General features: G+C 45.8%; 3 non-coding genes across 3 annotated transcripts; all 3 read left to right on the top strand.

Annotated features, from left to right (window-relative positions):
- The first annotated feature begins 20880 nt into the window (after positions 1-20880).
- On the top strand, positions 20881-20952 carry trnae-cuc (transfer RNA glutamic acid (anticodon CUC)). Its single transcript has one exon. It is a non-coding gene; the product is annotated as a tRNA-Glu (tRNA).
- A 20479-nt stretch (positions 20953-41431) lies between these two features.
- Positions 41432-41505, top strand: trnak-uuu (transfer RNA lysine (anticodon UUU)). The gene has a single exon. It is a non-coding gene; the product is annotated as a tRNA-Lys (tRNA).
- A 2478-nt stretch (positions 41506-43983) lies between these two features.
- trnae-cuc (transfer RNA glutamic acid (anticodon CUC)) lies at positions 43984-44055 on the top strand. Its single transcript has one exon. It is a non-coding gene; the product is annotated as a tRNA-Glu (tRNA).
- The last annotated feature ends 28034 nt before the right edge of the window (positions 44056-72089 follow it).

Here is a 72089-nt window from a genome sequence, read left to right as displayed (position 1 = left end):
TTCCTTTCATTCTGGTCCTAAAGCTGTCAAACCACAACTATAGCAGCTCCAGACGTTCGGTAAGTTTATATGAGCAATTGTTTTCTCCTACGGATGGTTAATGAGGTGGGGGGAGGTGTAAAAGTCCGGGGGTATGGCACAGAGCCCAACACAGCAGACCACTTAAACCACCGCCATCTTGGGTTTCCAAGAGAATGGTTTAAAGACCAGTACAGAACAGCTATAGGGTCATACAGCACAGAAACAGACCCTTCGGTCCAACTGGTCTATGCTGACTATGTTCTCAAACCCTACTAGTCCCATCTGCCAGTGATTGGCCCATATCCCTTTGGACCTTTCTTTTCATGCCCATTTCCAAATGTCTTTTAAACATTGTCACTGTACCTGCATCCACTACTTCCTCTGGACACACATTCCACACACAAACCACTGTCTGTGTGAAAGACATGGTGCTCTTCATGTCTTTTTAAAATCTTTCTCCTCTCCCCTTCAAAATTTGCTCCCTAATTTTGAAAGCCCCACTCTAGAGAAAGGACACCTGCCTTTCACCTCATCTGTACCCTTCATGATATTATAATCCTCTATAAGGTCACCTCTCAATCTCCTCTGCTCCAGTGAAAGAAAACCCAATCTATCCACCTGGCTGTAGGTATATTCATATTCAGTTATGATCTGTTCAGTGTTGGTGCAGGCTCAAATGGCCAACACCTGCTCCCATTTCTCTCACTCTGTGTCCAGGACAGCATTAGTAGATTGGGAAAAGGGAGGGATAGGTATCTTGTTTGTTTTTATTTTTAAAATGCACTTGATTCCCACAAATAAAATCAACAGGTACAAGTACAGCACATGCAGTATTCCTCATTGCAGATTCAAGGTTTTATGTCCTCTTCTTCCGCATTGGCTCCGGCACATTCGTCTTCCTCCCCCCCACCCCACCCCACCCCCCACCCGCCCCCATCCCTGCCCTGAGCCTTTGATGCTTCCATTGTTTATAAAATCAAGAGAGGCATCGATAGGGTAAATAGACAAGGTCGTTTCTCTGGGAGTGTAGAACTATAGAGTAATAGGTTAAGGGTGAGGTGGCCCGGGGAGGGGGCGAGGAATTTAAAAGGAACCTAAGAGGCAATTCATGCAGAAGATTGCGCGTATAAGGAAAGAGCTGCTAGACTGCGTGTCTGCGTGGGTTTCCTCCGGGTGCTCCGGTTTCCTCCCACAATCCAAAACTATGCAGGTCAGGTGAATTGGCCATGCTAAATTTCCCGTAGTGTTAGGTAAGGGGTAAATGTAGGGGTATGGGTGGGTTGCGCTTCGGCGGGGCGGTGTGGACTTGTTGGGCCGAAGGGCCTGTTTCCACACTGTAAGTAATCTAATCAAATTGTTACTTCCAAAGATCAGACCTGCTCACTCTCAACAGTATCCCAATGTCGTGGAAGATATTAATTTTACATAGAACATAGAACATAGAAGAATACAGCGCAGTACAGGCCCTTCGGCCCTCGATGTTGCGCCGATCCAAGCCCACCTCACCTACACTAGCCCACTATCCTCCATATGCCTATCCAATGCCCGCTTAAATGCCCATAATGAGGGAGAGTCCACCACTGCTACTGGCAGGGCATTCCATGAACTCACGACTCGCTGAGTAAAGAACCTACCCCTAACATCTGTCCTATACCTACCCCCCCGCCCCTTAATTTAAAGCTATGTCCCCTTGTAATAGCTGACTCCATACGTGGAAAAAGATTCTCACTGTCGACCCTATCTAAACCCCTAATCATCTTATACACCTCTGTCAAGTCACCCCTAAACCTTCTTTTCTCCAATGAAAACAACCCCAAGTGCCTCAGCCTTTCCTCATACGATCTTTCTACCATACCAGGCAACATCCTGGTAAACCTCCTCTGCACCCGTTCCAGTGCCTCCACATCCTTCCTATAGTATGGCGACCAAAACTGCACACAATACTCCAGATGCGGCCGCACCAGAGTCTTATACAACTGCAACATGACCTCAGTACTCTGGAACTCAATTCCTCTACCAATAAAAGCCAGTACGCCATATGCCTTCTTCACCGCACTATTTACCTGGGTGGCAACTTTCAAAGATTTGTGTACATGGACACCAAGATCCCTCTGCTCATCCACACTACCAAGTATCCAACTGTTAGCCCAGTACCCCATCTTTTTATTACCCTTACCAAAGTGAATCACCTCACACTTAGCTACATTGAACTCCATTTGCCACCTTTCTACCCAGTTCTGCAGCTTATCTATATCCCGCTGTAACCTGCCACATCCTTCCTCACTGTCTACAACTCCTCTGACTTTCGTATCATCCGCAAACTTCCTCACCCAACCTTCTAACCCCTCCTCCAGGTCATTTATAAAAATGACAAACAACAATGGTCCCAAAACAGATCCTTGCGGAACACCGCTAGTGACGGCACTCCAAGATTTTCAAGTGCAGGTATCCAAAATTCAGAGAGGTGTCAGTTGTGACTGTTTTGCTCTTCTGTCCCTGTCAGATCCTGAATCAGCACTTTCAGGAGAATTAGAATGGAGTCAGAATAGAGGGAGAGAGAGAGAGAGAAGGATGGTGCTTTCAGTTTTGTGGAATAACAAAAGAAAAGAATGTTCTGCAGAAAGTAGAATTGCTTGTTCTGAATTTCTACCCTGGACTGATAATGATGACTTTTGTAATCTCTTTTCAGAGTATTTGATCTGAAGATGAAGTTTCAAAATCAACAGATGAAAGGCTTATGCCTGAACCATTGACTCTCCTGCTCCTCAGATGCTGCCTGACCTGCAGTTTTCGACTCTGATTCTCCAGCATTTGTGAGTCACTCAATCCATCACGACTGCAACAATTTTCAACTGTGATCCAATTGGTTCCTGTTTCAGTACGTTTTCAGCATCAGTGGGACTTGAAGAGAGACCCTACTGTTGCAGCAACGCAGTGAGTGTGGAGCCTGAAACGGTTGTCTGGCCTGGAAAGAGGAATTCAAGGCAGGGAGGGGACATACACGCGTTTGTGTGCAACTGTACCTTCGGCCATGGAGAAACCATGGAGGTGTGGCGACTGCGGGAAAGGCTCCCGTGTCCCGTCTGCCCCGGAGACACATCGGCGCAGTCACACCAGGGAGAAGCCATTCTCCTGTCCTGAGTGTGTTAAGGCCTTCAGTGATTCCTCTGCCCTGCTGAGGCACCGGCGGGTGCACACAGGGGAGAGGCCTTTCAGCTGTCCTGAGTGCAGGAAGAGCTTCAGCGATTCCTCCGCCCGGCTGAGGCACTTGCGGGTTCACAAAGGGGAGAGGCCCTTCAGCTGCCTCAAGTGTGGGAACACCTTCAGCGATTCCTCCGCCCTGATGAGGCACCAGTGGGTGCACACAGGGGAGAGGCCCTTCCGCTGCCCCGATTGTGGGAAGGTGTTCACTCGCTTCTCCCACCTCGTGATTCACCAGCGGGTCCACACCGGTGAGAAGCCCTTCCCCTGCCCCAAATGTGGGAACGCCTTCAGCGATTCCTCTGACCTGCTGGCCCACCAGCGGGTCCACACCGGCGAGAGGCCATTCACCTGCTCTGTCTGCGGGAAGTGCTTTACACGCTCTTCCGACCTGCTGAAGCACCAGCGGGTCCACACTGGGGAAAGGCCCTTCAGCTGCTCTGTGTGCGGGAAGGGCTTTCCCCAGGCCTCCCACCTGTTGACACACCGGTCGCTCCACACTGGGGAGAGGCCATTCACCTGCCTCGAGTGCGGGAAGGGCTTTGCTGTCTCCTCCACTCGACTGACGCACCAGCGGGTCCTCACTGGGGAGAGGCCGTTTGCCTGCCCCGAGTGTGGGCAGAGGTTCACAATGTCCTGCAGCTTGAACAAGCACCAGCGGAGGCACCAATGCTCCAAACAATCAGATTCTGCCGGTAACGCTGCTGAGGGTCACCCCCAGGATTGAACCTCCTGCCCTTTCTGACAGTGGGGGTAGTGGGAGAGTTGGTAGGCTTTTTTGCTTTCTACTGGGGGAGTGGGGGTGGTGGCTCAGTGGTTAGAACTGCTGCCTCATAGCGCCAGGGACCCAGATTTAATTCCATCCTCAGGGAGATTGTCTGTGTGGCATTTGCATGTAATTCCCCCCTGTGTCTGCGTGGGTTTCCTTTGCGTGTTGCAGTGTCTTCCCAAAGTCCAAACGTGTGCATGTTTGGGCGAATTGGCCAAGCTAAATAGTCCCATAGTGTTGATGAATGTGTAGGTGTGGTGCATTAGTTAGGGGTAATGCAGAGTGATAGGGTAGGAGAATGTATCTGGGTGAGTTACTCTTCAAAGGGTCGCTGTGAACTTGTTGGGCAGAAGGACCTGTTTCCTCACTGTAGTGATTCTATGATTCTGTGAACGTTGCTTCCAGTGGGCGCTGCTGCTCATTGAGCCCAGGACCCGCACAAACCTACGACCACAAGACCATTGGAGCAGAAGTTAGAATATTTTGACCCATCGAATCTGCTCCACCATCTGTTAGAGACAAAATAAAAAACTGCAGATGCTGGAATCTAAAATAGACAAACAGGAGGCTGGGCACAACAAGGCAGGCAGCACCAGGAGGTGGAGCAGTCAGCATTTCAGGTATTATCCCTCAGGACTGAAGAAGGGTTCTACCCGAAACGTTGACAACTCCATCAGAAATGATTTATCAGGATGTTGTTAGGACTAGAGGGCATGGGTTTAGAATGAGAGGGGAAAGATTTAAAAGGGACCGAAAGGGAAAACTTTTCATGCAGTGTGGTGCGTGTATGGAACAAGCTGCCAGAGGAAGTGGAGGAGGCTGGTCGAATTTAAAAGACATTTGGTTGGGGACTTGAATAGAAAGGGTTAGAGGGTTTTGGGCCAAGTGCTGGCAAATGGAACGAGATTAATTTAGAATATCTGGTCAGCGTGGACGAGTCGGACTGAAGGATCTGTTTCCAAGCTGTACCTCTCTATGACTACTGGTCCTGATGTAAGTTTAGAATTGAGTAACTTTGAAGAATTCAATCTTGTTGAATTCACCTCCTGAAAGGTTTCAAATGAACCCCTCCAAGCGATATGAGTTAACTATGCCGAGTTGGATAAAGTATCCCATCAAGTTCAACATGAATGCGCAGTTGAAGAAGTTGAAGTCAGAAGTCACACAACAGGAGGTTACAGTCCAACAGGTCTATTTGAAATCCCAAGCTTTGGGAGCATTGCTCCTTCATCAGTGCTGCTCCTTCATCACTTCACCTGATGAAGGAACAGTGCTTCGAAAGCTCATGAGTTCAAATCAATCTATTGGGATTGTCACCTTGTGTTGTGTGACTTCTGACCTGTCCACCCCCAGCACCTCCACATCAGAGTTGACGAATGAGATCAGATTATATTCAGCATGATTTCGTGAGATATTCATCTGGCTGCCCTTATGCCTGAAACATCGATTCTCCTGCTCCTCGGGTGCTGCCTGACCTGCTGTGCTTTTCCAGCTCCACACTCTCAACTCTGATCTCCAGCATTTTCAGTCCTTACTTTTTCCTGGTTCATGTGGAAACTCAACATTGTCAGAGTTACGAAGAGATGCCAGTCATCGAGTACTATAGCACAGAGACAGGCCCTTCAGCTCAAACTGGTCCATGTTGACCAAAATGTTTGTCAACACTAACCTCATTTCCCTGCACTTGGCCCATATCTTTCTCAAGCTTTCCTACCCATGTATTTGTTGAAACGCCTTTTCAATATTGTTAATGTACCTGTTTCAACCACTTCCACTGGCAGCTGTTTCCCCAGGCGAACTACACTCTGTAAATATTTTGCCCCACATCTTTTCTTCCATCTTTCTCCTCTCGCCATAAAAACGCGTCCTTGGACTTGAAATCCTCCCCCTAGGGAAGAGACAGCTACCATTAACCCAAATCTACCCCTCATGGTTTGAAAATATTGCCTCTCAACTTCCTCTGCTCCAGTGGAAAAACATCCAAGCCTATCCAGCCTAAATTCTAATTTGACAATAATGGCAGTGATGATTTTGGCTGTGTGTGTGTTAAGGATCTCTCATTTCTAAGCCAATGCTGTGCCTCTTAAGTTCACCTGATCTTAAAACGACTGGCACCGCATTCATTTAAAATGTCCATGTTTCCTGTGCAAAGTCGGTCCTGGTCAGGAAATAGGCATTGGTGTCTTATATTCCCGTAGACTTCTTGTGACCGGGTTCAAATGCTCTGTTTTGAGATGTATGAGTAAATATTCAGAACAAAAGATTAATGCAGCCCTTTATTCATGTCTCATTATTAAAAACACTTTCTCCATTTACAGATGTGATTGAGAAGCTTCTCCCAATGAATCTTTGACTGATAACCGCATTTGTCAGGCTTTTGAAAGTCACTGCAGCTCTGTCACAGCACAGGGGAGGGCTCTTTCAGACACAACGCGTCATGCAGAAAATTCTCCCACATTAGTCGAGCAAAGTAGACGTCTTTTTAAGACATTGTGAAAATTGAAAGTGTTCAGAAAAGGTTTGGAAGGATATTGCCCGGGTTGCAAGGTTTGAGCTACAGGGAGAGGCTGAATACGCTGGTACTATTTTCCCTGAAGCTTTAGAGTCAGCCAGAAACATCTGTTGAATCAGGAAACATCTCTTCCTGCAGCAGCTTCAGACAGACTGCTTGCTAAAACCAAAAGCAGGGGAAAAGAATGGGACAACTGCCCTTTCATTGTAGAAGTGTTTTAGAAAAAAAGTGTCAAACCCTTTTTCCGGATTGTTGCCTTAGCCAGTATCTGTTAACCATTAGCGAAAACTTTAAACCTGGATGAATGGGAAGCCATTTACAACTCCTTCTGAAAATAAACCAATATCGTCATCTTCTTAAAGGAGCAGCATGATCACAACAAAAAGCACCTGAACTGAAACATTTGTATCAAAGGGCTGTACAGTTAGCAGGACAAGAAAACACATTTGCAATTTCACCAATCAATTTAAATCAGCCCCATTGACTACCAAAAACTTATTAAATTTAAATCCTAAAGTTTTGACAACAGGACCAATCCTATCATAAAGAATTGGTGCTCTCAGTCATCTGTATATTAGAGAAAGCATCGTTTAGAAAAATAGAGAAGGGCATTCCTGACAGAGGAATCGGAGGAGGCATCCCCGATAGAAGATGGCACAGAATATTCCGGAAGACACATAACCTGGTTGTAATCTGAGAGATTAAATTCTATTATGTGTTATCTGAGTGGAACATGCATTGATTGGAACAGCATACCAGAAGAATCTTGATTTATTCCAGAATACTCAGTAGTTAGGAAGGATTTATTCAGTTTGTTAGTAGTTTTGTTCATTTGTTCACCGTGAGAGTTGGTTAAATAAATTGCTGATTGTCGGTTGTAAAGTGTCAGGGATTTACTTTTAACACTACAGCAGGTTACACCACTTATCACACTGACTTTACAGATTAAAGGGCAACGTGCCACTCTTTGGACGTTTCGGTTTGAGATCTTGGAGAGTGGTGGGGCGGGGTTCAGCCTTCGCTTTATAACAGTATTGATGACATTCTCTTGAATGCAATGGAGTCAATATTAACCCCAGCTTCTTGGTGTGGTTGTGGGTGAATCACCTTAATTTGGCTCCTGACTCAGAAACCGCACAGACAATCAAATGCTGAAACAATGATTTGCACTTTATTGCACGTAGCAACCACAAATAAAACCTCTCAAGTTCATTCAGCTTCACCACCCGCCCCCCCAAACCTGGCTATCACCCAGTTGATGGCTGAATTTAACTGGGTTTCCACCGACAGTGCCCATCTCTGGAAGTGTCCAGGGATTTGGTGCAGTATTATTCTTTTAAGTACTGCTGCTGCTTTATCATTCTGGAGTTGAATTTTGGTGGCGTTTCCTCAATTTCAAATCTGTGGTGTGACTTTTTTTAAGACTCTAACATCACCTCACATTGCTGGAGACCTCAGGTCTGTAGTTTACCTTCTTATCCTTGAGGGTAGCTGTCTGTTTGAAACAGCCTGCCCTGCAATTAACCCCTCTATGTCAGGGCTTTCCTTCTACAGGCAGAATTAATTGTCCTTTTGTCACACCATTGTAAAATAACATTATCTTACCTGTCCCAAGAAACAACTTATTGTGTTGCCTCCTTCTTCCCAGGGATGGTTAACAAGCCATTTATCGTATTGAATCTGCTTTGCTGATATGTTTCTTAAACCCATTCTCCCGTAACGTTTGAGCCCCTTGATACTCAAGAATGAGTGAATGGTGGAGTAGACTCAATGGGCTGAATGGCCTAATTTCACTTCCTGTGGTGTCACAGTTTCTCGTCAGCCCTTTCATTTCTTGCTCCAGAAAGCGTTATTGTTGACTCGTGAAGTTTGGGAAGTTCTGGAGTTTACAAGTGCACACCACGCTCCTCTATGCCTCCTCCTCAGCCTTAAAGTAAAGGGAAGACGTTTTAGAACAGAAATAAGGAAAACTTCAGACAGAGAGTGGTAATCGATGGAATTCACTGCCCCAGAAGGCTGTGGAGGTAAGATCATTGAATATATTTTCTTGAGTATCAAGAGGATCAAACGTTATAGGGAGAACGGGGTTGAGAAACTTATCAGCCATGACTGAATGGTGGAGCAGACTCAATGGGCTGAATGGCATAATTTCTGCTCCTATAGTCTAATGATATGCTGATGTGTGGAGGGGTGAGGGTGGGGGAAAAGAGATAAAGAGGGGAATACAATTAAGGTGAAGCTGGATACAGATACATAGGAAATACAAGAATTGTACGATAAATTTCAGACCACATAGAAACACTGGCAGGGCTTACTGAAGATCTACAATATGCTGCATTTCGATATTACAAGCCCATAAACAACTGCAAATCAGACAAGGTCTTTTCAGAAGTTGGACCATGAACGCCTGAAGCTGCTGCTGCTCTTTCTCTCTCTCTCTCTCTCTCTCTCTCTCTCTCTCTCTCTCTCTCTCTCTCTCTCTCTCTCTCTCTCTCTCTCACGCGATGAAGATTGATCTTCACCCAGACTAGAACTTCTTTCCCCTGTCCAAATATTTGTGAACGCAGCCCTTGTTTAGAAGGATGGCATGTTGTCTGATCATCACAATTAAAGGGGTGTCTTCCCCCTGATATGCAAAGGGACAGTCAGTCAGGGGAGGGCAGGGTCACGTCTTGTGTTGTTGTGTGGAATCTGTGACAGCTGCAACAAATCATCCCAACTCCTGTACTCAGTGCTCTGACTGATGAAAGCAAGCATGCCGAAAGTCTTCTTCACCGACCTGTCTACCCATGACTCCACTTTCTAGGAGCTATGAACCTGCACCCCTACATCTCTTGGTTTGAAATACTGCATATGAAACAGATTTGGTGCTTATCTCAAATCTAATTCGGTATTTTATACTGAATGCCATGACTGATGAAGGCCAGTGTGCCAAAAAAATTCTACCTGTGACTCCATTTTCAGAGAATTGTGAACCTGTACTCCAAGATCCCTCTGTTCCACTACACTCCTTAAGGTCCTACCACTCACCATGAAATTCCTACCTTGATTTGACTATACAAAATGTAAGACCTCACACTTATCTATATTAAACTCCATTTGCCATTAACTTTAAACCTATGCCCTCTAATTTTGGACTTCCCCACCCCAAGGGAGAAGACCTTGCCTATTTACCTTACCCATGTCTCTCATGATTTTATAAATGTCTTTAATGTCACCCCTCAGCCTCCAAAGCTCCAGGGAACATAGCTCCAATCTATTCAACCTCTTCCTGTAGCTCAAACCCTCCAACCCTGGCAGCATCCTTGTAAATATTTTCTGAACCCTTTCAAGTTTCACAACACCCTTCCTGTAGCAGAAAGCACAGAAATTGCATGCAGCATTGCAACAATGATGGAACCAATGTCCTCTCTGAAGAGGATTTTAAAACAATATTTATAACTACAAGCAAATCAGGTTAGTTGGGCATGACTTTCCCAAAGCAGTTTGTTTTGGTTGTCCTTCATTAACCTATGCTTCAAAATATATAAGAAAATATTTTGAGGGATGGGATTGTTGCTAGCACGTCCAACATTTGCTCCCCATCCCTCATGGCCTTTGGACTGAGCAATTGGCTTCCTGCGAAAAGGCAGTTGAGAGTCAAACACATTGTAGTAGTTCTGGAGTCACATGATGTGAGCGTGCGCACGCGTGTGTACGGTTGTGAGTGGTAGATTTCCCTCCCTAAAAGAACACTTTCACAACACTCTGTCATGATTGGACAAAAACAACAGTTCTGGCAGCATCCATGAGGAGACGACAGTGTTACTGTTTTGAGTCCGGTGGCCCTTCAAAATTAGGCTGGATTCAAAACATTAACTGTTTTCTTTCCACAGATGCTGCCAGACCTGCTGCAGTTCCCCAGCAATTGTGCCTTTTGTTGCTGATCTCCAACAGCTGCAATTCATTGTCTTAGCCAATAATGGTTTCCTGGTTGCCAGTTCAGAGACAAACTCTCATTTCCAGATCTTTTTATTCGTTGAAAATAAAGTCCACTAGCATCCATGATGGGATTTTAATTTTTGTTCTCAGAAGACCTAGATCTCTGGGCTACTTAACCAGTATCACTAGATCGCAACCTTCCCTTCACTGACAGTGACATTGACAATCTTGTCCTGAATATTTTTCTTTATTCATTCATGGAACATGACACTTAGTCTCCCAAAAAATAACCAAGTGCCAATTCAGAGGGCACTTAAGAGTCAACCACATGACTTTGGATCAAGAGTGACACATTCACCAAACTGGGAAAGGACTGACGATTTCCTTCCTTAAAAAAAGGTTATTAGTGAACAAGATAGGTACTTATGATAATTGATAATATCACTAAAGCAGCGATAAGTTTATATTCCAGATACATAAATTGATTTCAAATTGCATCGGGGCCATAGCAGCATCAATTTGAAACTCCAGATGTTAAATCCAGTAACAATGCCCAAATGCCACCAACTCCCTACAATCTCTAGGCTTCCCAACACTGACTGGTCTGTAATTGACAGTTGCATCCTTTCCCACCTTACTATTTACTCAAAGTTTGTGCGAAGATTTGTAGCTCGGGTGCTCGTTGTTGTGTGACCCCGAGGACTCATAACGGCACACAAACCAACAGCCACGCTCAGACAACAACTCACCAGAACGAAGGACCCGATACCCAACATGAGCAAGACGGATGTAGTGTACAAAATACCATGCAAGGACTGCACTAAACACTATATAGGACAATCAGGAAGACAGCTAACAATCCGCATACATGAACATCAACTAGCCACGAAACGACACGACCAGCTATCCTTAGTAGCCACACACGCAGACAACAAGCAACATGAATTCGACTGGGACAACACTACTATCATAGGGCAAGCCAGACAGAGAACAGCCAGGGAATTCCTAGAGGCATGGCATTCATCCACAAACTCCATCAACAAACACATCGACCTGGACCCAATATACCAACCACTACAGCGGACAGCTGAAACTGACAACCGGAAGCGACAGGGACAGACCATATAAACACCGGAGGAAACATCAAAGAAGCGCTTCGCAGGAGGCTCCCAAGCACTGATGATGTCGCCGAGCCAGGGGACGAAACGTTTGCAACAAAAACTTCCAGCTCGGCGAACAGAATTACTATTTACTATTCAATTCAGCCCATTGAGTTGACTCTGCCATTTGTTCAGATCACGATTATTCTGGGAAACATTTACTCCATTTTGCTGCCATTTCCCCATAATCCTCAATTCGCTTACTGATTTAAAAAAAATCTATCTCAGCCTTGAATGCACGTAAAAACCCAGGCTCAACAGCTCTCTGTAGTATCAAGTTCCACAGATTTACTGCCCTCAGGAGAAATTCCTATCTGTCCTAAACATGCAATCTCTTATTTGGAGGTTACTTCCTCTGGTCCCAGACTCACCCACTTTTCCACGTCGAGCCTGTCAAGTCTCCTCAGAATCTTGTACGTGACAATAAGGTTACCTCTAATTATCCAAATTCTAATAAGCACAGGCCCAAACTATTCAGTTCTCCTCATAAGACGTTCTTTCCATCCCTGGTATCATCATGGTCAACCTTCTCTGGACTGCCTCCAATGACAATATATCTTTCCTACAGGTAAAGGGCCCTAAGCTGTTCACAGTATTCAGTTGTGGCCTGACTAATGCCTTACATAGGTTCACTATAACCTCCCTACATTTCTACTCTATTGAAAAGGCCAACCTCCCATTTGACACCCTATTACTCACTGAAATTGGATGAAGAGATTCGTGGACGTGATTCCAAATCCCTCTATTCTAAAGCTTTCCCCATTAATATTCATTTATTCACCTCCTGACAAACTGTATTACCTCATTTTCCCATCTGCCAAGCTTTCGCTCATTTGCTTAACCTGTCTATATCCCTCTCCAGATATCTAATGTCATCCTCACCACCTGCTTTCACATCAACTGTCTCTTCTACAAATTTAGCAATCGTATCTTCACTTTACTTATCCAAGTAATTCGTATATATATTGTAAATAATGTTGGCCCCAGCGCTGATCCCTGTGGTACACCACGAGTTACAAGTTGTCATCCTGAACATGCCCCTTACCACAACTGTGGTAGTTAGCCAATCCTCTATCCATGCTAACATACAGCCTCCCAACACTGTGGGCTCTTTGCTTACTATTTCATGAGATGTGAATGTCATTGGCTGTGCCAACAACTCTTCCCAAACACACCTTGAAAAGGTAGTGCTCAACTGCCTCTTAAATTGCTTCACAAATATGATGTGGACTGCAACAATGTTCAGGAGTGAGTTCCAGCATTTTGGTCAATACCAAAGAAACAATGCGATATATCTTGCAGTCGGAAGCCTGTGTTCACACTTGTCTGTTCTTGGTGGTTGAGGTCATGACTTGGAAGGTGCTTTTGAAGAACGACCACTCATGCAATCAAGCCAGACTGATAGATTGTGGCCCGAGACTCTGCCGTTTTGACTTCCCTCATCAATCTACATTCTTTCCAGCGAAGTTTCAGTCTCAAACCGCCACGCAATGCGATCTGTTACGGCTTAAAAGATAAGAATACACATGATTACCAACCGTATTTTGGGTTGTATAAATCTTTGCCTGCCAGAATTATTTTCCAAAAGACTTTAATTAAACTGGGTGACTGCATGAAATGGTTTGTTGGTCAGACTATAATCATCATCCTCAAAGGAGACAATGCCAGTAATACCATTGAACTCGTCTTTTTGTTTAAAAAGCACAAGTTCTTGATTTATTTTTACAACTTACTGGCATTCACACCTGCACATTCAATGTCAAACTCAGACAACATAAATGAAATTACACCATTAATTTTGTTTTACAACAATCCAACAGATTAATTAATAATACACAGTGAATACCAAGGCTGATTAATGTGAAATTAAATTTGACTGAAAATGTAAAATCGAGATGAGAGATAACAAATGGGGGAAGGGCAGAAGGCAGGAAATGCAGCATCACAGAAGGTGCTCCTCCAGGGAGTGTATTTTACCAACTACAACTGCTAAATATAAACAGACACTCTGACATGATCCTCCGGTTTTAATGTAAACCATACTCCCATACAGTAGGTACTATTTAAATAAGTTAATAGATACCCGCCTTGAGCATATCCAGCCTCCGACCGGGCCCCCCGCTTCTTGGAGCTCCGAGAGGGGTTCCCACTCATTCATTCAACAGGAGGCGGCTCAATTTGTTGTAATGGGCACGGAGGGTAAAGTGGTCGTGTCTCATGTTGAGGAGGAAGCTGTTTCCTCTCTTTCAACAAAAGAGGACCTATTTACTAGTGGTTTTTTTTGTGGTGCAGCTGTAGTCACCCATAGAGCCCTGAGGCTCAGGTTCAAATCCCACTGCTCCAGTGTGTGTAATAACATTACTTCCCAAGTCACGTGCCAATTGGCACAGGGATAAGAAAATTAGGGAAGTAAACACGTCAACCTGTTCAATGCTATCTCCAATCATTTCACTTCCTGTCCCATTCGTACTCCAGGGAGCCCACCCTCGTTTAACAAAGGTTCTTTTTGAGAAGTTTAATCGGGCATTTTTGCACAAGTCAAGTTAAGAAAGCCGGGATCTCTCGCCAGACTGCGCGGGAGACAACAATAGTAATTCTCGGCGGGGAGGCTGAATTATGAATTCACTAATAGCCTTCCCTAAGCGATGGCACAGCGGGCGCCAACGCCTGTCTCTGTGGCGCATTTGGTCAGCGCGTTCGGCCGTCAACCAAAAGGTTGGTGGTTCAAGCCCACCTAGGGTGACAGTGTTTGCTGTTCTGCCTTGGCTTCGAAGCTGCACGCTTTTAATGGGGTCAGGAAAGTGTTCCCCAAACGGAAATCCTCTCCCCAAAGGGGTTTCTGAATTGAATTCATGTCTAACGTAAGGGACTGCGGATGCTGAGAAGCCGAGACAAAAAGAGAAACTCGGCAGGTTTGACAGTACCTGTCGGAGAAAACAGAATTTTGAAATGTTGTCTCTGATTCTCTTACCACAGATGTTGCCTGACCTGCTGAGTTCCTCCTGCAATTTCTCGTTTTGTTTTTAACGGAAAGTTCATTTCACCTTTTGGGATGAAACACCTAGACTCGCCATGTGCAGATATTTAACCCTTTCGAATCACTGTGAAGTGATTGGATTCAAACAAACTCTGCGAAGATTCACTTTTTCTCAGCTCCACAGGCAGGCAGACCTGGTAAGTGAAGTTGTAAGTGTGGTTCTGTATTCGTGGGCCGAGTGGTTAATGCGATGGACTTGAAATCTATTGCGGTTTCCACACGCAGGTGTGAACCCTGCCGACTACAAAATGAGAAATGTCGTCGAAAAGAAGGGGAAATTACTCCCCGACTTCTTCTTTAAGATTCAAATCAGTGGAGGGGGAAAAGTAATTCACTCACATTGGAACTGGTGGGAATCTGCAACCCACTGCCTGTTCGGGTGGAACAAGCAGATACCCGCAGAGCTTCTTTTGAAGCTATGAGCCAAGTGTTTGGAAATGAGATTAGAACAGTGAGGGGCTTGAAATCGTGATCGAAATGAAGCAGGCACCTGAGGACAAGGGTGTTTCCTTTGCCAGTGAAAGATGCTGCTTCACAAAGTTGGGCCTGTGGAAGGGAATCAGTGACGGTGATTATCTTTGGTTGTTCACCTTGTGAAGGTTCCCATTGCTGCGCATGTCCGTGTTAACGTCAGAACTCTGTAGCATGGTGGCGTTAGATATGCACACGGCCGGGGCGCAATGGATGACGCATCTGACTCCACCTACCTGTTTGAAATGCAGCTCACAGCTTCTTCACACACCCCAATTAATCTTTCTCATTGTCCTGAAGCCGGCATAAGGTTTGAATTCCCGATCTGCGGAAATGAGAATCTTTTCAATGTGTAGCGTCAGTCAATGTCCCTGAGAACATCGGAGTCAAGTCACAGCGCTGTCAGATGAGGGGAAGCTGAAATAGCCCCACACGCTGCTCACAGGCACATTTTACTTTCCCCAACTCAACGCCTCAACCACTGCGGCTCCTGGGAGTGGAAAGGAAACAATCATCAAAACCCAGTCTTAGCTTTGTGAATCTTCAGAAAATCAGCAAACGTTCATCCCTTCGGATTTTCTATCCTGGGCTGAGAGGGAAGGGTTTTGTCATTCTTTTGAAGGACATTGTAAGTGGATGTTTTGCAGAAAAGCACCACAATGCAATCTGATTAATCAGGACCTGGATGTTTTTGGTCTTTCAATGTAAGTGTTGTGCTCAACAACTTTGTTGTTCACAGTTTATAATACTTATCTTCCCAGTCCACTGTACCACGTGTCGAAAATGTTTAATTTGCGTCTTGTAATCCTTTCACTGTCTGCTAATGAGGATAGCGTTTCCGTGTTTTACCTAAATTATCTTGACCTTGCATCCTCAAGCCTCAAGCTAATTTCACGAGAAACCTTCTCCAGTTCAAAAGCCAACTGTTAATGATGGCTCTGTTCTTGTCACGTATCCAATTTCAGATCGATGTTGTTCATGTCCCTTTTATTCCTTCAGATCCAGGTTTCGCTCACAGGGCTAGAACAGAACTGTCACCAAATACATTTACCAATCTCCGTTCATCCTACCGATTGTATTAGCATCATCAAAGAGAGACTTTCATCACAATTTTCTGTGAACAGATCTACATTAGCTTTGCTGAACGAACCCCAAATTTCTTGAAGTGGCTCCTTATTTTCGGCCCTGATTATTAATGGGAATGGATCCTTCCCACCCGCTCTATCACTCATCAATGTGTGTAGTTCAGTTCGATCTCCCAATCAGCCTCCTCTGTCCTGATCAAATCCAGGGGAACAGGATACGTTGGGGCTATGGCGCGGACAGGACAAGCCCAGTACTCACCTTTCCTGTTAGAACCATTCCATGAGAAATTTTAGACCACAACTTTGGGTGTGTAGTTGTGGCCGAACACTTAAGGTGTTGGCGTAGAGATCCTTTGGGGCACCCCCGCTCAGGGTGGTAACCTGCTGACTATGCTTTCTTCGCTGGCGATTTTAAATGACTTCCTGTTGGTTACATTATCGCTCAAACTTCACAAAACCCGTCTCAATAAAGACCCGTTTTCTCATGTCTGGGAATTGATTGCCATGCAGGAACCTTGGGTTCTGAACAAACAACGGACCAGCCTCACAACGTCAGCTCTGTTTACCTTTCCACAGATTCTGCTCGACCTGTTGGTTTTCTGCAGTATTCTCTGTGTTTATTAGGCACAAGTGCTGCTTTTCAATCAAGAACTTCAATCCCTGTCCTCTGGTAACTGACTCTGGTCAGTGGCAATTGATTCTTCTGATCATTAATCTGCCCATTCCCACCGCTTCTTCTCCCATCATTACCAACAGCCCCAGGAAATCTCCAGTTAACCTTCTTTGCTCCAAAGCGAACATTCCCAACCTTGGGAATGTCTCCCCAAAATGGAAATTCCTCATCCCTGGACATGACGCAAGGCATACAATTGGGAAGAGACTTTGGCAAAATATTGTCAGTTAGGAAATGGAAAAATGTTCATGAAGCAAAACAGAAATCCCATTCTCCAGCTTTGTGAATCTTTAGAAACTCTTTGGGAAGCATATTTAGAGGAGAATGAAAGAAGAACTGTCCGACTGAGTAGAGACAGTCCAAACACCGTCCCCTTGTTAAAGAGGCCGGGAGATTGACTCCGATGTTCTCGGGACATGAACTGATCTGAGACATTGACAGAATTGTCGTTCCTGCACATCAGGAATTCAAACACTTTCTCGCCTCCGAGGCAATGAGAGAACTCGGGAACAGGCAAAACATGGAAAGGCTCGAAGGGCGACTGCCTGGAATAAGAAAGCTAGCTCCTCCTGAGATGGATGTGTCTCCAGCCTGTCCCTGGTGTCTCCACAATAAATCTCCCAGGCTTTATTGTGGAAAAGTAAAACTGATAGACGACAATTGTAATTCTCGGCGGGGAGGCTGAATTATGAATTCAGTAATAGCCTCCCCTAAGTGATGGCGCAGGCCATGCCATCCCCTGTGTCTGTGGCGCAATTGATCAGCGCGTTCGGCTGTTAACCGAAAGGTTGGTGGTTCGAACCCACCGAGAAGCGATGAGTTTTTTGTTGCCTGTCTCTTTAACACGCCACCCTGTTCCCTGGCCAACATCTCTGTCTCAGGCATGCAGCAGTGTTCCAGCAAGGCTCAGCTCCAGATGGAAGACCAACGCCTCATTTTCCATTTGGAATCCTACAGCCCTCCAGTCTTCAATATCGAGTTCAATATTATTTGGACCCGAACACTCCCATGCCCTTGACCCCTACCACACCCACACGAGACCTTGTTATCACATCGTCTGCTGTTACACACGACTTATTGTTAGCCAGGAATAGTCTCCATGAACAGTTAGTCACCCTCCGACACAGATCGTTATTCACTCCTTTGTCCCTCCAATGTTCTCCCTCTGATCTGGTGGCAAAGAGAGCAATGTGGACTGATATCCCTGAGCCAGCTCTTTGTCCCATCTCCAGGAATAGGGTTCTCTCCACTGCCGGATAATTAAACCACTTTGTTGTTGCGTTGACGTGAGGAGATTGTGTAAATATAAACTTTTTCTAAATTCCCACCTTTCGTTGATTGAACTGTGAGTTCACTCTGAATCACAACACGTGTCACAGCGCATTTGGAGGCCCACATTAGCTCTGCTGGTTCGACACAGCAAGTAAATGAGAGTTTCTATTCGTATCATTCTCTTGCCTTCTCCCTGTAAATCTCCACATTGTTACTTTGGACATGACCACCGAATTCCGTTTTGTGTTCTTGAATCTGCCTCCTTGTCACGGTCAGACAGGGACAAGAAAATGTTCTTCCTAATGTCACTTTTACTTTTTTTTCCAAATGCCTTGAAATCTCTGCCAATTTTTTGGGAAAATGAAAGGATTCTCATTCCTGCATATGAGGCTGAATTGATTTAATTTCGAACGTAAATGACTGCGGATGCTGAGAATCCGAGACACAAAGAGGAGCTGCTGGAGAAACTCAGCAGGTTTGGCAGTACCTGTGGGAGAAAACAGAGTTCTGAAATATTGTCTCTGATTCTCTTTCCACCGATGCGGAGTTGCTCCTGGAATTTCTGTTTTTGCTTTTAACTGAAAATTTATTTCATCTTTCGTGATGAAACAACCAGACTCGCCATGTGCAGATATGTTCCCCTTTCGAAACCTGTGAAGTGATTGTATTCAAACACACCCAGCAATAACTCACTCTTTCTCAGCTCCACAAGCAGAGAGACCTGAGAAATGAAGCTGTCAGTGTGGTTCTTTATTTGTCGGTCGACTGGTTAATACGATGGATTTGAGATCGATTGCGATTTCCCCACACAGGTGTGAACCTTGCCGACTACAGTTGAGAAATGTCGTCAAAAAGAAAGGAAGACAGTTCCCAGGTTTCTTATTGAAGATTCAAATCAGTGGAGGGGTTGGAAATCTGCAACCCACTGCCTGTCAGGGTGGAACAATCAGATACCCACAGGGCTACTTTTGAGGCTATGCGCCAAGTGTTTGGAAATGAGACGAGAACAGTGAGGGGCGTGAAGTCGTGATCGAAATGAAGCAGGCACCTGAGGACGAAGGTGTTTTATTTGCCAGTGAAAGATACTGTTTCACAAAGTTGGGACGATGGAAGGGAAGCAGTGATGGTGATTATCTTTGGCTATTGTGAATGTTCCCAATGCTGCGCATGTCCGTGTTAACGTCAGAACTCTGCAGCATGGTGGCGTCAGGTACGCACAGGGCCGGGGCGCAATGGATGACGCATCTGACTCCACCTACGTGTTTGAAATGCAGCTCACAGCTTCTTCACACACCCCAATTAATCTTTCTCATTGTCCTGAAGCCAGCATACGGTTTGAATTCCTGATCTGCAGGAATGAAAATCTTTTCACTGTCTCGCGTCAGTCAATGTCCCTGAGAACATCGGAGTCAAGCCACAGCGCTGTCAGAGGAGGGGAAGCTGAAATAGCCCCACACGCTGCTCATGGACACATTTCACTTTCCCCAACTCACCGCCCCAACCACTGCAGCTCCTGGGAGTGGAAAGGGAACAAACACCAAAACCCAGTCTCAGCTTTGTAAATCTTCAGGAAATAAGAAATCTGTTCATCCCGTTGGATCTTCCATCCTGGGCTGAAAGCGTTGACTTTAAATGGCTGTCCAGTCAGTGCCGATTCGTTTTAGCTGAAAAAAATCTTCCTTATCTCCTCCCAGCATTTCTTGCCACAGAGAACAGTGCGGCAGAGTTCGTGTATATATTTCCTTGTATGGTATTTTGTAAATAACATTTGTCTGCTGGTTGTTTGTATCGGGTATTCCAGGTTCATTAGCGACTGTTTAAGTGTGTTGGTAGGTTTGTGGGCTACCATGATGCTGAGAGCGTTGAGTTGTCTGGACATAATTTCCTAGATGTCTTTTATGTAAAGTAATGTGGCTAGGGTTTCTGCACACGTTGTGTCTGCTTGTGTCAGTTTGTTGATGTGAAATCGACACCCTGGGTTTATTGGGTAGGCAAAAGTGCGGACTGCAGATGCTGGATACCAGAGTTTAGATCAGAGTGGTGCTGGAAAAGCACAGCAGGTCAGAGAGCTTCCGAGGAGCAGGAAAATCGACGTTTCGGGCAAAAGCCCTTCATCAGGAATAGAGACAGGACGCCTCCAGGGTGGAGAGATAAATTGGGGGTGTGGGTGTGCTGGGCCGAAGGTAGCAAAGAGTACAATAGGTGAATGGGGGTGGGGATGGAGGTGACATGTCAGAGAGGAGGGTAGAGCGGATAGATTGGCAGGGAGATTGGCAGGTAGGACAGATCATGAGGATAGCGGAAGTTTGGAACTGAAGTAAGGTGGGGGAGGGAAAATGAGGAAACTGGTGAAGTCCACATTGACGGCCTGGGAGTGAATTTATCCGAGGCGGAAGATGGGGCGTTCTTCCTCCAGGCATCGGGTGGGGAGGGAACGGCGATGGAGGAGGCCCAGTACCTGCATGTCCTCGGCAGAGTGGGGGGTGGGGGGTGGGGGGGGGGGTGTTGAAATGTTGGGCCATAGAGCGATGGGGTTGATTGTTGCGGGTGTCCTGGATATATCCCCTCAAGCGCCGTGACTTGACACTGCGAGGAGTGTCCAGCGTCCCCAATGTAGAGGAGACCGCATCGGGAGCACTGGATACAAGAAATGACATTGTTGGATGCACAGGTGAAAGCTTGCTGACGACTGCGGCCGAGGTTCGATTTCCGGGCAGGGAAGTAATTTTTAGTAGAGCTGACAGCATGCAACCGCATTTCCCTGGTGGTCTAGTGGTTAGGATTCGGTGCTCTCACCGCCACGGCCTGGGTTCGATTCCCAATCAGGGAAGCTGTTTCCAGGGGTGCAGGCTATCCATTCTTCTTAAATGCGCTGTGCAATTATTTATACTCGTTCCTGGGTACTGCGGTGTGTAGTTGCTCGTTGAAATACTGTCCTGATTCAGATTTTTTTGTATGTGTAGGGATGATTGCTTCTGTAGTTAAGTTCTTGGTTCGTGTGAGTTGTTTTCCTGTAGACGCTGTTTTGAATTCGCTCTACTGAGACATCGAGAAATGGCACTTTGTTGTTGTTCTCCTCTTTTGTGAATTTTATGTCAGTGAGGATACTGTTGATGGTGTTGTAGGTTTCCTCTAATTTGTTTCATTTTTTGATGACAAAAGTGTCATTCGCTGTAGCGGACCCAAAGTTTGGGTTGGATCGTTGGAAGGGCTGTTTGTTCGAGTCTCTGCATTATTGCTTCTGCTGGGAATCCTGATACTGGTGGTTTCATGGGTATTTCGTTGATTTGTTTGTAGGGCTTGTTACTGAATATGAAGTGGGTGGTAAGGCACAGTTCCACGAGGTTGACAGTGCTATCTTTGCTGATGAAGTTGGTGCTGTGTTTGTGTCTTTGGTTCTTCGAGTAGTGTCTTCAGTTTTCTTTGGCCACGTTGATGTTAATGGATGTGAACAGGGTTGTTATGTCAAAGGACATCATTATTCATCCTCTTTTATCTTAGTGTCTTTGGTGTTCAGGAATTCTTGGATGGAGTAAATGGAGTGGCGTGAATCTTCGACTTGGTGTTTTAGTCTTCAGTGGAGGCCTTTGACTAGTCTGTATATTGGTGTTCCAAATGGTGAGACTGTGGACCTGAGGGGGGCTCCTGGTTTGAAAAGGAGAACAACAACAAAGTGCCATTCCTAGATGTCACAGTAGAGCGAACAGTCAATGGGGAACTTCAAACTAGCGTCGACAGAAAAACAACACACACAAACCAAATACCTAACCACAGAGGCAATCGTCCCAACACCCACAAACGTTGCTGCATCAGGGCATTATATCAACGAGCCACTACACACTGCAGCACAGAGAAACTACGAAGAGCACAAGAGAAATACGTATATAGTGTATTTAAGGAGAACGGGTACCCAATAGACCCAGTCCGCCGATTTCTCATTGATGCTGCCAAGCTGACTCTCAAAAATTCGGTTTGTCCCTCCATTCTTTCCTGTTTGTTTTTTGTGGGTTTTGAAAGCTTTCCCAATCTCCTGACTGAGTATTGGAGTTGGAAAGTTATGTTGTGGCTGTAGAGGACATTGGTTGACCACTTTTGGAATATTGTGTGCAATTCTGGTCTCGCTCCCATCGGAAGGATACTGTGAGAATTGAAAGGGTTCTGAAGCACCAGTGGGTCCACAGAGGGGAAGAGGCCCTTCTGCTGCCCTGAGTGTAATAAGGCCTTCAGTGATTCCTCTGCCCTGCTGACGCACCAGTTGATCCACACCGGGGAAGGCTGTTCTCCAGCCCCAAGTGCGAGATGGCCTTCAGCAGTTCTTCCCACCTGTTCAGACACCAGTGGGTCCACGCTGAGGAGAGGCCGTTCTTCTGCCCCGAGTGCAGGAAGGGATTTGCTCTTTCCTCTGATCTGCTGGCCCATTGGTGGGTCCACATGGGAGAGAGGTCGTTCAGTTGCCCTAAGTGCAGGAAGGCCTTCAGCAATTCCTCAGACCTGCTGAGGCACCACTCCGTTCACACTGGGGAGAAGCCCCGAGTGTGGGAAGGGCTTTATCCGATCCTCCAGCACCAGCTGGCCCACACGGGTGCTGGGGGGAGGCCATTCTGCTGACCTGAGTGCAGGAAGGCCTTCAGCAATTCCTCCATCCTGCTGAAACACCTGTGTGTCCTTCAGCAGAAGTTAGGCTATTGGGCCCGTCCAGTCTACTCTGCCATTCGTTAGAGACAAAATTAGTGCAGATGAGATTAGCGACAGGAAACAGGCCATTTGTCCCAACAAGTCCACACCGACCCTCCGAAGAGTAACCCATCCAGACCCATTTCCCTCTAACTAATGTACCTAACTCTATGGGCAATTAAGCATGGCCAATCCACATGACCTGCACATATTTGGTTTATGTAAGAAGACAGGATCACCCAGAGAAAACCCATGCAGACACTGGGAGAATGTGCAAACTCCTCACAGACAGCCATTCAAGGCTGGAATCAAACCTGGATCCGGGGCGCTGTGATGCTGCAGTGGTAACCACTGAGCCACTACACATTGCAACCCGAAGTTGCAAGCAGGAGGTTGGGAGAATACAGCAAGCCAGGCAGCACCAGCATGTGGAGTAGTCAGCGTTTTGGGTATTAACCCTTCTTCAGGACTGAAGCGTTGACTTCTCCATGAGAAACGATTTATGGAAATGATGCTGGGGGTTGTAGGGTTTGAGCTCCAGGGAGAGGCTGAATAGGCTGGAGCTGTTTTCACTGAAGCATCGGAGGCAGAGGAGTGACCTAATAGAGGTTACAAAATCTTGAGGGGCATGGACAGGGTAATAGACAAGGTCTTTTCTCTGGGGTGGGGGAGTCCAGAACTAGAGGGCATAGATTTAGGGTGTGAGGCGAAATATATTAAAGGGACAACGTCTTCATGCAGGGGGTGGTACATATATGAAATGAGCTGCCAGAGTATATGGGTCAGGTGCTGTCAAATGGGACTAGATTAATTTAGGATATCAGGTCAGCATGGACAAGTTGGACCGAAGGACCTGTTTCCATGCTGTACGTGTCTTTGACTTCTGGTCCTGATGTAATTTTAAAATAGAGTGCAAGTAAATTTGAATAGTTCAATCTTATTGAGCTCACTTCCTGAAAAGTTTCAAATGAATCATCTGAGCGATACTGTTTAAACATGCTAAGTTAGACAAAGTATCCCATCAAGTTCAAGATAAACACAGAGTTGAAGACGTCAGAAGTCAGAACACCAAGGGAACCAAAAATGATCACAATATTCCAGGTGCAACCTCATCAACGTCCTGTATAACTACAACATAACTTGCCAACATCTATACTCGGCTCTCTAATTGATGAAGGCCAGTGTGCTGAAACCTTTCTTCATTGCCTTGTGTACCGATGTTGTCAGAGATATAGGACCTACTTTAAACTGATCCACAATCCAGCTACTGGGAGCCCAGAAGCAGAGTAGTGCTGCGTGAGTGTGCTGGGCACATAACCCAGAGGTCAATGGGTAAAAACCATGTGATGCTATTGCCCAATGTCTCCGTAAGCTGCTTTCATTTACAATGGTGCTCTGTTCTGTATGTTGCCTTTGCATCTGCTTCCCAAAGCTTCTTCAGTGGAGGAGTTGCAGCTGGAGCCCAGGAGTTCAACGACCCGCCGGAGCTTGAGGAAGGTCCAAGCTCCAAGAAGCGGGGGGTAAGGCTGGAGGCTGGATTTGCTCAAGGCTTGTATTTTTAACTCATTTAAATGGTACCTACTGTATAGGGCTATGGTTTACATTAAAACCGGAGGATCATATCAGAGTGTTTATATTTAGCAGCAGTAGTTGGTAAAATACACTCCCTGGAGGAGCACCTTCTATGATGCTGCATTTCTTGCTTTATGCCCTTCCCCCATTTCTTATCTCCCAGCTTGGTTTTATGTTTTTTTTGGTTAAATTTAATTTCATATTATTCAGACTGGGTATTGACTGTGTGCTATTAATTTGCTTCTTCGAATATTGAAAGTCAAAATTAATGGTGTAATTTCATTTCTGATGTCAGAGTTTGACATTGAATGTGCAGATGTGAATACCAGTAAGTTGTGAAAATACATCAAGAACTTGTGGTTTTTTACAAAAAGAGCAGTTCACTGATATTCATGGCATTGTCTTATTTGGGAGTGATGATTCAAATCTGACCAACAAACCGTTTCATGCAGTCACCCAATTTAGTTAAAATTTTCATTAATTTAATTAAAGAAAAGAACTCTGGCAGGCTAAGATTTATGCAATCTATTTATAAGATTATGTCCATTGCTTGCAATATGGTCTCATCCACATTGGGGAAACTGGACGCCAACTCCCGGAACGTTTCAGGGAACAGCTCTGGGACAATAAAACTAAACGACCGACGCCCTGTGGCTGAACGCTTTAACTCCCCCTCCCATTCCGCCAAGGACATGCAGGTCCTGGGCCTCCTCCGCTGCCAAACCCTTGCTACCTGACGCTTGTCGGAAAAACACCTCGCCTTCTGACTTGGGACCCTCCAACTACATGGTATCAATGTATATTTCATTAGTTTCCTCATTTCCTCTCCCCCACCTTGTCCCAGATCCAACCTTCCAATTCGACACCAACCTCTTGACCAGTCATACCTGTCCACCTTGCTTCTCACCTATCTGCTCCATCCTCATCTCTGACCTATTACCATTAATCCCTACCTCCATCTACCTATTGCACTCCTAGCTGCCTTTCCTCCAGCCCCACTTCCTTCCCATTTATCTCTCAGCCCCCTTGGACTACCCTTTATTCCTGATGAAGAGCTTATGCTCTAAACCAAGACTGTGATGAAACACCATCCTCAACAAATAGGAAACAGCTCTCAAGTCAGATTTCATTCTCTCTTCTGTTTCCCAGTTCTTTCAGAAATAAGATATGTCTTTTTCTTCCACTAGAAAGTGATCTTCCACTTTGTGCTGTCTGAAGTGTGCTGCCACATTATTACTTCAGCCACCTTTTAAGAATCCTTTCAACCTGTTTTTCTAACAATTGTGGAGGTAACCAAAAGCAAACATTTCACTCTTCCTCAATGTCCCATTTCTCCTACTATGAGCCACTTTGTCATGTTGTCTATGTTACAAGCAGCCGAGTGCACTTGGTTTCTGAATTGAAATTTGGCCATTGAAGTGATCAGAATTAATATATATCGATGGATAGCTGTGTTTGCACTAACTGTAATTGTCCACTAATATGATGTCTTTTGTTCCACAAAAACTGGAAACAATGATCTGTGTTTATATTGCAGTCGGATGTCGAAAATCATCCCAGCGATCTTCACGTTATTATAGATTACTGTGGCCATAACAGCATTGCGTGGCAGTTTGATGTGACTAAAACTTGGATGGAAGAATGTAGATTGATGAGAAGTCAAAATAGCAGAGTCTCTGGCCACAATCGATCTGTCTGGCTTGATGACATGAGTGGCGGCTCTTCAAGAGCAACTTCCACTCCATCACTTCAACCAGCAAGAGGAGATAAGTGTGAACACAACATTCCAACTGTGACATATACGCATTGCTTCGATGTTATTGATCAAAATCCTGGAACTCGCTCCTGAAACTTTATTATAGACCACATCATATTTGTGAAGTAATTTAAGAGGTAGCTCACCACCACTTTTTCAAGTACAGTTTGGCAAGACTTGCTGGCAGAGCCAATGATATGCACATGATATTGGAAACAGTCTAATCGTATGGATAGATGATTGGCTAACCAATGATACAGGAGGGATAAGGGGCATGTTCAGGATCGCAACTTAGAACTAGCAACGTGCCACAGGGATCAGTGCTGGGGCAAAAATTATTTACAACATGTATATGAATTACTTGGATAAGTAAAGTGAATGTACTATTGCCAAGACTGCAGTAGAGACAGTTGATTAGAATGCCGGTGGTAAGGATGACATGAACTCTTCATCGAAGTTCAGTGAGTAATAGGGAAGTCAAAAGGGAGATTGGCCTTTAAACGGAGTACAAAAGTAGGGAGGTGAGAGTGAACCTCCGCCTGGAGGTTTTGATTGAAAGTGCAGTGAAGATTCAACCAGCTGACAGTGGATCTGAATCACATGTAGATCAGACCAGGTTTGGAACATAGAACATAGAGCATAGAAGAATACAACGCAGTACAGGCCCTTTGGCCCTCGATGTTGCGCTGATCCAAGCCCATTTAACCTACACTATCCCACTATCCTCCATATGCCTATCTGCCCGCTTACATGCCCATAAAGAGGGAGAGTCCACCACTGCTACTGGCAGGGCATTCCATGAACTCACGACTCGCTGAGTAAAGAACCTACCCCTAACATCTGTCCTATACCTACCACCCCTTAATTTAAAGCTATGCCCCCTCGTAATAGCTGACTCCATACGTGGAAAAAGGTTCTCACGGTCAATCCTATCTAAACCCCTGATCATCTTGTACACCTCTATCAAGTCACCCCTAAACCTTCTTTTCTCCAATGAAAACAACCCCACAGGGGTTTGGACAGCAGGAAAACAGATAAGCTTTTACAACAAACCACAACGATTTCATCATTAGACTCTTAATTCCAGATTTATATTGAATTCAGAATCCACCATCTGCCGTGGCAGGTTTTGAACCCAAGTCCCCAGAACATTACCTGGGTGAATGGTCTGATGACAATAAAGTCGGCCATCGCCTCCACAGAACACATTGGCATATTGTGTTTAGAGGTAACAAAGGAGCAAGAGGTTTCAGCAGCTGCTAAGTTGTTGATATTACACAAGGGAACATCAGCACTCTCAGTAATGGCACATACTGAAGCCATGGCCCTGTATCAGAGGTAAGGGCTCGGGAACCATAAGAAATAGGAACAGGAATACGCCATTCAGCCTCTTGAGCCTGCTCCTCCATTCAGTAGGATCGTGGCTGATCTGGCATTCCCCACATCCACTTTCCGGCCCTTTTCCTGTAACTGTTCATCCCCCGGCTGTTCACGAATCTATCGATCCTAGTTTAAATGTGACATGAAGGCTGTCAACAGAGTTACTGGGGTTGGAGGCGGGGAGGGGCGGGGGTCAGGTCGAACTTGGGGACTAAACCAATGGCTTCACACTTCACAAACTTTAACTAAGGGAATGTTTATGGTTATCCAATGCTGGAAATTGGGCAGGCATTCAGATGAAATTATTGATAAATTATGAATGACAGAGGAGTCAGGAGAGAAGTGGTGTTCAGGCACAGTTGGATATCATCAGTATAGATGCCAACACCAGTAGCTACGGTAAAACAAATAAGAACGGAAGACGCTAAAAGCAGACCCTCCCAGAGCATACAGCGATATTGGAGAGGGTCAGTACTGTCATTAACTCTGATCAAGGCTGTCCGCAGGTCGACGAGGCAATGTTCATCCCTGTCACCGTTACAAAGGATGTCAAATATGACCTTGATAAGAACTGTTTCAGGGGTAGAAACCAGACTCAAAGGCTTTAAATACAGAAGTCTGGAAAAGATGGGAATGGCTAATTCAACAATCCAAACCAACACTTCCATTGGTGCCATAACTATAGAAGTGTTTTGGTTTTTATTTAGATGATTCTCAGCAACATTGAGTAAGAAACAACAAAATTAACACAAGAAATACTGCAATTGCTACAATGTGCCTGCTCCCAATAGGAGGCCACCTGGTGTTCAATTAACTGTCTCCAAGCGGCAATATTGGAAAGGAATGACCCAGTTCATAGCTATAAGAGGGGAGACACAGACTGCTTGATACAGACATACAATGGGCGGGAGTAGGCCACTCGGCCCTTCGAGCCTGCTGCAACATTCAATAAGATCATGGCTGATCTGAATACAACCTCAGCTCTACATTCCTACACATCCCCGACAATCTGTCACCCACTTCGTTAGCAAGAACCTATCTACCTCTGCCTTGAAGACTTTGAATTCACTGCCTTTTGAGGAAGACACAAAACCCTCAGAAAGAAAAGAAATCATCCTCATTTCTGTCTTCGACTTTTAAAATATGACCCTCTATTTTAAGATATTAAGATAGGGGTACAAGCTGCATTCAAATAATACCTGTGGTACAGTTAACTATCTCAAAGTGCTTCGCGTGAACATAATGAGAATTCCTTTAAAAATCACGAGACCGGAGCACAGATTAGGACAGGTGACCAAAGACTTGGTCAAAGGGGCAGGTTTAGTGCTATCTTTTAAACAGGTTCAATTTCCCAAACATCAGAGGAAAAAGACGTAAAGAGCAAAACACAAAATAGCAAAGGATGGGAAGCAACAGTATAGACATAATGTCACAGGATGAGTAATCCAGGGAACATGAGTTCAAATCCCACCACAACAAGAGGTGAGAAGTGAATAATTCAAATCATAAATGGGGAACACAAAGTTAGTCTCAGTATGGTATCGATGGCACTGACGTCAATAGTCATAAAAACCCATGTTCACCAATGTCCTTTCCGGAGGAAAACTGCCATCCTTACCTGGTCTGGCTTACATTGACTCCAGACCCACAGCAATGTGGTTGATTCTTAAATTGCCCTCTGAATTGGCACAAGCAGGACACCTTGCACTTAGGGATGGATAACAAACATCAACCTTGTGAAAGTGTCAGAACAGAAATTGCTGGAGAAACTCAGCCAGTCTGGCAACACTGGTGGAGAGAGAGAGAAAGAAACAGAGTCAATATCCTGGCCTGAGTCCAGAACAGTTGTGAAGAAGGGTTACAGCACTTGAAATGCTAACTCTGCTTCTCTCTCCACTTGTGCTTCCAGTCCTATTGAGTTTCTCCAGAAATGTATGCGTTTTTGTGTTTCAGATCTCCAGCATCTGCAGTTCTTCATTACACTGACTTAGGGGAGCTCAACTCCTATGAAAAGAATAAAGCAGAAGGGCTGGAATTACCCAGCAAGTCTGGCAGCAGCTATGGAGATAAAAAACAGTTAGTTCTTTGGGTCATTGAAGGATCTTACATCAGGGACAAACTTTTGGGAAAGCTGCAAGAGTAAAAGGCACTGGTGTAACTTTAACATCTGGCAGAACTCTCTCAGCCATGGGGGTCAGGCTGACTCAGCATTCTGGTCCTGCTCATTCCCTGTTAACTTCTCCATTTGTTGTTCTTGTTATATTTCTACATGGTTGACACATTCCTATGTTTTAAAATGATATTCCAAACAGACCGGAATTTTCCATGTAAGTAATCATACATTAGAGGGTTTGGAACGTGAATGTAACATTTAAACAAAAAGTATTTATTCATGCATGGGGTGTGGGCATCGCTGGCAATGCCAGCATTTATACCATCCTTAACCACCCTTTGGTTGGTTGGAAAAGTGAATGAAGGTGTCTGAGATTGTCTTGATTAGCACAGCAATCTCAAAGATGGGTGTGCTCAGGTAGAAGTACCCTTCACTCCCACAGCCAAGTCTGCATTCACTTCAATTACAGATGCCATCTCACACTCCCAGGATAAGGACAGCATGGGATTACAATCAGAATAAAGCTTCCTCTACTCTTAAATTGAAAGTGAAGCTACATCAACACTGTCCCCAACAAACACTGTCAAGACAGAGAGAGCATTGGGTTAGATAAAGAGTAAAACTCCCTGTACACTTCCCCATTCATTGAGTCCCAGGACAATGACAGCAAAGGGTTAAATAAACAGTAGAGCTTCTTCCATTATGACTAACACTTAGTACGTTCTACACCAATCCTCAAGGATAATTCAGAACTGAGACTACTATCCGATACTGAATTCACACACCCTAATGGGAATGACAGCAACAGAAAATCAGGTAAAACACACAATGTACAACAAAACTAGACTGTTATTGGGATCTAAGATATTTAAATGACAGGAGACATGGTCCCTGCAATGATACGAATGTGAGCTGCACAACTTTCTCACTTGAACAATATTCTCTGGGAATGCAATGTCCACCTCACTGCTGTTTATTCAGTCCCTCTGCTCTCGTTCAGGGCTGAGTTGCGGCTGACCACATGGTGGCGTGGGCGTCAAGAGATTAGACAGTTAAGGTCACCTTGGATTGAGGGCATCCTGTATCATGCCAGTGAGGTCACTGATTTACTCAACTTCTAATCGGGGACAAGGGGATGTCAGGCTGGGCTTGTATCAGTTTGAGTTTAGAAGAAACAAATGATCTGATGAAGCTGTATAACATATGGAGATGTAAATGTAATGTCCATTCATTTCTAGCCAGAGACTAGCCTCTCATTTAAGATAGGAGAGTTTTGTTTTTCTCTCAAGTGTTCCCGAGTCTTTGAAATTCACTTTTTTAGATAGCAGCATGTGGTGGTGGCACGGTGGTTAGCACTGCTGCCTCACGGCATCAGTGATCTGGGTTTGATCCCACCCTCGGGCCGACTGTCTGTGTGGAGTTTGCACATTCTCCCCTTGTGTCTGCGTGGGTTTCCTCTGGTGCTCTGGCCTCCTCCCACAGTCCAAATGATGTGCAGGTGAGGGTAGATTGACCATGGGAGATGCAGGGTTACAGAGATAGGGTAACGAAATGGGTCTGGGTGGGACGGTCAGTCAATGTTGACTCGATGGCCTGAATGGCCTACTTGCATGCAATTGACCTATATTCGTCAATAGCATCCACTTGCTTTATGGTTACCGACATCAAATTACATGAGTGGTTTTGGTTATTTCATCTCTTACGTTATCGTATTCAACCAACTACAGCATCTAGAAACTTGCTTAATTACAATATCCAATATCAGCAGAGCACTTTTTCTTTTTGTCACGACCATTATCTTGAACTCTGACGTATGACCTCTTCATTGCTGTCAAATTCCTTATTTGTCCCTACGTTGTCATGGTCTTACTTTGTCGAATGTCTTCCTGGCGTTTGCAGTTAAGACCCTATATTCTGCCCTCGTCAACATTTTCCCTTCCAGTTCTGTTCTCAGGATTTCATTAAAATCCTCAGAGTGTGGTGAGACTGTGGAACTCACGACCATAGTGAATAGTTGGGGTGAAAGACATTGCAACTAAGCGTAAGCAACCCAATACAAATGAGAGTTAATGTCACCAGATTCACAACACAGTGAAATTAAAACATGCAATGTCCCTCAATTTCTCAACTGTTCCTAACCAGACTTGATGAAGAACAGATCCTGCACGTCAACATTATAATTTAAACAAAAACTAACAATTATAAATACAGCAACTTTGCTAGGGCAAAGTTAAAGAAGGTAATCTAATTAATAGCAATGATTTAAACCCTTTGATCATGTTCCCCACCTTCTCAGAGGCAGAAACTTAAGTGGCAAATTAAGAAAGAATTTTTTTAAAAAACTTACCAAGTCAAACAGGCAGTTTCCAACAATGGATTGCCAAGCCTTTGTGCAATCCTTGGACTTTGAGTTTTTCGTAGACATGTAACTGTAAATCTAATTTAAAAGTCACTACTGAATGTGAATAGACACCCCAAAGTATTCAGCCATTTGTTACAGGCTGGGACTCATTCCCAGAAAGAGCCAACAATTCTATAACTGACAGTAGAATCTAGAGAGGACAGCTCCTGGGCTCAACAAGCAGCAACGCCCAATGGAAGCAAAGTTGGCGGCGGGGCAGGGCGGGGCAAGGGCATAAAACAAAAAAGCCCACTGACTCTCCCACTGCACACACACACACTGTCAGAATGCACAGGGGCTCAGTCCTAGGAGCGACCCACAGCAGTTTCATCAAGAGGACCACACTTGATGAACAGATCTTGCACACCAGAATTATAATTTAAACAAAAACAAACAATTACGAATACCGCAAATTTACTAGGTCAAAGTTAAACAAGTTAATCCAGTTAATAGCAATGATTTAAGCCTTTTGATCAAGTCCTCCACCATCTCATGGACAGAAATTTAAGGTGTAAATTAATGAAGAGAATTTTGAAAATTCGCAATTCAAGCAAACAGTTCCCAACAATGGATTGCCAACTGTTGGGCAATCCTTCGATGATGAGTTGTTCACAGGCACATAACGTAAATTTAATTTCAAAGTCACTGCTGAATGCGAATGGACACGCTGAAGTATTCAGCTATTTCTTACAGGCTGGAGCTCGTTCCCAGACAGAGCCAATAATTCTTTAACTGGACAGAAAACACTAGAGAGAACAGCTCTTGGTCTCAACGAGCAGTAGCGCCCACTGGAAGCAAAGTTGCGGGGGCGGGGGAGCACGACGGCATAAAACAAAAAAATCCGACCGACTCTCCCACTATAAGCATTGTCAGAATGGGCAGGGGTTCAGTCCTCGCAGTGATGCACAGCAGTTTCACCAGCAGAATCAGATTGTTGGGAGCACTGGTGTGCCCACTGGTGCTTCTGCAAGGTGCAGAATGATGAGAACCTCCGCCTGCACTCGGGGCAGGTGAACTGCCTCTCCCTGGTATGGCCCCGCCTGTGCCTCAGCAGATGGGAGGAATTGCTGAAGGCCTTCCCGAACTCTGGGCAGGGGAAGGGCCTCTCCCCCGTATGGACCCGAAGATGGGATGCCTGGGTAAATCCCTTCCCGCACTTCAGGCAGGAGAACGGCGTTTCCCCGGTGTGGACCCGCTGGTGCCTCAGCAGGGCAGAGGTATCGTTGAAGGGTTTCCCGCACTTGGAGCAGGTGAAGGGCTTCTCTAATATGTGGACCCGGCGGTGGGTCAGCAGGACGGAGGAATAGCTGAAGGCCTTCCCGCATTCGGGGCGGGCGAATGGCCTCTCGCCTGTGTGGACCCGCTGGTGCCTCTGCAGGCAAGAGGAATTGCTGAATCCCTTTCCGCACTCGGGGCAGGGGAGAGGCCTATCGTCTGTGTGGACCCGCTGGTACCTCTGCAGTACAGAGGAATTGCTGAAGGTCTTCCCGCACTCAGGGCAGCTGAAGGGTCTCTCCCTAATGTGGACCCGCTGATGGCTCAGCAGGCGGGAGGAATTGCTGAAGCCCTTTCTGCACTCAGAGCAGGAGAAGAGCCTCTCTCAGGTGTGACTGCACCCATGAGTCTCCAGGTCAGATGGGAAACGGAAGCCTTTCCCACAGTCGCCACACTTCCACGGTTTCTCCACGGGACGGGATTTCTTGGGTTTCTCCATGACCGAAACTACAACTGCACACAAACGCGTGTACAGCACCTCCCTGCTGTGAATTCCTCTTCCCTGTCTCTATAACGTTTACTAGCTCCACAATCAGAGTGCTGCAACAATAGGGTCTCTCTTCCAGTCTCACTGATGCTGAAAACGTACTGAAACAGGAACCAAAACGCTTGGTTCCTTCTCACAGAATCATAGTCGATACTTGTTATAGTCCCGATGCATTCAGTGACTGTCAGACATTGACGTGAAATTGAGGACTGCAAATGCTGGAGAGTCAGAGTCAAAGTGCAATGCTGGAAAAGCACAGCAGATTAGGCAGCATCTGAGGAGCAGCAGAGTCAATGTTTCAGGCAAAGCCCTTCAGCTATTGATTCTGAAACTTCCGTCTTCAGATCTTCAAATAATCTGTAAAAAGAGATTACAAAAATCATCACTGTCAGTCCAGGTTAGAAATTCCAAACAAGCAATTCTACTTTCCGCAGAACATTCTTTTCTTTTTCCACAAAATTGAAAGCACCATCCCACCCCCTCTCACCCCTCTATTCTCACTCCGCTCAAGCTAATTCTCCCGATGGTACTGATTCAGGATCTTACAGAGACCGAAAAGTGAAAACATCAAGACAGACACCTCTGAATTTTGGATACCCCCACCTGAAAGTTACTATCTTTCACGATATGTAGGAGTGAATAAGTCTGCTTTTGGGAAGCAAAATCAAAAGTGTCAATTCAGGATGAACCTTCAATGCAGCTTCTTGAGAAACAACCAGACACGAAATGGTTAACATCTGGGGAGGTGGAAGTGAGGAGGTGGAGGAAATGAGATATCAAGGCATTGGCGCCGACACCAGACAGAAACTGAACATGCAGGCATGGCAAACATTACGGGCAACCCAGAGTCATAGAGATACACAGCACAAAAACAGGTCCTTCGGTCCAACTCATCCGTGGCGACCAGATAGTCTAAATTAATCTCGTCTCTATTGCCAGCACTTGGCCCATATCCCTCTGAACTCTTCCCATTCATACACCCATGCAGATGCCTTTTAAATGTTACAATTGGACCTCCATCCACTACTTCCTCCGGCAGATCATTCCTTACACTTGCCTCCCTCACCCCAAAAATACTCCCCTCCTGTTCTGGATTTCTCCCATCTCTGGGAAATGACCTTGTCTATTTACCCTACCCATGCCTCTCATGATTCTATAAACGTCTGTAAGGTCACCCCTGAGCTTCTGGTATACCGGGGTAAACAGTTAAAGTACTGCACTGCGTTTACTTTTAGCTTCACTCTCACCGAAACTTCTTCCCGTGAAAGACATTGTTTCCCTACCCCAAACTGTCCATGGGAAAAGCCAAGAGTTCTGAGACTCTGGAAATGGGGGAATGCCACGTAGAATTCCTACAATGTGGAAACACGCCATTCAGCCCAACAGGTCCACACCGCCTGTCCAAAGTGTAACCCACCCAGACGAATTGCCCTATTCCATTATTCTACATTTACTCCTGACCTGCACACTGTGGGGTCGTTTAGTTCGGCCAATTCATCAGAACATTTTTACATTTTGGGAGAAAACCAGACCACCCGGAGGAAACCCATGCAGACACGCCAGGGAGAACGTGCAAACTCATCACAGACAGTCGCCCCAAAGTTGGAATCGAACGCGGTGCTTGGTGCTGTGAAGCAGCAGTGCTCACCACTGATCCATCGTGCTACCTATGCGTACAAAATAGGTGGGGAGTGGGAACTTTGTTAATTGTACCACACAGTGGATTGTTGAGTAAGGTTAAATCTCACGGGAATCAGGGAGAGCTAACCAACTGGGTACAAAATTTAGAAGCGCATTGTTGTAGATGCTGGAATTCTTCCTGAAAACAACAAATGCTGGAGATCAGAGTGAGTCAGGCAGCGCTGTGCTACTCTAGACTGGATAATGTGGATGTGGAGATGATGTTTCCACTCGGAGAAGAGTTGAGGATGCCGAGTCATTGAGGGCATTTAAGACAGAGATAGGTTCTTGATTAGTAAGGGGTCAAGGGTTATGAGGAGAGGGCAGCAGAATGAGATGGAGAAACATATCAGCCATGATCGACTGGTGGAGCAGACTCGATGGGCCAAATGGCCTCATCCTGCTCCTGTGTATTATGGTCTTAAAGCTGGGCAAATGACTTAAGGGGTTCTCACAAACTATTTCAGAATCCTGAAGAGGAGTTGTTGGACTCGAAACGTTCACGCTGCTTCCTCTACACAGATGCTTCCAGTCCTGCTGAGGTTTTCCAGTGTTCTCAGTTTTTGTTTCAGATTTCCAGCATCCACAGTTCTTTGTCTTATTTATCGCAGTCATTTCTTGCCCTTCCCAAGTGTCTGGAACTTCATCTCCCTAATCTACAAACTGTTCACTTACTCTAGAAATGACAACTATCTCCTTATCAGAGTAGACCCCTTTGTTGCAAAATGATTGTCCAATTCTGGGACCAAAATTATTGCATTCGTAATTACTTACACCAGGGACTCTCAATATCTCAGGCAAGAACACAGCCAGATTGTTTCAGACAGTACATTGATGTGATTTGATACAATTCAATATTCCAGACTTTACCAGAATGTTGCTGGTAATGGAGGGTTTGAGTTAAGAAGAAGCTGGGATATTTTTCCAACGGAGCCTAGCATATTGAGAGATAACCATATATAGGTTTGTACAATCAGGAGGTGTATAGCTAAGGTGTCATTTCCAGGAGGCTCAGAATATTACATTGCTCCAGAAGATGTAAAAGGGGGTCAAAGCTTCAGCAGAAATCAAGCAGATCTGAGAACAGACAACATCTAGCTATGTGGGAACAGGGAGATCAGAGGACAGAGAAATCAGGACCTGTAATCCGAGCTGACACCAGACTACCATGTTATCAGTTCTTTGATTAGCAGTGCCCACCCTCTACCTTTACTGAGCTTCCCACTCGACTTGAATGCCACGTATCCCCTCGATATTCCGGATCCAATCCTTGACATTCTGAAGCCATATCTCTGTAAGGAGTCTCAGATCATAATTATTCTCTTCAACTGGTGCAGTCTATTGATTCGCTTCTATTACAATGCAGCACACATTCACATACTGAGCTTTTAGTTTTATTTTTTGTGATGGTTAGAATCCAGTTTTGATTGCTAGTACATTTATTCTCCTTGTCCCTTTCTATCATTCTCTGGTGTTTGGTTTCCACATCACTACATTTCTCACTGGCCTTGATTTGGATTGGCCATGCTAAATTGCCCAGTGTCCAGGGATGTGCAGGTTAGGTGGGTTAGCCAGGGGAAACGCAGGGTTATAGTTTCAAAGTAATAAAAGAAGTAGGCTATTTGACCCTTCGACCCTGCTCCGCCATTCATTAAATTCATGGCTGATCTATCAATCATCTCAGCTCCTCCTACTTGCATTACCCCAACTACCCTTACTTCCCCTACTACGCAAAAACCTATCCAACAGTGTCTTAATGAAGCTGCCTCTACTGCTTCCTTGAGCACAGAATTCCGTAGATTCACCGCCCTCTGGTACAAGCAGCTCCTCCTCATCTCTGTCCGAAATCTACTCCCCACTAATCTTGCAGCCTAGTCTCACCCACCAGCAGAAAAGACCTGATGGGGTGGTGATGGTGGAGTGGTTGGGAGGTGTGTCTGGGTGTTATGTTTTTGGAGGGCTCAGTGTGGGCTTGATGGCCTGAATGGCCTGCTTCCGCACTGTAGGGATTCAATGATATACTGCAGCTATGTTTGTCCAGATCACAGCACCCAGAATGTCAAATCTTCCACAAACGGAAAGACAAATCCCACCCGGCCCTCTTGTATGTGTGTTATCTCAATGCTTAATCATTTCTCGTGATTGACAGCATTGGAACTACAATGTTGGAGCCTGACAGAAATGAGCAGTTTAAAACAAAAACGTACCTAACCCTTCACTAGGCTCCCCGCGCAGCACACTGTACTTACTGTCGGGAAAACATAAAGCACTTCATCCCCACAGTGCAATAAATTCCCACTTTCTAACAAAATCCTGGATGTGCTCACTCACCCAGCTGCTATCTCACAAACGGAAGATTTCTGCTCCTCGTAAGGGCAAAACATCTTTGAAAACTGCTTCTGAAAGTCCACTCTTCACAACGACACTTCTGCTTTCGCCAAAGATCATTAGAGTCATGCAGCACGGAAAAAGACCCTTCGTCCAACTCGTCCGTGCCAACAAGATATCCAAGATTAATCTCGTCCCATTTGCCAGCATTTGGCCCATAACCCTCTAGAAACGCTTCCTATTCATATACCCATCTAGATGCCTTTAAATATTGTAATTGTACCAGCCTCCACCATTTCCTCTGGCAGCTCGTTTCATACATACATCACCCTCTGCATGAAAATGCTGCCCCTCAGGTCCCTTTAAAGTCTTCTCCCCTCACTTCAAACTTATACTCTCTACTTCAGGACTCCCATATCCTGGGGAAAATATCTCCGTTATTCACCCTATACATTCCCCTTATAAACGTCGAATGGTCACAGACGCTCCAGGGAATACAGCCCCAGCCTATTCAGTCTCTCCCTGTAGCTCAAACCCTCTAACTCTTGCAACAACCTCCTGAATCTTTTCCGAACCCTTTCAAGTTTCACAACACCTTTCCAACAGCAGGGAAACCAGAACTGAGTACGGTATTCCAAAAGTGGCCTTTCCAATGTCCTGTGCAGCCACAACATTACCTCCAAACTCCTATACTCAGTGTTCTGACCAATAAAAGAGAGCGTACCAAACGCCTTCTTTGCTATCCTATCGACTTGCAATTCCACTTTCAAAGAACTATGAACCTGCTTTCCAAGGTTTCTTTGTTCACCAACACTCCCCAGGAACTTACCATTCACCACATAGGTCCTGCCCTGATTTGCCTCATCAAAATGCAACAGCTCATATTTGTTTAAATTAAACTCCATCCGCCACTCCTTGGCCCATCGAATCATCTGATCATGTATAATTTATATCAAACTTTCTTTCCTCTCTTATTCCCTAAAAGCTGAAAATCTCCATCCTACACCCTCTCCCTCCATTCTCACTTTGTTGAATCTAATCCCGGCTGTCCTCACCCTGAAGGGTTTGGTTCATGCTGATTAACAGGCCCACATTCAAGGGGGATCTAACTGAAACGTACATAATATTGTACAGCCTGGACAGAGTGGACATTGGGAAGATGCTTTCATTAGGAGGAGAGACTAATACCCATGGGCATAGCGTCAGCATTAAGGGAGAATGGAGATTAGGAGAAAGTTATTCAGCCAGAGAGTGGTGAATCTATGGAATTCACTGTCACAGAAAGCTGTGGAGGCCAGGTCACTGAGTATGTTTAACACTGAGATAGAGTATCAAGGATTGACAGTTGCGAGGAGAAAATGGGAGAATGGGGCTGAGAAACGTAACAGCCAGGATAAATTGGGAGCAGTAGACCACTTGATCTTTCCAGCCTGCACCAGCATTAAACACTTCATAACTAGATATGAATACACCTACATCTAGGGTGGATAGGCTGGAACTTTTCTCACTGGAACATAGGAGATTGAGAGATGACCTGATAGAGGATTATAAAATCATGAGGGATACGGATGAGGTGAACAGCTGGGGGTTTAAAGATCAGGGAGAAATTATTTTGAGGTGAGTAGAAAAAGATTTTATAAAGACAGGACAAGGATTTTTTTTTAAGAGAGCGGTCTGAGTGCAGAATGAATGTCCAGAGGAAATCATGGAGTCAGAGAGGTGCACAGCACAGAAACAGACTGTTTGGTGCAACTTGCCCATGCCGACCAACTATCCCAACCCAATCTAGTCCCACCTGACAGCACACGGCCCCATATCCCTCCAAACCCTTCCTATTCATATTCCTAACCAAATGCCTTTTAAATGTTGCAATCTTACTAGCCTTCACCACTTCTTCTGGCAGTTCATTCAATAAACGTACAATCCTCTGCGTGAAAAAGTTGCCCCTTAGATCTCTTTTATATCTTTCCCCTCTAACCCGAAACCCATGCCGTCTCGTTCTGGATTCCCCCAGCCCAGGGAAAAAACTTCGTCTATTTATCCTATCCATGCCCCTCATGATTTGATACATGTATAGTTACAACGTTTAAAAGACATTTGGATAAGTACATGAATACGAAAGGTTCGAAGCTTTATGGGCCAAACACATTGGTAGGTGGGACGAGTTTCGTTTGAGAACATACTCAGCATGGACTAGTTGGATGAAGGGTCTGTTCAGTGCTGTCTGACTCTGTGACTGACATGTACTGGTCTTAAAACCATTTTCGTACCTCCCCCCCCATAACCATCCACTTCTTTGTTGTTCAAAACTCAGATGAACTTAGCCTTGAATATGTTCAATGACCCCATTTCTGAACTCATTTCCTTTTCGTAATATACCACTTGCCTTGCTCATTGCCAGCTGCATCTGCCCGACAACTGGCATTGACTGGTGTGGAGGGACTCTGAGACCCCTTTGTACATCCATACATCATTCCTGATGAAGGGTTTGTGCCCGAAACGTTCACTGTCCTGCTCCTTAGATGCTGCCTGACCTGTTTTGCTTTTCCAGTGCCACATTTTTCGACTTTCACCTCTAGTCCTCACTTTCTCCACATTCCAATATATCATCATTTAAACAATGCACTGCTTTTTTTAAAACAGCAAAGGCTATAACTTCACATTGCGGAACTGCACTTTCCATGTGTTTGCCAATTGAGACACAGACCTGGACCAACTTCGGGAAGAGGCAAAACACTGAGTTCTGAAAAAAAACCGTAGCACACTCAAAACGTCGGCTCTGTTTACCTTTCCACAGATGCTGCTCGACCGTTGGCTTCCTGCAGTATTCGCTGTGTTTGTTCTACACAAATGCTGCTTTCCATTAAAGAACTTCAATCCCTGTCCTCTGGTAACTGACCCTAGTCAGTGGCAATAGGTTCTTCGGATCATTAATCTGCCAATTTCCACCACTTCTGCTCCATCATTGCCAACAGCCCCTGGGAATCTCCAGTTAACCTTCTTTGCTCCAAAGAGAACATTCCCAAACTTGGGAAATGTCTCCACTAATTTCAAATTCCTCATCCCTGGACATGATACAAGTGTTACAATGGGGAAGAGTTTTGGGCAAAATATTGTCAGTTAGCAGGTGGAAAAATGTTCAGGAAGTAAAACAGAAATCCCAGTCTCCAGCTTTGTGCATCTTTGGAAACTCTTTGGGAAGTGGAATTCGAGGAGAACGAAGGATGAACTGTTCGACTGAGCAGAGACAGTCCAGACACGTCCCCTTGTTTAAGACGCCGGGAGATTCTCTGGACATGAACTGATCTGAGACATTGAAAGAATTCTCTGCACATCAGGAATTCAAACCCCTTCTCGGCTCGGGACCAATGAGAAAGTTTAGGAATAGGCAATACACTAAAAGGCTCGCAGGGCGATGGCCCTGGTGTAGAAGGGCCAGTTCCTCGTGACATGGATGTGCCTGCAGATGGTGGGATCAGACTGTCCCCATGTCTCCACAATGAATGTCCCAGGCTTTATTATGGAAAAGTAAAACTGATAGAAGACAATGGTAATTCTGGGCGGGGCAGGTTGATTTATGAATTGAATAGTAGCTTCCTCAACGCGACGGTGCGGCAGCCCCCCCCCCCCCCCCCCCGGGCCTGTCTCTGTGGCGCAATTGGTCAGCGCGTTCGGTTTTTAACCGAAAGGTTGCTGGTTCGAGACCACCCAAAGACTGTTCTCAGTCCTACCGCTTTCTTGGCTGCGAAGGTGCGCGTTTTTAACGGTGTCAGAAAAATGTTTCCCAAACGGAAATCCTCTCCACTGAGGAAGCACAGAGGGGTTTCTGAATTGATTGAATTTCTAACGTAAATGACTGCGAATGCTGAGAGTCTGTGACAGAAAGTGAAACTATGGAGAAAGTCAGCAGGTTTGGCTGTGCCTGGATGAGAAAAAACGAGTTCTGAAATGTCGTCTCTAATTCTCTTTCCATAGATGCTGCCTGTCCTGCTGAGTTACTCCTGCAAGTTCTGGCTTTGTTTTTCACTGAACGTCCATTTCATCTTTCGGGATGAAACACCAAGACTCGCCATTTGCAGATATTTAACCCTTTCGAAACCTGTGAAGTGATTGGATTCAAACAAACTCTGCAATGATTCAATCTTTCTCAGCTCCACAGGCAGAGAGACCTGGGAAATGAAGCTGTCAGTGTGGTTCTGTATTGGTGGGCCGAGTGGTGAATGCGATGGACATGAAATCCATTGCGGGTTCCCCACGCAGGTGTGAATCCTGCCGACGACAGTTGAGAACTTTCGTTAAAAAGAAAGGGAGATTGCTCCACGTCTTTTTAAAGATGCAAATCAGTGGAGGGTTTGAAATATTTCAATCACATTGGGACTGGTCGGGAATCTGCAACCCACTGCCTGTCAGGGTGGAACAAGCAGATACCCACAGAGCTGCTTTTGAGGATATGAGCCAAGTGTTTGGAAATGAGACTAGAACAGTGAGGGGCGTGAAGTCGTAGTCGAAATGAAGCAGGCACCTGAGGATGAATGTGTTTTATTTGCCAGTGAAAGATACTGCTTCGCAAAGTTGGACCTGTGGAAGGGAATCAGTGACGGTGATTATCTTTGGTTGTTCACAATGTGAATGTTCCCATTGCTGCGCATGTCCGTGTTAACGTCAGAACTCTGCCGCATGGCGGAGTCAGGTACGCACAACGCTGGGGGCGCAATGGATGACGCATCTGACTCCACCTACCTGTTTGAAATGCAGCTCACAGCTTCTTCAAACACCCCAATTAATCTTTCTCATTGTCCTGAAGCCGGCATAAGGTTTGAATTCCTGATCTGCAGGAACGAGACTCTTTTCACTGTCTCGCGTCAGTAAGTGTCCCTGAGAACATCAGAGTCACGTCACAGCGCTGTCAGATGAGGGGAAGCTGAAATAGCCCCACACGCTGCTCACGGGCACATTTCACTTTCCCCAACTCACCAGCCCAACCACTGCGGCCCCTGGGAGTGGAAAGGGAACAAACACCGAAACCCAGTCTCATATTTGTGAATCTTCCGAAAATAAGAAAACTGTTAATCCCTTCGGATCTTCCATCCTGGGCTGACAGGGGTGATTGTAAATGGCTGTCCAGTCAGTGTAGATTCGTGTTGGTTGAAAAAATCTTCCTTATCTCATCCCAGCATTTCTTGCCACAGAGAACTGTGCGGCAGAGTTCATGTATATATTTCCTTGTATGGTATTTTGTAAATAACATTCGTTTGCTGGTTGTTTGTATTGGGTATTTCAGGTACATTAGCCGCTGTTGGTCGGTTTGTGGGTCACCATGATGCTGAGAGGTTTGAGTTGTCTGGACATCATTTACCAGATGTATTTAATATAAGGTCATGTGGCTAGGGTTTCTGCACACGTTGTGTCTGCTTGTGTCAATTTGTTGATGAGAAATCGGCAGACTGGGTTTATTGGATCGGCAAAAGTGAGGACTGGAGATGCTGGAAGCCAGAGTTTAGATCAGAGTGGTGCTGGAAAAGCTCATCAGGTCAGACAGCTTCCGAGGAGCAGGAAAATCGCCGTTTCGGACAAAAGCCGTTCATCAGGAATAGAGGCAGGACGCCTCCAGGGTGGAGAGATCAATTGGGGGTGGGGGATGTGCTGGGGCGAAGGTAGTAAAGAGTAAAATAGTTGAATGGTGGTGGGGATGGAGGTGACAGGTCAGAAGGGAGGATTTAGCGGATAGGTGGGAAGGGAGATTGGCAAGTAGGACAGGTCATGAGGTCAGTGCTGAGCTGGAAGGTTGGAACTGAGGTAAGGTGGGGGGAGAGGAAATGAGGAAACTGCTGAAGTCCATATTGATGCCCTGGGGTTGAAGTGTTCAGAGGCGGAAGATGAGGTGTTCTTCCTCCAGACGTCGGGTGGGGATTAGCGGCGGTGAAGGAGGCCCAGGACCTGCATGTCCTCGGCAGAGTGGGAGGGGGGTTTGAAATGTTGGGCCTGAGAGCGATGGGGTTGATTAGTGCGGGTGTCCCCGAGATGTGACTTGACTCTCCAGTCTCCCCAATGATGTGGAAAACGCATCGGGAGCAATGGGTACAAAAAATTACATTGGTGGATGAACATGTGAAAGTCTTCTTCCTGCCGGAGCCCGGGTTCGATTCCCGGGCAGCGGAGCAATTTTCAGTAGAGCTACGATAACGCATCCGTATCTCCCTGGTAGTCTAGTGGTTAGGATTCGGCGCTCTCACCGCCGCGGCCCGCGTTCAATTCCCGGTCAGGGAAGCAATCTTCAGCGTGTTGATTTGCCAGCCGTTCTTTTTAAATGGGCTGTACAGTTATTTATTGATCTTTATAGTTCTTGGGTGCTGCAGTGTTTAGTGGCTCGTTGAAATATTGTCCTGATTCAGATTTGTTTGTATGTATAGGGATGATTACTTCTGTCGTTAAATACTTGGTTCGCGTGTGATGTTTTCCTGTAGACGCTGTTTTGAATTTACCATTGACTGTTCGCTCTACTGTGACATCTAGAAATGGCACTTAGTTGTTGTTCTCCTCTTTTGTGAATTTTATGCCAGTAAGGATATTGTTGATGGTGTTGTAGGTTTCCTCTCATTTGTTTCATTTTTTGATGACAAAAGCGTCATCGCTGTAGCGGACCCAAAGTTTGGGTTGGATCCTTGGAAGGGCTGTTTGTTCGAGTCTCTGCATTATTGCTTCTGCTGGGAATCCTGATACTGGTAGTTTCATGGGTGTTTCGTTGAATTGTTTGTAGGGCTTGTTGCTGAATATGAAGTGGGAGGTAAGGCACAGTTAACGAGGTTGACAGTGGTATCTTTGCTGATGTAGTTGGTGCTGTATTTGTGTCTTTGGTTCTTCGAGTAGTGTCTTCAGTTTTCTTTGGCCAAGTTGATGTTAATGGATGTGAGCAGGGCTGTTATGTCAAAGGACATCATTATTGCATCCTCTTCTATCTTAGTGTCTTTGGTGTTCAGGAATTCTTGGATGGAGTAAATGGAGTGGCGTGAATCTTTGACTTGGTCTTTTAGTCTTCAGTGGAGGCCTTTGACTAGTCTGTATATTGGTGTTCCAAGTAGTGAGACTATGGCCTGAGGGGGGCTCCTGGTTTGAAGAGGAGGAGAACAACAACAAAGTGCCATTTTTAGATGTCACAGTAGAGCGAACAGTCAAGGGGAACTTCAAACTACCGTCTTCAGAAAAACAATACACGCAAACCAAATACCTAACCACAGAAGCAATCATCCCAACACCCACAAACGTTGCTGCATCAGGACATTATATCAACGAGCCACTACACACTGCAGCACAGAGAAACTACGAAGAGCACAAGAGAAATACGTATATAGTGTATTTAAGGAGAACGGGTACCCAATAAACCCAGTCCGCCGATTTCTCATTGATGCTTCCAAGCTGACTCTCAAACCTTCGGTTTGTCCCTCCATTCTTTCCTGTTTGTTTTTTGTGGGTTTTGAAAGTTTTCACAATCCTCTGACTGAGTATTGGAGTTGGGAAGTTATGTTGTGGCTGTGCAGGACATTGGTTAGACCACTTTTGGAATATTGTGTGCAATTCTAGTCTCCCTCGCATCAGAAGGATATTGTGAAATTTGAAAGGGTTCTGAAGCACCAGTGTGTCCACAGAGGGGAAGAGGCCATTATACTACCCTGAGTGTGGGAAGGCCTTCAGTGATCCCTCTGCACTGCTGACGCACCAGCTGGTCCACACCGGGGAAGGCTGTTCTCCTGCCCCAAGTGTGAGATGGCCTTCAGCAGTTCTTCCCACCTGCTGAGACATCAGTGGGTCCACACTGAGGAGAGGCCGTTCTTCTGCCCCCAGTGCAGGAAGGGCTTTGCTCTTTCCTCCGACCTGCTGGCCCATTGGTGGGTCCACATGGGGGAGAGGTAGTTCAGTTGCCCTCAGTGCAGGAAGGCCTTCAGCAATTCCTCAGCCCTGCTGAGGCACCAGACCGTTCACACCGGGGAGAAGCCGTTGTCCTGCCCCGAGTGTGTGAAGGGCTTTACCCGCTCCTCCACACTGCTGAAGCACAAGCTGGTCCACACGTGTGGTGGGAGGGGGAGGCCATTATGCTGCCCGAAGTGCGGGAAGGCCTTCAGGAATTCCTCCGCCCTGCTGAAGTAACAGGGTGTCCACACCGGGAGAGGCCTTTCTGCTGGCCCGAGTGTGGGAAGAGGTTCATGTTTTCGTGCAACTTGCGGAAGCACCAGCGCCCCCAGCAATCAGATCCCACCCGTGACGCTGCCTTGGGTCACACCACAGGACTGAACCTCCTGCCAGTTCTGACAGTGGGTGCAGTGGGAGAGTAGGTGGGCTGTTTTTGTTTCCTGCTGGACTGCAATTGTCTCCCCCACCCCCCACAATCACAACCCCATGATGGCACACAGGGCTAGCACTGCAGCTGCATGGCACCAGGAACCCAGGAATAATTCCACACTTGGGGGTCTGTGTGCAATTTATGGAGTGTAGGAAAATGGATATGACTGGGTTACTCTTCGCAAGATCAGTGCAGACGTGTTGGGCTGAAGGACCTGTTTCCACATTGCTGAAGTTCAACCATCCTATGAGCTTTGCTTTCAGTGGATACTGCTGCTCATTGAGCCCGGACTGCACATTGCAAATGAAATGATCCAGAGAAACCTAAGACCGCAAGACCATCAGAGCAGAAGTTAGGCCATTCAGCCCGTCGAGTCTACTCTGCCATTCGTTAGTGACAAAAGTAGTGCAGATGAGATTAGCTACAGTGTGGAAACAGTCCATTTGTCCCAACAAGTCCACAGCGATCCTCCGAAGAGTAGCCCATCCAGACCCATTTACCTCTGACTAATGTACCTAACTCTATGTGCAATTAAGCATGGCCACTGCACATGACCTACACATCTTTGGTTTATGGAAGAAAACAGGATCACCCAGAGAAAACCCACGCAGACACTGGGAGAATATGCAAACACCTCACAGACAGCCGCCCAAGGGTGGAATCAAACCTGGGTCTCCAGCGCTGTGAGGCTGCAGTGGTAACCACTGAGCCACTGCATGTTGCACCCCGAAGTAAGCAAGCAGGAGGTTGGGAGAATACAGCAAGCCAGGCAGCACCAGGATGTGGAGTAGTCGGCGTTTTGGGTATTAACCCTTCTTCCGGACTGAAACGTTAACTTCTCTATGAGAAACGATTTACAGGAATGTTGCACCCTGGTCAATGTACAGCGTGCTGACTTTTAATCTGATTTTCCAACAGTAAAGGAAAACTGTCAAAGCCTATTCAGTGCACTTTGAGTACTCAATGCCTTGCTGTTACAATGCAACGTTTTGTTTTATTGTCAGATGACATGTATTAAAACAATTGATAATTTGACTACAGGAGGATTTGAGCTACAGGGAGAGGCTGAATAGGCTGGGGCTGTTTTCACTGCAGCATCGGAGGCAGAGGAGTGACCTCATAGAGGTTACAGAATCATGAGGGGCATGGACAGGATAATAGACAAGGTCTTTTCCGTGGGGTGGGGCAGTCCAGAACTAGAGGGCATAGGTTTAGGGTAAGAGGCGAAATATATGAAAGGGACAACTTCTTCATGCATAGGGTGGTAGAGATATGAAATGAGCTGCCAGAGTATATGGGTCAGATGCTGTCAAATGGGACTCGATTAATTTAGGATATCAGGTCAGCATGGACATGTTGGACCAAAGGGTCTGTTCCATGCTGTTCGTGTCTCTGACTACTGGTCCTGATGTAAGTTTAAAATAGAGTCCAAGTAACTTTGAATAGTTCAATCTTGTTGAGCTCACCTCCTCAAAAGTTTCAAATGAATCCCTCTGAGCGATACTGTTTAAACATGTTGAGTTGGACAAAGTATCCCATCAAGTTCAACACAAACCCAGAGTTGAAGAAGTCAGAAGTCAGAACACCAAGGGGCTCAAAACTGATCACAATATTCCAGGTGCTGCCTCATCAACGTCCTGTATAACTACAACATAACTTGCCAACATCTATACTCAATTCCCTAATTGATGAAGGCCAGTGTGCTGAAACCTTTCTTCACTGCCTTGTGTACCGATGTAATCAGAATATAGGACCTACTTTAAGCTGATGCACAATCCAGCGGCTGGGAGCCCGAACACAGAGTAGTGCTGCGTGAGTGTGCTGAGCAGATAACCCAGAGGTCGACGGGTCAAAACCGTGTGATGCTATTGCTCAATGTCTCCGTAAACTTTCATTTACAAAGGTGCTCTGTTCTGTATCTTGCCTTTGCATCCGCTTCCCAAAGCTTCTTCAGTGGAGAAGTGGCAGTGGCATCAATCCCCCGGAGCTGGAGGAAGGTCCGAGCTCCAAAAAGCGGGGGGTAAGGCTGGAGGCTGGATTTGCTCAAGGCTTGTATTTTTAACTCATTTAATGATTCCTACTGTATGGGGCTATGGTTTACATTAAAACCGGAGGATCATATCAGAGTTTTTATATTTAGCAGTGGTAGTTCGTAAAATGCACTCCCTGGAGGAGCACCCTCTATGATGCTGCATTTCTTGCCTTATGCCCTTCCCCCATTTCTTATCTCCCATCTTGATTTTTGTTTGGTCAAATTAATTTCATATTAATCAGTCTTGGAATTCACTGTGTGCTATTAATTTGTTTGTTCGAATATTGTCAGTCAAAATTAATGCTGTAATTTCATTTCTGATGTCAGAGTTTGACATTGAATGTGCAGGTGTGAATACCAGTAAGTTGTGAAAATAAGTGGAGAACTTGTGGTTTTTAACAAAAAGAGCAGTTCACTGATATTCATGGCATTGTCTCATTTGGGAGTGATGATTCAAATTTGACCAACAAACCATTTCATGCAGTCACACAATTTAATTAAAATTTTCTTTAATTTAGTTAAAGAAAATAACTCTGGCAGGCCAAGATTTATGCTATCTATTTATAAGATTATGTCCATTGCTCGCAATATGGTCTCATCCACATTCGGGAAACTGGACGCCAACTAGCGGAATGTTTCAGGGAACAGCTCTGGGACTCTGAAACTAAACGACCGACCGCCCTGTGGCTGAACACTTTACATCCCCCTCGCATTCCACCAAGGACATGCAAGTCCTGGGACTCCTCCACTGCCAAACTCTTGCGACCCGACGCTTGTAGGAAAAACACCTCATCTTCTGCCTTGGAACCCTCCAACCACATGGTAACAATGTAGATTTCATCAGTTTCCTCATTTCCTCTCCCCCACCTTGTCCCAGATCCAAACTTCCAATTCAACACCAACCTCTTGATCTGTCATACCTGTCCACCTTGCTTCTCACATATTTGGACCACCTTCATCTCTGACCTATCACCATCAATCCCTACTTCTATTTATCTATTGCACTCAAAGCAACCATCCCTCCAGCCCCAATTCCTTCCCATTTATCTCTCAGCCCCCTTGGGCCACCCTTTATTCCTGATGAAGAGCTTACGCTCTAAACCAAGACTGTGATGAAGCAACATCCTCAACAAATAGAAAATAGCTAACAAGTCAGATTTCATCCCCTCATCTGTTTCCCAGTTCTTTCAGAAATAAGAAATGTCTTTTTCTTCCACTTGAAAGTGGTCTTCCACTTTCCGCTGTCTTATTATGCTACACCACTACTTCAGCCACCTTTTAAGAATCATTTCAACCTGTTTTTCTAACAATCCTGGAGGTGACCAAAGGCAAACATTTCACTCCTCCTCAATGCCCCATTTCTCCTCCTTTGAGCCACTTTGTCATGTTGTATATGTTTCAAGCAGGGCTTGTAACATAGACAACATGAAGAAGGGCTTACGCCCGAAACGTCGATTCTCCTGTTCCCTGGATGCTGCCTGACCTGCTGCGCTTTTCCAGCAACACATTTTCAGCTATGTTACAAGCAGCCGAGTGCACTTGGTTTCTGAATCGTAATTTGGCCATTGAAATGATCAGGATTAATATTTATCGGTGGCTAGCTGTGTTTGCTCTAACTGTAATTGTCCACTAATATGATGTCTTTTGTTCCACCAAAACTGGAAACAATGATCTGTGTTTATATTGCAGTCGGATGTAGAAAATCATCCCAGCGATCTTCACGTTATTATAGTTTACTGAGGCCATAACAGCATTGCGTGGCAGTTTGATGTGACTCACACTTGGATGGAATGAATGTAGATTGCTGAGAAGTCAAAATGGCAGAGTCTCTGGCCACATTCGATCTGTCTGGCTTGATTATATGAGTGGCGGCTCTTCAAGAGCAACTTCCACTCCATCACTTCAACCAGCAAGAGGAGACAAGTGTGACCACCACATTCCGACTGTGACATATACGCATTGCTTCGATGTTATTGATCAAAATCCTGGAACTCGCTCCTTAACCTTTATTATAGACCACAACATATTTGTGAAGCAATTTAAGAGGCAGCTCACCACCACTTTTTGAAGGAAAGTTTGGGAAGACTTGCTTGCAGAGCCAATGATATGCACATGATGTTGGAGACAGTCTAATCGTATGGATAGATGATTGGCTAACCATGATACAGTAGGGATAAGGGGCATGTTCAGGATCGCAACTTGTAACTAGCAATGTGCCACAGGGATCAGTGCTGGAGCCAAAATTATTTACAATATGTATATGAATTACTTGGATAAGTAAAGTGAATGTACTATTGCCAAGACTGCAGTAGAGACAGTTGATTGGAGTGCAGGTGGTGAGGATGACATGCAGAGGGATATCGACAGGTTAAGCAAATGAGCAAAACCTTGGCCGATGGAATACAATGTGGGAAAATGAGGTTGTGCACTTTTCCTGGAGGAAAAGTGCTGAATGTTAAATGGAGAAAGCTGCTGAATAGGAGGATTTGCAAGCTCGCATCCATGAACACTTCATCCAAGTTCAGTGAGTAATAGGGAAGGCAAATGGAAAGTTGGTCTTTAAATGGAGTATAAAAGTAGGGAGGTTATAGTGAACCTATATCAGACACCAATCAGGCCACAACTGAACACTGGGAACAGTTTTGGACCTTTTAGCTCAGGAAAGATGCACTGGCATTGGAAGCAGTCCAGAGAAGGTTGACCAGGATAATATCAGGGATGGAAATAATGTCTTATGAGGAGAAATGAATAGGTTGGGCCTGTGGTTAATAGAAGTTAGAAGATTTCGAGGTAACTTTATTGTCACAAATAAGATTCTGAGGAGACGTGACAGGCCAGATGTGGGAAAGTTTACCCTTGTGGGTGAGTTCAGAACCAGAGGGAATAACCTGCAAATAAGGGATTGCATGTTTAGGACAGCTGTTGACCCTGGATTGATAAGTGCATTCAAAACAGATTTTTTTTTTAAATCAGAAAGGGAATTGAGGGTTATGGGGAAATAGCGGGAAAGTGAAGTTGATGTTTACCAGAACAACAGTTGGAGACAAAGTGCGACATCCCATGAATGAATAAAAGAAAATATTCAGGAAAAAAATTGTCATTGAAGGGAAGATTGGGATCTAGTGATAATGGTTGAGCAACCCAGAGATCTAGGTGTTCTGAGAACACAAATTGAAATCCCATCATGGCAGCCAGTGTAAGTTATGTTCAACTAATAAAAAGACCTGGACGTGAAAGTTTCTCTCGGTCCTGGAAACCAGAAAACCGTTATTCACTAAAATAATGAATTGCAGATGTTGGGGATCAGCAACAAAAGGCAAAATTGCTGGGGAAACGCAGCAGGTCTGGCAGCATCTGTGGAGAGAAAACAGTTAATGTTTTGAATCCAGCCACGTTTTGAAGGACCACTGGACTCAAAGCAGGAACACTGTTGTCTCTTCATACATGCTACCAGAACTGTTGTGTTTCTCCAGAGACTGTCCTTTTTAGGGCAGGAAATCTACCATTCATGAACCCTGCCTGCATGTATGCACGTGTGTGCGCGCGTACACACACACACACACACACATACACGCACACACACACACACACACACACACCTTGTGACTCCAGACCGACTATAATGTGTTTGACTCTCAACTGCCTTCTAGCATGTAGTCACAAATACTCTGTTCAAGGGTCATGAGGGACAATGAGCAAATGTTGGATGTGCTCGGAATCATCACATCCCACAAAATGTTTTCTCATAACTGAAAAAAACATAGATTAATGAGGGACAACCAAAGCAAACTGTTGTGGGAAAGTCATGCCCAACTAACCCGATTTGCTTGTAGTTATATTTTTTAAAATCCTCTTCAGAGAGGACATTGATTACATCACTGTTGGAATACTGCATGCAATTCTGGACTCTCTGCTACAGGATGGAGGTTGTGAAACTTGAAACGGTTCAGAAAACATTTAGAAGGATGTTGCCAGGGTTGGAGAGGTTGAGCTCCTGGAAGAGGCTGAATCTACTTGGGTCATTTTCCCGGAAGTTTTGAAGGCTGAGGGGTGACTTTATAGATGTTTATAAAATCATGAGGGCATGGATAGGGTAAATAGGAAAGGTCTTTTACCTGGGGTGGGAGAGTCCAGAACTAGATTGCATAAGTTTAAAGTTATTGGCAAATGGCGTTTAATATAGCTAAGTATGAGGTCTTACATTTTGTATCGTCAAATCAAGGTTGGATTTACATGGTGAATGGTAGGACATTGAGTGTAGTTGAACAGAGGGATTTTGAAGTTCAGGTTTTGGCACACTGGATTTCATCAGTGATGGCATTCAATATAAGATACCAAATTAGAGGAGAGATATGCACCAAATATGAACGTCTACCAACAAGCACCAAATCTGTTTCATATGCAGTATTTTGAACCAAGAGATCTAGGGTTGTGGGTTATTAGCTCCTAGAAAATGGAGTCGTGGGTAGACGGGTGGTGAAGAAGGGTTTTGGCATGCTTGCTTTCATTGGTCAAGCATTGAGCACAGGATTTGGGACGTCTTGTTGCAGCTGTCACACATGTCACACAACAACGATAGGCGTGGCCCTACCCCCCTCTGACGGGCTGTCCCTTTGAATATCTGGGGGGAGATTCAACCCACCTGCCTGTGTTTGGCTCATGTGCCTTCCAACCTTTCCTACTCATGTACTTATCCAAACAACTTTAAACATTGTAACATTACCTGCATCCACCACTTCCTCTGATAGTTCATTCCACACACGAACCACCTTCAATGTAAAAAGACGTTGCCCCCCCCCCCCCCCAGTCCTTTTTAAATCTTCTCCCTCTCATCTTAAAAATAAACGTCCAAATTTTGAACTCCCCTACCCTTCGGGAAAATACACTGGTTATTCAACTTATACTTGTCCCTCATGACTTCATAAAACTCCATAACCTCCACCCTCAACCTTCCATACTCCAGTGAAAAAAAGTCCCAGCCTATGTCGCCTATAAATCATTCTGGCAACAGAATAGTTAAAAAAGTTGAGTTTTAAGAATTGACTGAAAGGGCAGTGAAGATTCAAACAGCTGACAGTGGATCTGAAATCACATGTAGATCAGATCAGGTTCGGACAGCAGGAAGTCATATACGTTTTTACAACAAACTACAACGATTTCATCATTAGACTCTTAATTCCAGATTTATATTGAAATCAGATACCACCATCTTCCGTGGCAGGTTTTGAACCCAGGTCCCCAGAACATTACCTGGGTGAATAGTCTGGTGATAATAAAGTCGTCCATCGCCTCCCCTGAACACAGTGGCTTATTGTGTTCAAATGTAACAAAGGGTCAGCAGGTTTCAGAAGCTGCTAAGTTGTTGATATTACGCAAGGGAACATCACCACTCTCAGTCATGACACATACTGAAGCCAGGACCATGTTTCAGAGGCAAGGGCTCGGGAACCATAAGAAATAGAAATTGGAAAATGCCATTCAACCCCTTGAGCCTGCTTCTCCATTCAATAGGATTGTGGCTGATCAGACATTCCCCACATGCACATTCCTGCCCTTTTCCTGTAACTGTTCATCCCCTGACTGATCACGAATCTATCGATCCGAGTTTTAAATGTGACATGAAGGCTGTCAACAGAGTTACTGGGTTGGGAGGTGGGCTCAGGTCGACCCTGGGGACTAAAACAATGGTTTCACACTTCACAGTATTCAACTAAGGGAATGTTTATAGTTTATAGTTAAAAATTCCTGAAGAAGTGGTCATGCCCGATACATCGATTCCCCTGCTCCTTGGATGCTGCCCGACCTGCTGCGCTTTTGCAGCAACACATTTTCAGCTCTGATCTCCAGCATCTGCAGTTCTCACTTTCTCCTAGAGAATCCCATGGAGTCTTCCAGAGTGATGCAGGTGTAGAGCACGGAAACAGACCCTTCGTTCCAACTCGTCCATGAAGCCCAGATATCCTAACCTTTTCTTGTCCCATTTGCCAACACTTGACCCAAATCCCCACAAAACCTTCCTATTCATATACACAACCCGATGCATTTTAAATGCTGTAATTATACACCCTCCATCACTTACTCCAGCAGCCCATGCCGTACATGCATCACCCTCTGCGTGAAAAGGTTGCCCCTTAAGTCTCTTCGATATCCTTCCCCTCCCCTCCCTAAAACTATGCCCTCTCGTTCTGGATTCCCCCATCGCAGGGAAAAGAACTTGTCTATTTGCCCTATCCATATTCCTCATGATTATATAAACCTATACAAGGTCACCCCTTAACCTCCGACGCTCCAGAGAAAACAGTCTATTCAGCCTCGCCCTTTAGCTCAACACTCCAACCCTGGTAACATCCTTGTAAATCTTTTCTGCACCTTTTCTAGTTTCACAACATCTTTCCGATAGGAAGCAGACCAAAATTACATGCAATATTCCAAACGTGGCCTGACCAATGTTCTGTACAGTGGCAACATGAGCTCCCAACATCTATCTTCGATGCTCTGACCAACAAAGGAAAGAACACCAAACGCCTTCTTTACTATCCAATCTGCCTGCATCTCTACTTTTAAGGAACTATCAACCTGAACTCCAAGGTCTCTTTGTTCAGCAACACGTCCAAGGAACTTACCATTAAGTGTAAAAGTCCTGCTCTGATTTATTTTTCCAAAATGCAGCACCTCATATTTATCTACATCAACGTCCATCTGCCACTTCTCACCCCATTGGCCCATCTGATCAAGGTTCTGTTGTAATCTGAGGTAACCTTCTTTGCTATCCACTATGCCAATTTTGGTGTCATCTACAAACGTACTAACTATACCTCCTCCGCTTACATACAAATCATTTATCTAAATGACAAAAAGTAGCGGACACAGCATCTATCCTTGTGACACACCATTGGTCACAGGCCTTCAGTTTGAAAAGCAACCCTCCATCACCACCCTCTGTCTTCTGCCTTCGCGCCAGTTCTGTATCCAAATGGTTGGTTGTCCCTGCATACCATGAGATTAAACCTTTCTCACCAGTCTCCAATGAGGAACCTTGACGAACGCCTTCCGGAAGTCCATTTAGATCACGTCCATCGCTCTGCCCTCATCAATCCACTTTGTACTTCTTCAAAAAACTCAATCATGTTCGTGAGATATGATTTCACAAGCATAAAGCCATGCTGACTATCCCGAATCAATTCTTGCCTTTCCAAGTACATGCAAATCCTATCTCTCAGGATTCTCTCCAAAAACTTGCCCATCACGGATGTCTGGCTCACTGGGCTATAGTTCCCTGGCTTTTCCTGACCACCTTCCTTAAATAGTGGCACCACGTTAGCCACCCTCTATTCTTCCAGCACTTCACCTGTGAATATTGATGGTGCAAATATCTCAGTGAGAGGCCCAGCAATCACTTTCCCAGTTTCCCAGAGACTTCTCGGGTACTCCTGATCAGGTCCTTGGGATTTAGCTACTTTTATGCATTTCAAGATATCCAGCAATTTCTCATCTGTAATATGGACATTTTTTCAACATGTCACCATCTATTTTCTCACATTCTAGATCTTCCATGCTCTTCTCCACAGTAAACACTGATGCACCCCACCCTGTTCCCTGGCCAACATCTCTGTCTCAGGTTTGTTGTAGTGTTCTAGCGAAGCTCAAACCAGCAGAACGAAGAGCACCGAATATTTCACTTGGGGACCTTATATCCCTCTGGTCCCAATATCGAATTCAATAATTCTAGGGCCGGAAATCCACAGTATCCTCGTCCCTTCCACACACACCAAGCCTTGTCTGCTTGGGGTCTGTCCTGATCTATCATTAACTGCATCCGCCTTCCTCCCACAATATCTCCTGCATATAAACCAACGTTTTCCCAATCACCATCAGTTCTGTGGAAGGGTCACCGGCAACTACTAGATTAGATTACAGTGTGGAAACAGGCCCTTCGGCCCAACAAGTCCACACCGACCCGCCGAAGCGCAACCCACCCCTACCCCTACATTTACCCCTTACCTAACACTACAGGCAATTTAGCATGACCAATTCACCTGACCCTGCACATCTTTGTGACTGTGGGAGGAAACCGGAGCCCCCGGAGGAAACCCACGCAGACACTGGGAGAATGTGCAAACTCCACACTGTCAATCGCCTGAGGCGGGAATTGAACCCGGGTCTCCGGCGCTGTGAGGCAGCAGTGCTAACCACCGTGCCACCGGTGTGTTTCACCTTCACCACCACCACCACCACCCACCCACCCACCCCCCCCTCCCCCTCCTCCCCCCCCCCCCAGTTTATTCCTTTCTCGGAGAAGAGAGGTTTGATGATTCGGATCATAGCAGCCAGACAGAGAACAGGAGAAGAGCACTCAGCCCTTCACAAGCTTGTCACCACAGTTGGGTCATCGTGGCCCGTGTATTAGTATGGGATAGTAATCTGCATCTACTGACTGGAAGCACAGCAAATTGGAGTGCTGGTGGGACTATCACACAGGAGAAAACGGCTTCGACATCTCAACTGCGGTGGCTCCCAATGCGCAACTCCGCTCACCTCAACTGAATAACTGTAAACAAATTACTCAGTGATTCAAAGGAATACTCGGTTTTGAATCTGCATTGTGTCATGTATCTTCGAGAATGATGTCAAAACATCTTCATTGCTGTGATGGAGTATCCTGTTGGGCAGAATATATCCGTTGTCAAATTTCCTACGTTCTGTTGGTCCAACTCCGATTTCACTCGGAATCACGAAATGTGTGACAGCGCAGACTGAGGCTACGCGGCCCACCTTAGCTCTGCTGGTTCAACATAATTTGTAAATAAGTGTCTCATTCAGCCGCCTTCTCCCTGTAAATCTGCACATTGTTACATTGAATATGCCAATCGAATTCCCTTTTGTGTCCATTGAATCTCCCTCTTTGTCACTGTCAGACAGCGATTTTCGGACACCACTCCCTGTCCGAAAACGGTCTTCCTAATGTCACTTTTACTTATTTTCCTGATGACTTTCAATCTCTGCCAAATCATTGTCGATCCTTTCAGGCCTGGGAGCATTTTCACTGCATTATTTCCTCTGTCTAAAACCCTCATGACGTGGAAAACTTCAATCAGACCAGTTTTCAGCTCTCTGTTCTCCAAAGAGAGCTGTCCCAAATTTTCCAATCTCCCTTCATTGCTGACATTCCTCAGGACGGTACCTGTTAAGCGCTGTCTGCAATCACTTCACTTCCCCGCTTCCTGAAGTATCACCCTCAGAATTGAGTGTAATACAGGTGGAGGCTTCATTCAGACTCGGATTGCGCGGGCGAAAAATCTGCAATACTTGTTTTCACTTTGAACAAGTATTTCCCTTCGCCGTGTTCACTGCAATGGCAGCTCTGCGCCGTCCCTAGTTCAGGCAGTCCGGATCTTATTTAACGAAGCGGCTTTTTGAGAAAATTCATCGGCCATTTTTGCTCAGGTCAATTTAAGGAATGATGGTTGGCCTGGAATTGGAACCCGGGAACTCTCACACGGCTGCATATGCTCGAAGACCCAAAGCTAGAATCATACCCCAGACTAACGAGCCACCAGCCATGGGTGCAGCCCCCTCCGGAAGCAGCTGAGACTTGCTCAGTACGAAATACATTGTGCATTGCTCCCAGAATTGCAAGTAGGGAAGAGTTTCAAGAACATCTGCTTCTCAATCTGTCTCCCTGCTCCCAGGACGCTGCTGTTTGTCCCGTCCCCAGGGACCGGGCTCTCTCCACTGGTGGATAATTGAACCATTTCGTTTCTACTTGCAAGCTGTGCTGGTGGAAGGCAGAGCCCATTTACTCTTCTGCTGTCTCACACTATTACGTGAGGCAGGAGAAGTCAGTTACAGTCATGCGTAGGAAATGGGCAACTTTGAACTTGTTCCAAAGGTCTTATTAAAGGAGAGATAGAAAGATGCTGTGCTGTCGGGACAGAGAGAAATGGACACCGGAGACTCTTCCCTCAGGAAAATTGATATGAGTGCATTTTTGTTCAGAATTTGTCTTGATACAGCAATCCTGCAGGAAGTCTTTTATTATACAGCTGTTGGTTTCTTTACTGCAGGAAATGGACTAAAACAGCAAGTCATGTGTTTCAACTTCACCGGTTCATTGCCATCTCAGAGAAGAGGTTTCATACGAGATCAGAACACACCGACAGAGAACAGGACAAGACAACTCAGAGCTCCACAAGGGTGCCAGCGCAACTGTGTAAATTTGACTTCTGTATCGATGTAATATATTGAGATCAGATATCCGAAGTTTTGGGAAACAAATGACATGGCAAGGAAAAGAACAGAGCGCGGTTATAGAAATTTGGACACTCAGGAATTCATTTGAAAAGCAAGATGCTGAACAGAGTAACATTGCAAATGAAAGTCGCTTCAGGAGACACTGTACAATAGCAGAGAATGGTTTCGATCCGTCGACCTCAGGGCTATGGGCCAAGCACACTCCCGCTGCGCCACTCTGCGATGATGCGCAATGGCGTTTTCCACAGGTCCCTTCAGCCTTTCGTCTGGCGCGTGGCATGCACGTTCGAGACGAATGTCAACCTCTCCACTGCTGTCGTCTTATATGGTGTTTCGCAAACGTATGGAGGCTGTGTAAATATAAACTCTTTCTAACTTCCCACATTCTGTTGGTCGAACTGTGATTTCACTCTGAATAGACGCCATGCGGCCCACCTGCGCTCTGCTGGGTTGACACAGTAAGTAAACGTGGGTCTCCATTCGTATCATTCTCTTGCCTTCTCCATGTAATTCTGCACATGGTTACTTTAAACATGACCACCGAATTCCCGTTTGCGCCTAATGAATCTACCTCTTTTTAAGTGTCAGTTAGAGATTTACTGACCCCAACCACTCCCTGTACGAAAGCGTTCTTCCAAATGTCACTTTTGGTTCTTTTCCCCATGAATTTAAAACTCGGTCGATCCTTTCAGGCGTGGGACATTTTGACTACATCACTTTCTCTGTCTAGATTCGCATGACTTGGAAAGCTTCAATCGGGCCAGATTTCAAACTTCTGTTCTCCGAGGAGAGCTGTCCCAAATTTCCAATCGACCCTCACCGCTGACATCCCACAAACACCGCAACACTCACGTCAACCTGTTCAACGCTATCTCCAATCATTTCACTTCGCTGCTTTCTGTCCCATTGGTACTCCAGGGAGCCCAACCTTGTTAAACGAAGGTGCTTTTTGAGAAAGTTAAATAGGCACTTTTGCACAAGTCATGAAACGCGGACTCGCCCAGGATTGGAACCCGGGATCTCTCGCAAATTTGCGTCGGCGGAGACCCAAAGCGAGAATCACGCCCCTAGACCAACGAGCCACACCAGAGGTGTGCCTGAACCCACCCCACCCCACCACCCCCCCCCCTCCGCTCGCTCTACCTCTTGAACCAGCTGAGTCTTGCTCAATGTGAAGTATAGTTGACATTGAACAGGCTGGGGCTGTTTTCTTTGGAACGTCGGAGGCTGAAGGGTGACTTTATGGAGGATTACAAAATTATGAGGGGCATGGATAGGATAAATAGGCAAAGTCTTTTCCCTGGGGTCGGGGAGTCAAGAACTAGAGGGCATCGATTTAGGGTGAGAGGGGAAAGATAGAAAAGAGACCTAAGGGGCAACGTTTTCACGCAGAGGGTGGTGCGTGCATGGAATGAGCTGCCAGAGAAAGTAGCGGTGGCGGGCACAATTGCAACATTTAAGAGGCGTTTGGATGGATATATGAATAGGAAGTGTTTGGAGGGATATGGGCCGGGTGCTGGCAGGTGGGACGAGATTGGGGTGGGATATCTGATCGGCATGGACGGGTTGGACCGAAGGGTCTGTTTCCATGCTGTACATCTCTATGACTCTATGAACAGCTGCTTCTCATTATGTCTCTCTGCTGCCGTTTGCCAGTCCCCAGGAACCACACCATCTCTACTGGCAGAAAATTAAACCGTTTTCTTTCTAAACTTTTCTCTGACACCGGAGTGACCAGTGACAAGCATTGCCCTCCTCAGCATAGGGTACAGAGAACAGGAGAAGACCCCGTAGACCTCCACGAGTGTGTCATCTCAACTGTGCGCATTGGGCCTGTGTATCAATGTGAAATACTTACGTCGAAGTTTTTTGGGAAGCAGATGAGAAGGCGCGGTGCACAACAGTGCGCCGTGATACGGGAAAGCTGCGAAAGACGACATTGAGTGAATAGGAAAGAGCTGCCGGGAAAGAGAGCAATGTACACTGGAGACTCTGAGCCAGCTGAAACTTGCTCAGTGTGAAAGACATTCCACTTTGTTTCAAGAATTGCAAGCAGCAAAGAGTTTCCAGAACATCGGCTTGTCGTTCTGTCCCCGGGATGCGGTTTCTGACTATGCGGATCGTCTTGTTATTCACGTCAAACGGCGATTTGAAACCGGGATCACTCGCACGTCTGTGTCGAAGGAGACCCAAAGCGAAAAATCATACCCCTCGACCAACGAGCCACACAGCAGCCATGTCTGCAGCCCCGCTCTACCTCTTGAACCAGCTGAGTCTTGCTCAGAGTGAAATAGAGTTGACATTGAACAGGCTGGGGCTGTTTTCTCTGGAGCCTTGGAGGCTGAGGGGTGACTTTATGGAGGTTTACAAAATTATGAGGGGCATTGATACGAGACGGGCTGAAAATGTGTTGCGAGAAAAGCGCAGCAGGTCAGGCAGTATCTAAGGAGCAGGAGAATCGATGTTTCGGCCATGAGCCCTTCTTCAGGAATCCTGCCGCATTGATCGGAAAAACAGACAAGTTCTTTTCTCTCAATTGTGGGTGTCTAGAACTAGATGGCATACATTTACTGTGAGTGGAGAAAGAAATAAAAGGGACTTAAGGGACAACGTTTTAACGCAGAGCATGGTCCGGGTATGGAATTAGCTGCTTGAGGAAGTCGTGGAGGCTAGTATAATTACGACATTTAAAAGGCATCTGGATGGTTCCATGCATTGGAAGGGTTTAGGGAGATATGGGCCAAGTGCTAGCAAATGGGACTAGACTGTTTAGGATACCTGGTCAACATGGATGAGTTGGACTGAATGGTCTTTTTCCATGTTGTAATTCGTGTGACTCTGTGGACTTCTCTGCCCAAGGGAGCAGATGAGGCAGCTTCATTAACTATATTCAAGACACAGTTGGATGGGATATTCCATGGAGGGGAATTAAGGGTAGATGGAATAATGCAGGTAGGAGGAGCTGAGATGATGGATAGATCAGCCATCATCTGAATGAATAGTGGAGCAAACTCGACAGGCCAAATAGCCGACTCCTGCTTCTATTACTATGATACGATAACTCTGCATTTCCCATGGCTAACCTGTCTAACCTGCACATCCCTGGACATGTTGGGCAATTCCAAATCAAGGCAGGTGAGCAATGGAGTAATGTGGAAAGTGAATGTCAGAGAACAATAGAAAGGGACAAAGGGAATAAATGTACCACTAATCAAAGCTGGATTGAAAAGATCACAAAAATTGAAACTAAAGACTGTGTCTGAATGTGTGCTGCACTGTAAGAAAATGAACGAATTGACTGAAGAAAATAAGTGTGACCTGAGACTCCTTACAGAGACGTGGTTTTAGGATGACAAGAGTTGGATCCTGAATATTGAGGGTCCGTGAAATTCAAATCAAATGGGAAGTTCGGTAAAGGTAGAGGGTTGGCAATGCAAATCAAAGCACTGATAACATGGTAGTCTGTTGTCAGCTTGGATTTCAGGTCCAGATTTCTCTGTCCTCTGTTGATCTCCCTGTTCCCACAGAGCTCGGTGTTGTCTGTCCTCAGTTCTGCTGGATTTCTATTGAAGCTTTGACATCCCCCGCCCACCACCCCGCCCGCCCAACCGCACCCACACACCCCACCCCGCCCCGGCCTTTTACACCTTCCCGAACAATAAAACATTCAGTCAATCAAGACCCAACCCACAATCTCCCAGCCTGCCAACCATCAGACAGAGAGAGTCATTTGGCGGGAAATAAAACAAGTAAAGTGAAAATGTGAAAATCATGGTTCTCATGTTTCTCTCTGAGGTTCGCACTGCCTTCACCTGCCCAATACCCAATTCTGGATACTTGGAACTCCTGCACAATTAAATAATGAGAAGTTCAAATCCATTATGTCCAAATCACACTGCAAACACCACTCTCCAGCACCACTTCCATCTATCCTCATGCCAAATGTGTGAGGCTGAAGTAGCCGCTTGAAAGCTTGGTAAATGCTTTACCTCTCAGAAGAGCTACCAGCTGCATGTCCACACTTTCATTGGGACCACCTCTTCAAATCTCAGGAATAATTTCTGACCCTGCCCCACCTCAGTTCATCTGCTTCTGAAAATTACACTATGCCTTTGTCACCTCTTGAGTTTTATTCTTCTGTCACACACCTGAAGGCCTGAAACATTCTCCTCCCCATAAATCTGGATCATCCAAATCGCTAAACAAGAAACAAATAACTGTGGATGCAGGAAATCTGAAACAGAAACTAAAACAAAACTTGCTGGAGAACCTCAGTCGGTCTGGGAGCATCAATGGACAGATAGTACAGTCAACATTTCAAGTCCAGTGACCTCCTTTCGTTCCAGATCACGGCTGCTTCTCGCCTTCCTCACACCAAGTTCATTTAATCTATGATTGATATGCCTGCTGACGCACACAGGCTCCTGGTGATGCAGCAGATCCATTATAAAATGTCAATCTTTGCTCATAGTCTTGTCCCTCGCTATCTCTATCATCTTCTCCAGCTCTAAACCTCTGAACTCAAGGAGCTCAGTAAATGCCCAACATTCTCGTTCAAACTGACATTAAACCCCTGGCTTTCCTGATGAAGGGCTTTTGCCCGAAACATCGATTTTCCTGCTCCGCGGATGCTGCCTGACTGCTGTGCTTTTCCAGCACCACACTCTAGAATCCAACTCCAGGGATCTGAAGTCTGGAACTCAGAATAGCACAATTAGGGATAGCAAATCGATGGTAAAGACGTTCAGGTCCCATGTATGAGTAAGATTGAGGAGTGCAGCTTAACAGTCGCAGTAAACTACAAACCACCAAAATTATCATGTGAATAAGACAGAGATCAGAAAGACTCACCACATGACTCCAGTCAAATATTCAAACATTACTCGAGGAAAGGCCTGTAAATGCCCCCCGCCCATTCGGGCGGCACGGTGACTCGGGCGGTGGTTCCCGCCTCGGGCAACTGTCTGTGTGGAGTTTTCCCCGTGTCTGCGTGGGTTTCCTCCGGGTGCTCCGGTTACCTCCCACAGTCCAAAGATGTGCAGGGTCAGGTGAATTGGCCATGCTAAATTGCCCGTAGTGTTAGGTAAGGGGTAAATGTAAGGGTATAGGTGGGTTTCGCTTCGGCGGGTCGGTGTGGACTTGTTGGGCCGAAGGGCCTGTTTCCACACTGTAATGTAATCTAATCTAATCTAAAAAAAAACCTCCCACAATTCAAAACTGTGCAGGTTAGGTGAATTGGCCATGCTAAATTACCCATCGTGTTAGGTGGAATGGCTTGGGGTAAATGTAGGGGAATGGGTCTGGGTGGGTTGCTCTTCGGAGGGTTGGTGTTGGGCCGAATAGCCTGTTTCCACACTGTAGGTAATCTAATCTAATCTGTGAGAGGAGTTTCTCGGAACGATCACTGTCAGTGTTGGACAGAAATTGACATCATCCTCCCTTCCGGCTTCCAGACCATCAATGCGCATGTTCCCAACTCCAGCCCATGTGCCTGTAAGCGCGCAATGCGCGTGCTCGTGGGACTCCTGCATTAAGAATGGTGTGCGATTACATTCGCATGCCATGTTGGGTAAAATATATGCCATGGAAGACCGTGATTTTACATTAGACAGGGCGATTATAGATTGGTCGCTGAAAAAAGTTCAAAATTAATAAACATGGAAATTTTCTGAAAGGTAGCTAGATGCAAGGAAGGGTTTTATAGACTGGAATCTAATCAAGAGATGGGGCTTGTTAACTGACAGAATAACACAATCAGAAGTGAGCTACAGACGGAAATTTAATCGAGGGAATCAGGATGATTACATCCAGTATAACAGAAAACTGAGTGTGTAATACAGGCTATAATCTAATTGAAGGGTTCGGGATAGTTTGTGTATAGAATAACATACTCGGGAGTGAATTACAGACTGTAACCTAATCAAGAGGATCGTTGTGATTTATAGAGAGAATAACTTACACAGTAGTAAATTACATCCTGGAATCTAATCAAAACACCTTGATGCTGCACTGGGTCGAATGCAGCCTTGAGGTCAAGGGCTGTCAATCTCATCTCACCTCGAGGATTAAGCTTTTTTGTCCATGTTTTAACCAAGGCTAGAATGAGGTCAGTACCTGAGTGAGCCTGGTGGTACTGAGAGGATGTTATTCGATATGTTGCATACCTTTATCGATAATCGAGAGTATACTGTTAGGACGATTAATCCTGAGTTGGATGTGTCCTGCTACTTGTGCACAGGCAATCTGGCAAATTTCCAGATAGTTGGGTAGATGCCAATATTGTAACTGCACTGAAGAGCTGAGAAAACTGAATGCAGTTTGTATTACACTCGGAGCAAGTGGATGATCTCTCCCCATTGTGAACTCATTGATGTGTCGGCAGAAGTGAATTCTTTTACACACTCTCACCAGAATACATGGCACATAAACAGCCTGTCCCCAGTTTGAACTCGTTGGTGCACAGTGAGGTTGACTGACTGTGTGAAACACTTTCCACAGGAGGTTCAGCTAAACGGTATCTCCTCAGTGTGATAAGCAATTTTTTTCTGGAAGCTTGAATACACTGTGAATCCCTTTCCACATGAAGGGCAGGCAAAGCTTATTTCCAGCGTGACTGTATCAATCAATTTCCAGCTCGACTGGGTAACTACAATCTCTTCCCATAGTCTCCACATTTACATGGTTTCATCATGGTGTTGGAGTCTTCGTGTTCGTCCAGGACAAATGATCAATGCAATGTTATGACGTCGAATGCATGTATTGTCAGTTTAAGATAGAGAGAGCTTTTCTCAACTTAAAGCACAGCCACAGCTGCTAGCAAAAGGTCGGGCTGTTTCAAATGTAGCAATTGGCTGTTAAATGGATACCTGTGTTCTGTTTGATGTTTTTACAACAATTCAAATGTAATTAATTTAAGCTATGCCCAGGATACCAGAAGACAATGAGATTTGAATTTAATTGTTTTGATCCCTGGAAATCAATCAAATAAGAATTAAATGTGTCATATGGGGGATATAAACCCGGCATTTTGAAAGTTAGTGGGAGAGCAACTTGCTCTCAGAGAAATTGAAAACACTCTCCATCAAAGGTACCTGTTCACGTGAAAAATACAGTAAAAAGAAGAGCACCCAGGAAGATCAGCAGCTAGAAAAGTGAAAACATCAATGAAGTGGAGACTGTGTGGCCTTGAGATTAAGTTAATGTAACGTTTCATAAATATGTTATTAGAATAGCATATTAAGTTGTGTCGAGTTGGGGTCAGATAGTAAGTAGTTAAAGAAAGGGGTGTTGGATTTGTGAACAGGTTTTGTTTAGTGTTCACTATTAGAGTTAGAAAAAAAATTCTTTAAATAGTGGAATTTAGGAATTCTGTCACTCACATTTTAACAGATTATGAGGCAAGATGAACTTTTTCTGGGTGGTTAGTTTAATTAACAGGGTTTGATCTCCATGACGTAACAATAAGTATTATTCTTACTCACACACGGATTTATGGATTATGATTCTTCTTTTCATATGTAAATCTTCTCCCTAAAATCCTGTTAGGAAGTTTTACAGAAGTTTTTCCTGTCAATTCATGATGGAAATTCTGAATAGATACTTCTGGTTTCCCTGAAACATTGTGTCCTCTTGTTGACCAAAACTGGAAATTCCTGTCACAGGAGACAGTGGTTTTGCCTCAATGTAACTGGTCTAGTCCTAGCTAACCCTGGTTAATGTTCTGTGAGAGATGTTCAAATCTCACCAGGCCAGATAGGGGTGTTCCGTTAAGTCATTAAAAATCTGGACTGTCAACTATTGTAAGATACCATTGGGCTCACCTTCCTCCGGTTAGACTTACATATGACTCCATTGTGGTTAAATCCTCACTGCCCTCCAGACAACGAGGGATGGACAATAAACACACGCCGGCACAGAGATGAACACATATCTCTCTTATGCTTCAGCTCTTGTGTGACTGACCGCATGTCCTGCCCAATAGAAAGTGGGGCAGCTCGGGAGGACATTCTGGAATTGGCGGGACACCGAGCCATTCAGAGTGAACAAAAGGCAGCGCCGAGTTATTTATGGAGCATGCGCAGTGCGGGTGTCTGAGCTGGTGGAGTTGAAAAGTGAGAGACAGTGCTGGAGGGAGGGACTGGATGGGTTTAGGAACAACCTGCTGGGAAGTGTTTGTATTCGAGTTAGTACTGAACTCTGGGAAATTCGTTTACACGAGGTTAGAGTGGAAGAATTTCCTCACAGCAATCTCAAACCAAGAGGAACGTTTGTCTCTCCTGCACTGAGAAGCAGAGGCTTCGGAGCAGCTGGTTCTTGAAGGTCAGTGAGCTGCAATTCTCTCTCTCTGTCTCTCCCTTTCTCTAAAGAAACAAAAACTTGTGTCTACGGGAGGACAGTGTGTGTCTGAGAGCGGGGTTTATAGGTGATGCTTCTTCATACACTCTGATCTTGATCTTCTTGAAGTGAGGATCTGTCAGTTATTCCTGTGATGGAGATGGAGGAATCTGTCTGTGAGTATCCCACTGCTCTCACGATCTCTACTCTCATTGAGGGCTGACTCTTGTGGAGGGCCAGAACGCGCCCTTTACCTGAAAGACATTTGTCAGCTAGTTGAGTTTTTCGTGACAGTCCAGTAATGTGTCACGGTCAGTATTTGAGTGACTTTCACACAAATTGCTGGATGCAAAGAACTCCATGGTGACCGAATGGTTAGCATTGCTGCCTCTCAGCTCTGGGGACCTGGGTTTGATTCCAGACTCGGGTGACTGCGTGGAGTTTGCCCTTTCTTCATATGTCTGTGTGGTTTCCTCTCGGTGCTCCTGTTTCCTCCCACAATTCAACGGTATATGGGTTAGGTGGGATGGCCATGCTAAATTGTGCAGGGATGTGCAGGCTGGTGGGTAAGCCATGGGGAATGCAGGGATATGGGGTGAGTCTTTGTGGGATGCTCTTCAGAGGGTGGGTGTGGATTCAAACGGTCTGCTTCCACACTATAAGGTTTTTTATGATTCTTAACTCCTTTTAGTATCTTAAACAGTACGATTGCTCAATCTCTTATTTTTCCTGATTTAAATTTGTTTTACAGAGAATCACAGAGACACATTTATCAGCAAGAATTCCAAGCAAATATCTTATCAGGATCTTAGAGTGAGTCAATTCATCAGGATTTGAAAACCATGAGATTGTCAATGTTTGTCTGTGGGAAAAGTTTGCAAACATCAGTGTACCCAGTGACAAATGGACAAGTCCTGCACCAGTTCCACAGTTGAATAGCATCCCACCATTCACAGCAGGGAGAGATTGTATCGCCACAGTGGCTCAATCCCAGCCTCAGGCGACTGTCTCTGTGGAGTTTGCACATTCTCCCTGGGTCTGTGCCAGACAATGTGTACCACTGCAGACAGTTTGTCATTCATACACAGACAGACACACTCAAACTTCCCTCCGACATAATCTGTGTCCCATTGCTTGCAGAGATAGTCATATCAACACAGAAAAACAGACATTAACACAGAGATGGAAGCGCAATACGGTCAGAGTGAGACACAGAATCACTGACTTTTACAAAGAAGTTCGGAGATATACTCAGACAATGTTGTGTTCAGCTGTGTGAAAATCCTTGTTTCCTTGTGAAATAAATCTGTGTCCTTTGGGTGCAGAAGCCTGTGTTTTGTTGTCTAAATGTAAGTGTGTTGTGGCTGCTGCTGGTTTGAAACTGCGGCTTTGTCTCTGTGTGGATTTTAAGTCTGTAATCTGTGTGTGAGGTGAGGAGGTGGGGGAAGGAGGAGAGGGACAGACAGACAGATAGATTGGACTAAACTATTGAGCTGCTGCTTTCTGTCACACCACCCCCGCTTCCTCTCAACTCACAACTTGTAATGCTCCATCCCTGGGGGAGGTATACTCTCGGTAGAAGAGCTGAGTTTTGGGCACAGAAGGGTCTTTAAGTCATAGACCTGAAGGTATTTAAAGCAGGTCCTGTCAGCCATAGTTCCCATTGCCATGTGGATGGAGCATGAGGTGAGTATCAAAGGTTTTGTGTGTGTGTGTGTGTGTGTGTGAATGAGTGTGGGTACTGTTGGAGTCTCAGTGTCAGTTTTGATCGATTAACCACCGTCCATCACCCCCACACCGTCCGTGAACCAGCCAGACTGTCGTAGATTCTCGGAGCAAGGCCTGTCTCTCATGGATGAGAGGGAGTGTATGAAACCATACAGAAAGCAGGGACCCAATTGAATTGTATCCCTTCCTCAGTCTCTCTATATTTTTTCTTAACTTCTGTTTTTCTGACTTTTCTCCCTTTTCTCGCTCACTCTGTGTCTCTCTTTCTTCTTGTCTTCCACTCCCATCCGTCTGTCCTATGGGTTCAGGAACATAATTGTTTGATGTTTGCGTCACCTACTGACCCTGATCACTCCCTGTACGAAAACGTTCTTCCTAATGTCACTTTTACTTCTTTTCCTCGTGATTTTAAAACTCTGCTGAATCGTTGTCGATCCTTTCAGGCGTGGGAGCATTTGAACTACTTTATTCTTGTGTCTCGACCCTCATGACTTGAAAATCGTCAATCAGGCCAGCTTTCAACCTACTGTTCTCCAAGGAGAACTGTCCCAACTTTCCAATCGACCTTCATTGCTGACAATCCTCATACACGGCACCATTAACGTCAATCTGTTCAGCGCTGCCTCCAATCACTTCACTTCCCCGCTTCCTGAAATTTCACGCTCACAATTGAGCAATAATGCAGCTGGAGGATTCTGTCAGAGTCGGACTGCGCGGGCGAGCGATGTGCAATGCTTGTTTTCACTTTGAGCAAGTGTTTCCTTTTACCCTGTTCGCTGTAATGGGAGCTCGGCCCCATCCCTCCTTCAGGCAGTCCGATCTCGTTTAATAAATGTGCTTTTTGAGAAAATTGCGCTGGCGTTTCTGCACACGGCAACCTAAGCAACGAGGGCTCGTCCGGGATTCGAACCCGGGATCTCTCGCAAGTCCATCTTACTGTAGGCCCGAAGTGAGAATCATACCGCTAGACCAACGGGCCACTGGCCGCCCCCGACGCGCGCTTCCCTGACCCCGGACGCTCCAAGCGCCCTCCCCTGAAGCAGCTGAGACTTGCTCAGTGTGAAAAATGTTTGAGTTGCTCCAGGAATCGCAAGCAGCAAAGAGATTCCACAACATTTGCTTCTCATTCCGTGTCCCTGCGCCCAGGACGCTGTTGTTTGTCTCGTTTCCAGTAACTGGACCCTCTCCACTGGCGGATAATTAAACCACTTTTGTTTCGACTTGCAAACTGTTCTGGGGGAGGGCAGAGCCCATTCGCCCTTCTGCTTTCTCTCAATCACTTGGGATGGGAGACGTCAGTTACACTAATGCGTAGGAAATGGGCAAGTTTTAACTACATTACAAAGGTCTGTAATCAATGAGACAGCAAGATGCTGTGCTGGTGGGACAGAGTGAAATGGATACCGGAAACTGTTCCCTCAGGTAAATTCATATGAGTGCAATTGTGTGCAGCCGGCTCGGTGCTCAGAATTCGTCTTCACACAGCAATCCTGCAGAAAGACTTTTCTAACACGGGCGTCTGTTTCTTTGCTGCGAACGGGCAGCAGTGAACATCTGAGCACCAACTGTCCCAGATGAAGTTGAAAATGAGCCATTGTTTCTCCCTCAGCCGCTCTGCCCCAGAGACAGGGAGAGGGGCGGCATAAACGCGTGACGTCATTCCGCCGCAGCCTGAAGCCGTTCAGTCCATCATTTCCATGCGACTCTCTGTCACTTGTATCTCTCCGAGGTGATTCGCAATCGGTGATATGTGTCCTAACCATGGGAACTGTGTCTGTATGGAGATGCTGCTTTCGAAATGCTGATCGTCCTGTCATTCACGTTTGAACCGGAGTGGGGAATTATTGCAGGGAATGAATACGACCGCAAATAATGTGGCTTTGCGGCTCAGGGGTTAACACTGCTGTCTCAGAACGGTACCTGAATTCGATCCGACCCTTGTGCGGCTTGTTTGTGTGGAGTGTGTTCAATCCCCCGTGTCTGCGTGGGTTTTCTGCGGTGCTCCGGTTTCCTTCCACAGTCGAAAGATGTGTAGGTTAGGTGGACTGACCATGCTAAACTGCCCCATAGTGCCCAGAGGTCGGTGGGTTAGGCGCATCAGTCAGAAGTAAATTCTGGATCAGTGGTGCTGGAAGAGCACAGCAATTCAGGCAGCATCTGAGGACAGGCAAAATCGACGTTTCGGGCAAAAGCCCTTCATCAGGAATAAAGGCAGAGAGCCTGAAGCGTGGAGAGATAAGCTAGAGGAGGGTGGGGGTGGGGAGAGAGTGGCATAGAGTACAATAGGTCTGTGGGGAAGGAGATGAAGGTGATAGGTCAGGGAGGAGAGGGTGGAGTGGATAGGTGGAAAAGGAGCTGGGCAGGTCGGACAAGTCCGGACAGGTCAGGGGATCGAGTTGCTGGAGGTGAGAAGCTAGGATGAGGTGGGGGAAGGGGAAATGAGGAAACTGTTGAAATCCACATTGATGCCCTGGGGTTGAAGTGTTCCGAGGCGGAAGATGAGGCGTTCTTCCTCCAGGCGTCTGGTGGTGAGGGAGCGGCGGTGGAGGAGGCCCAGCACCTCCATATCCTCGGCAGAGTGGGAGGGGGAGTTGAAAGTTGAGCCACTGGGCGATTTGGTTGATTGGTGCGGGTGTCTCGGAGATGTTCCAAAAAGCGCTCTGCTAGGAGGCGCCCAGTCTCCCCAATGTAGAGGAGACTGCATCGGGAGCAACAGATACAATAGATGATATTAGTGGATGTGCAGGTAAAACTTTGATGGATGTGGAAAGCTCCTTTGGGGCCTTGGATAGAGGTGAGGGAGGAGGTGTGGGTGCAGGTTTTACAGTTCCTGCGGTGGCAGGGGAAAGTGCCAGGATGGGAGGGTGGGTCGTAGGGGGGCGTGGACCTGACCAGGTAGTCACGGAGGGAGCGGTCTTTGCGGAAGGCGGAGAGTGGTGGGGAGGGAAATATATCCCTGGTGGTGGGGTCTGTTTGGAGGTGGCGGAAATGTCGGCGGGTGATTTGGTTTATGCGAAGGTTGGTAGGGTGGAAGGTGAGCACCAGGGGCGTTCTGTCCTTGTTGCGGTTGGATGGGTTGGGTCTGAGGACGGAGGTGCGGGATGTGGATGAGATGCGTTGGAGGGCATCTTTAACCACGTGGGAAGGGAAATTGCGGTCTCTAAAGAAGGAGGCCATCTGGTGTGTTCTGTGGTGGAACCGCTCCTCCTGGGAGCAGATACGGCGGAGGCGGAGGAATTGGGAATACGGGATGGCATTTTCGCAAGAGGTAGGGTGGGAAGAGGTGTAATCCAGGTAGCTGTGGGGGTCGGTGGGTTTGTAGAAGATGTCAGTGTCAAGTCGGTCGTCACTGATGGAGATGGAGAGGTCCAGGAAGGGGAGGGAGGTGTCAGAGATGGTCCAGGTAAATTTAAGGTCAGGGTGGAATGTGTTGGTGAAGTTGATGAATTGCTGAACCTCCTCGCGGGAGCACGAGGTGGCGCCAATGCAGTCATCAATGTAGCGGAGGAAGAGGTGGGGAGTGGTGCCGGGGTAATTACGGAAGATCAACTGCTCTACGTAGCCAACAAAGAGACAGACATAGCTGGGGCCCATACGTGTGCCCATGGCTCCCCTTTGGTC

This window comes from Chiloscyllium plagiosum, unplaced genomic scaffold (genome assembly GCF_037043375.1).
Source record: "Chiloscyllium plagiosum isolate Xiang-an unplaced genomic scaffold, Cpla_swu_hap1 HiC_scaffold_27, whole genome shotgun sequence".
Classification (NCBI taxonomy): Eukaryota; Metazoa; Chordata; class Chondrichthyes; order Orectolobiformes; family Hemiscylliidae; genus Chiloscyllium; species Chiloscyllium plagiosum.
The sequence above is the reverse complement of the archived record's forward strand: the minus strand, read 5'-3'. Positions and strand labels throughout refer to the sequence as shown.